General features: G+C 38.8%; 2 protein-coding genes across 2 annotated transcripts in view; both read right to left on the bottom strand.

Moving 5' to 3' along the window:
• Positions 1-791, bottom strand: part of VGLL4 (vestigial like family member 4) — an 83,070-nt gene extending 82,279 nt beyond the window's left edge. Inside the window, exon 1 of the mRNA XM_072421000.1 lies at positions 232-791. The gene's annotated coding sequence lies outside the window, so the exon portion shown is untranslated. The remainder of the gene's footprint in view (positions 1-231) is intronic.
• A 22,968-nt stretch (positions 792-23,759) lies between these two features.
• On the bottom strand, positions 23,760-44,597 carry TAMM41 (TAM41 mitochondrial translocator assembly and maintenance homolog). Its single transcript, XM_072420997.1, is given in 8 exon segments — positions 23,760-23,915; positions 32,139-32,201; positions 35,361-35,522; positions 36,346-36,485; positions 38,878-39,028; positions 41,052-41,144; positions 41,715-41,897; positions 44,289-44,597. Coding segments are annotated over 6 exon segments (741 nt in total). The 5' UTR covers positions 44,430-44,597; the 3' UTR covers positions 23,760-23,915; positions 32,139-32,201; positions 35,361-35,489.
• Between the last annotated feature and the right edge of the window lie 11,800 nt (positions 44,598-56,397).

The following is a 56,397-nucleotide window of genomic DNA, read 5'->3' as shown; positions in this document are numbered from 1 at the left end:
TGAGGGAACTCATACTAAACCAATTTGGGAGAAGTCTCCATCTTCCTCCCCCCTGAGAAAGACAATATGGTGGAACGCGTCGGGCATCAATACTTTTCTATTGTATCCCCACACATTCCCCACTAGTAATGGGTATTCTAGGTAATAACTTGTGGCGGGTCAACTCTGTCTAGTCTGTTGTGCATTTTATGCATTTACCATTAAAGCGGAAGTAATCCGAATTACCCTTACCTTCAATCCTGTAGGTCCCTCAATGGCGCTGGTCCTTCCTACGATCCGGTCCTATGTCATCCTGGAAATCCTTTTCGCCCCGGCACTGCGGAAACGCCGGGCACTGCCATCCTCAGTCTCCTATTACGTCTTCTTCCTCAGTCTTTTTGGCATGTCACCCGATCTCGCCCTGCACAGGTGTGACATCGGGCAACATAGCCGCTGTAAAAGGGAAAAAAAAGAGAGACACTCTTACTGCCATGCATGAGATCGGCATCTCTTTCCTTTATTAGAAAAAATTCCCCTTCTGCAAATGTCCGAGACCAGGGAATGCGCAGAAGGAGCACCCAGAGTCTCCCGGGATACTTAGATCATCGTGATGTAGGTATCCCGGAAGGCTCTGTGCTCCCATTAAATCTTGATCACCGTAGCGGTCAAGACTGAAAAGGAAGGTGTTGCACCCAAAAAATAAAATATAAATAACATTTTCTTTTTACATATAATTGTTGTCTACCCTTTTATGTAAAGTGAAAATCTTGAGTTTAGGTACGCTTTGCCAAATTTGCCATTTTCCTTTTTTTATTGTTTATTTACTTTTTAGGGGTTGGCATAAAATTTTACCCTATTTCACAGAAAGGAATTATTCATAGAGCTATTAATTCTATTTTTGGAGCATCACTGGTGGCCTCTTACATCAGTGGCCAGTAGAAATGGCTCCATAGGGTGGTGGATAGAAGCCACCCCTATAGACAACTCTAAATATCATTAGAGTCGTGCAGCCGGATCTGTTAAGTGGTGCTGACCCCAGAATTACAGAGGCATCAGTCAGGTCAGCCAGCCACAGTTCAAGGGCCCCCAGCAACCGATAAGGAACCCTAGGGCCACAGATCTGATTGTCTGCTTTGGAGGAAAATAATAGTAGCATACTATAGTAATAGTACAGCCACAAAGAGCACCTGTGCCCACCACTAGCCTGAATATAGCCTGCGGGTGTAAGGTTTAGGGACCTATGGGGATTTCTTTTACAAAGGTGAATAATAACTAAACTATGGAGCTTGCAAGGCAACTTTTTAGGACAACATCAAAAATGTTCCTTACCAAAAGAATATTCATTATTGTCACAGAAGAGAAACTAACACTGATAAACTCAGGGCATCTACAACTCTGGTCATGAAAAAGCAATATGGTACCATTGGGTAAGGATTGGGTAGGTTCTATTGTGGTCAGTGTATTTCTCTATGATAAAGTGTAGGTTGCTCTATTCGTAGTTTTTAAAAAAACTTTCCAGCACATACCTGACATATAAAGTAAAAGGGATTCAGTAATGACTCACTGACTTTGATCTACACAAATCCACCTCTGGAGTTTGCGAAACTGTAAAAAAATTCCAAAGATCATCTACTTCATATAACAATATGCAAATATAGCAATTCACAGGACTGGTTTAATGGTACTGCACTTTCTCCAGTGCCCCAATACACTGAATGGCATAGATGCAGATATGAAATGCTGTGAATTTGGAACCGTATTTTTCCCCAGGAAACTCTTTTATAAAACTGTCCCTTTATCTTTGTACACACAAGAAACATTACTACCGTTAAGGCACCAGCTCGAGCCTGCATCTGCTTCCCATATCCCAATCACTTGCTTCCCATGCCTGCGTCCATTTCCAAATGTTCATAGGCAAACACATACATTGAAGCTGTGATCTGAACTAGAGTTTACTAGGAGATTTTATGGAGCAAACACCTTGATAATTTTACATTATGACACTAGAAGTCTAATAAAGTTAGGTTTATTTTATATTTTTATTAAAACAAAAGGTAAATGTGACTTTTAATCAGCAAATAAACATTATCAACAGCAAGGATTAACAGCTGATACATACATGTCTCGTATATATGCGTTCAATTATTTTTCAATGTACATTTCTGATTTTATCCATAGGCCTGTCTTTAATAATAAATGGATTTCGCCATGGCAAGAAAAGAGGGGATATCTTCCGAAGGAGAACATAAACCGTAACGTAAACTGGTGTGTACTAGGCCTTAGAGAGGCATTGTGCCTAATTTTACTTTTGTATTTAATACGCAGCAAGATATTGGTCTTCTTTTTTCCTTCATTGAGTTTTAATCAGTTAAATTTTCTTTCAGGAGTCAGATCCTTCTCTTTGTTGGCCCTGACCTGTGCCCCTTTTTTCTACTATTATAACAGTAGCTTTTGCTTTACAGAATGCCACTTCTAGGAGCACTTGGAGGGAATTTATCAGTGCAGGTGAGAGATAGCAGAAGCAGATTCTGCCTTGTGTGCACACAAGGAGTGCACGGAGTCGTTCACAAATACATGAGGTGTAGTTGCATTTGCTTGTAGTCAGCAAAGGCCAGATCCGACTTTCCTAGAGATGTCAGATCCCAAAGAAACTTTTATTGAGTAAAACTTGATGACGGAAAACATTGTAAAGTCAAAAAAACAATACTGTAACAATTCATTTTGCTCTGTTGCTTTACAGCTTCAAAATAAAACATTATATATTGTGACAGGTTCTCTTTAAACAGAACAAGGTATGCAGGCAAGCAATTCACTTTGTCCGTGTGTCTTGACTTCATCTATTAAGGAATGCACAGCAATGTTCATGTTGATGCTCGTGGATAAAAGTATCAGTTACCTTTTCTATAAATAATTATCTAAAAGCACACGAAAAACGCAAACCAAAGTTATAATGGGTTTGACAAGTTAGGCCTACTATGACTACGTGTCAGATTGTTGAAGTTTATGACCCAGAAAATCTTTTGGCATAGGGTAACCAAGATTATGTAACATCAATGAAACTCTGAATGGAAGGCCACACATTATACATTTTAATGGAAAGCTGGACTGGATTATGAAAGTACTTATCTATAATAACCTGCATTAATAACAGGCTCATACCAGGAGAGCATTTCTAAGATCAAAGGCTCCGGATGGCAGATCCAAACAAGTGTATTACATGGAATATCTACTAATTCAGCGCTGTGAACAAAGCACATGGATTAAATTCCTAGTGCTGAGGAACAGGAGTGGGAGCCAGGCAGTTTAGAAATAAATGTTACAGGTATGCAGGATTTTTACAGATGCAATTACTGTCTGGTATATTACTATCATCTACAGGGGATGAACTTTTTAGAGATGGTGATATTTTTGTTGAATCGTGGTTTACAATTTTATATTTATTATTTTACCCAGAGTCAGTATACAGAACAAACAGTAAAATGGATCTTCAAAAAAAATTGAAGTTTGCCACGTTATCTTGGGTGTAGAGTCGGAGCACATCCCATTTTCGATAACTCTGCTTGTTAAAACACATCTGTACTGAAAGCGAACCTAAACTCAAAATTATTACTTTACATAGGGTGGGTACATAAAGGGTGGACACCCCCCTTTATCTAAAGTAAAAAATTTTTTTTATTATTCAAAAAAAGTGCAGCAACTCCCCTTTATGTCTTAACTGCTGCGGCAGAATGGAACGCAAAGCCTCCTGGGATATATATGTCATAAATCCCGGGGGGCTCTTGGGTGCTCTTTCTGCACATGCCCTGATCTCGGGGCAAGTCTTCCACTAAAGAAGGACTCGCAGAAGGAGTCCTTTTTTAGTGGAAGAAAAAAATTGCATTGGCAGTGAGATCGGCAATCCTTTTTCCCCATCTACGTCACCAGATTTCGTGCCTGCGCAGTGCAAGATCGTGTGAAGCAGGAAGAAGAGAGAACAAAGCACCTGGCACTTCGGTACAGGACGACGCGGGAACCTTCTGACACGTCAATGGATCTGGGGGATTAACGATAAGTGGGTTTTTTTGGGGTTTAGTCTGCTTTAAATATTCAATAAACATGAAACTTTAGGTTAAAATGCACCCCATACTCTTTTATTTTTGCCTATACATAAGGCCCCTCTTTGCCCCAAATTATATATGACAATTTTTTCAGGGATCATTTGGCCTGTCTAGTAAAGACATGGATGAAATATTACTGGGCCAGAACCAAGTCCAGCCAGAGCTCAGAGAAACTGCATTAAAGTGGAAGAAAACTCCACTTGTTGACAGGAGCTTTCTTTATGACAAACTGTAAAGTGAGTTTGTTTTGCTGAATGAATAAACTAGGTCTGCCAACCCCTAGAGCAGGGGGTGTCAAACTCTGGCCTGCATTGAAATAGCGCTGATACTACAATTCCCGGCATCACTCTTGTCTATAGACCAGCGGCCTCTCTGCCTATGCTTGGCCCCACATTGGACTGTTTTATAGATGCAAGTAATTGTAGTACTGGTGCTATTTCAGTGAAGAGGGAGTTCCAGCCACTCATAAGAAAAAGCCCCGCATTGGACTGTTTTCTTGACGTAGGAAATTGTAGTAGCGATGCCATTTCAGTTTCAAGTGGCCCGCGACTTTGTCTAAGTTTTTAATTTTGGCCCACTGTGTATTAGAGTTTGACACCCCTGCTTTAGAAAACGCTTTAGAAACGCTTGTTAGGAAACACTGCACTAGGCCAAGCATACGCATCTCAATGTACAGCCTCAGCACAATTGAAACTCTGGGCACAGTAAGTAACTCCAATACGTATGCTTGTGAGTAACATCATCCGGGCCAAAGAAGATGGCCGAAGATTCTAAAACCAGAACAAGACTGGGTATAAAGATGGAATAGTTTGCTGGACTAGTGGAATAGATGGAATAGTGGAGCGCTGGACACTAGCAATTAAGTTTACCATTATGTGCAAATATGCTGTGCATCCTATCCAGCCAGCATCAGTGTGAATAGGCCTTTAGAGTAAAGGAATAACTTGTTTTTTATGGTTGGATAACTCTGTCATTGAAAAACAGCACTTCAGTGAATTAATATGGCTATATATTACCACGTGTCCTAATGGCAGCTCTGTATTTTCATAACACTGAGGATAGTTTTTCCAGCTGAACAAGTTAATCAGAAGCTGGTTTCATGATGTTTATATCTGGCAAATGTATCTGGTCATGTTCAAGCTTGTCTCCCTTTTGACTTGTTTTCAGTGTTCCAAACCACTTATATTAAACCAGGTCTGCCGGGACTAATTATTAATCTCTTAACTTCCTTATAAGCACAAATAAGACTGGCATTTGGGTTAATTATTGCTTCGATACAGCTACTTTGCAGTCCTGGCTGAAAAACACATTGCTTTCAATGGTTTTCCAAGCTAGATTACCAAGCGCAGTTTGAATATCAAGAAATAATAGATTCTTTGGAGAAGACTTGACAAGGACAAAATGTGACCTCAGAGAAAGACAGGTCTGTTAGAATTACAACCTAGCTGCTGATCACACTATGCAGGCGATGCAGCATTTTAATGGCAAGGTTGGTTGTTGTTGGATGGTGGAAACCCCTTTAAAATGACTTTAGAAGCTTAGTACATGACATGTTCTGTGGTGCAAAGAATTAAGTTTTCTTCACAAATGATCTGTCGTAATCAGCATGTGTAGTTAAATACATACAATAATGGTTCCTATTTTTCTAAAAAACAAAAAACAAAAATAAAGTGAACATTAAACCAAACTGTAAACACATATAAATAATACTTAAAACTTTAGATGGTGCTGGTTGGCTTCTATTTTAGTTTTTAATGGCCTCTATAAAACTCTGCTCCATGCTTAGTTTCTTATTTTGCAATATAGTCCCCCAGACAGTTTTAAAATGAAAAAATATGCTCTGGCTGTAGTACTTGCCTTAATTCAAGAGCTATCTATTGCAGTGTCTCGTCTTAGCCTTCTGTCTTAAGCTACGTACACACGTCAGATTTTTATCGCCCGATAATCGGCATCGGCCAATTATCGGGCAAAAATCTGCCGTGTGTACAGTCGGTGTCGTCCATCGTCCGGACGACCGACCTGCCGGATCCACGGACGATGGACGACAGCCGATCGTAATGAAAGTGAAGGGGAGAGCGCGCAGCAGGGTGCCGCTCCGTCGCTCTCCCCCTCCCCTCTCCATAGAGCATGAACGGTGCTGTATGTACAGCACCGTTCATGCATCGTGCACTCCCTTGTCGTTGGGAAGGATCGTGAAAGATCCTTTCCAATGACAAAAATTGGCAGTGTGTACGCAGCTTTAGTTATCAGGGTTGAATAGGATTGTTCTTCCTCTTATCAACAATCTAATAGGATGCTTTTTCACTGACCACCAGCCCGAAGTTGCGCTATACTGATGTTCAGGGCCACTTTAATGACTGCAAATTTAAGGACTATTAATGTACAGGGCCACTTCAATGACCACCAATGTAAGGGAGCACTTTTCTATTTCGAATCTGCTGGTTTATAAGGTGTACAATGCTATCCATAGTGATGCACTAAGTTAAAGAGTTTCCTTGGACCTATAAGTTATAAGGTTGAGAAAACTTGACAGAAGATGTCCATAAAAGGTAAGAAAATAATTAATATAAACTGAAAAAATACACATTTTAAAAGAAAAATGTTATCACTTTTAGTGTAATAAAAATAATATTACAACACATTGCTTTTAAATATTATAATATAATAGAATATCAAAATTCATACTGTAAAGTTATTGTCTATTTTAATGCAACTTTCACTTTCTTTTTAGAGCTTTTCGTTGCAGTACCTTTTCCTTTCACTAGATGTCCTCAGTCTGATGGCCAGCATCCTTCAGCCTCTCTGAGCCCAGGCTGTCTTAAGGTGCGTACACACTTCCAATTTTTATCGTTCCAATCGAACGACGAACGATCGATTGGGCAAAAAATCGTTCGTAAAAAAGTAACCAACGACGCCGACGAACGAGGAAACTCGTTGGAAACGAACGACCGGACCGGCGGATCGGATTGGACGACGATCATTGACCATCGTTCGTGTGTACGGTCGTTCATTGATCGTCCATGTTCAGAGCATGCGTGATGAACGAACGTCCGTTCACTTTCCTGTCGTGCACATAGTTCCTCTATCGCTTAAACGATCGTATCTATTGTGTGTACAATATCTACGAACGATCGTGTCGTTACCTCTATGTGCAGGATCGGTGCTATACGATCGTTCGTATATATCGTGCAAGAACGTTCGTCGTTCGTTTTCCGACGATAATAATTGGAAGTGTGTACGTAGCTTTAGACCCACCCCAGCCTGTGAATGGACAGTGACATGAGAAATAACACAGAGGTTAACCCATCTCTCATTCTGCCTTCTCTTCCTATCAGATTGTTTCTTACCATGATATGATCTGCTGGGCTCCTTTTTTTACTCTCACACTATTATATAGGGACTAAACAATATACTACCTGGTCAAATTCAGGTACACTGCTTGCATTAGAAAATAGATTTATTGACCTGTTATTTCAAAGCTGATTTGATTTGAATATTCCTCTAGTTGAGCTTTTCTTAAATATAAATGTATAAAATCTGCTGATAAAGCAAATGCCATACAATATAGTAAAAATATTGTGTAATACAGACACACAGACAATGATACAACTTTCTTTGTACAAGTCAGCCAAAACTTTATGGTGCTTTTTAGTCATAGCAATAAAAATGAAGGTTCACGGTGAAAGTGTCAGGAAAAATCCAACTGCCAGCCTGAGACACACATGTATTAATGTCAGCAGCTTCAGTGTTCCCAGAACAATGACTACAATGGAGCCATTGTCGCCCCAGCATTCATTAAAACTCAACACCAAGCGATCAGGCGGGAGTTACTTCTGGGTGAATTGTTCCAAGTGAAAAAAAAAATGGCTGCTCCTGAAAACCTCACTTCTTGTCACCTGAATTAAACCTTATGTTTAACCCTGACACTGCCATAGATCAGTTTGTGTTATTGTATTTAAGCATGGTGGTATGTGTTCTACGATCATGGTGATTAATGTGCATTGAAATGTGTTAATCATTTACAATTTACCGTAAGTCTTTCTGAAGCCAAAGCTTTCCTTGTTTTGATTAGAATGTAGAAGTATGAACCTTTTTGTTATGATGTTATTGCTGTCTGCACTTGGGAAAAAATATCTCTGTTTGTTCTGCTGATTAATGGGAAATTCAACACTTAAGCTCATACAGACGGTAATCGGCATTTCCCGGGCAGCTTCTGGCAGCTGCCATGCTTGTTCAAATTTAACAAGGGTTCAAATGTTTATGATGGGTGCTTAGCGGGGAGTCCTCAGCCAGTCCCCAAATATTCCCCATAGGGTAGCTGCAGGTGAGATTCAGCCAGCAGATAGGGAATGGTAGCCATTCTTGGATTATATTCACTTTAGATCAGCCTTTCTGAACTTTTTTAACCTCCCTGGTGGTATTCCCGAGTGTGTCTCGGGGATAATTTTCAGTACCAAATGCAGGAACCCTGAGCCACTTTGGGGGTGAAATTGCAAGGGAGTTTTAAAGCTTACCTGGTCCCCACGGCATCTGTTTCCCCAGGCGATGCCCGCCCGGCATCTTTACCCCCCGGCGTGGGAACGCTAGGGACTCAGATGCCGGCCGGGCCATGCGTGCATGCGGCTAGGAGTTGGTACCAGGCGGGAAGTGTAAAATAATAGGTATTTTTAAATTTACTGCTTTTACATTTAAAATTACTTATTATTCAGACCACCAGGGAGTTAAAGTTGGTGGATCCTCTACTATAATTACTATAGCCACAATCCTTAGTACATTAGGTTTGTTATTAGTGGGAAGAATACCTCTTACGCTGCTGGCTAGTGGGATGAATGTCAATCAAAGATAACCAAAAAGATCATTGGTGTCAGTAGTAAATAACCTGCAGAACTGACTTGGGGCCCCTGTTGCTATCCCTGTTCTCTCCTCCCAATGTCTGCTCCTGCTTTAAAGTATTTCTTAACTTCTGTTGACTGGCAGTGTGGTTGCGGTGTTATTATTGCTCCCTCATGCGCTATAAGTAGCTTCTATCAGTGGCAGCCCAATAGAGAATGAATGAGGGTGGCAGTAAGCAATTCACTACGGCTCACTGCCACCTGCAATCAAATCTGCAGCAATCTGAGCAGCCAAGCAGTTGGCAAGGTGCCAGCCGCCAGGAGCCAAAGGATAGCTTGTTTCCAAAGGTCCACAGAGTTTGTAAGGGTTTTAACCATTACCAGATTATCTTTTCTTGTCTATCTTTTTATTATCTAACGCTAGCAAACACTAGGAAATAGTGTTTTTAGACCCCTAAAGGTGCGTACACACTTCCAATTTTTATCGTTCAAAACGAACGACGAACGAACGACGAACGATCGATTGGGCAAAAATCGTTCGTAAAAAAAGTAACCAACGATGCTGACGAACAAGGAAAGTCATTGGAAACGAACGACCGGACCGGCGGATCGGATTGGACGACGATCGTTGAACATCGTTCGTGTGTACGATCGTTCGTTGATCGTCCATGGTCTGAGCATGCGTAATGAACGAACGTTCGTTCACTTTCCTGTCGTGCACATAGTTCCTCTATCGCTCAAACGATCGTATCTATTGTGTGTACAATATCTACGAACGATCGTGTCGTTATCTCTATGTGCAGGATCGGTGCTATACGATCGTTCGTAGATATCGTGCAGGATCGTTCGTCGTTCGTTTTCCAACGATAATAATTGGAAGTGTGTACGTAGCTTAAGTGAAAATACTAATCATCAAAAAACCTTTCAAAATCTAGTCAATCAGAAGGATTAATTTAAATTGGTAATATTCATAATATTGATTAACAATACCATAGACAGGAAATCGCCCAGTGTATGCCTAACAATATTTTCACAAACAAAAAAGTCCATGTGGGACAAACCTACACCTAAGTCTCATGTGGGACAAATCTACACCTAAGTCTCATGTGGGATACATTTATAATATTATTACTTTATTGTACGTATATAGTGCCATCATATTATGCAGCGCTGTACAGAGTCATGTCTAATCTGTTCCCCAGAGCTCACAATCTAATGTTCCCAATTTTGGGGAGAATCAAGTTTACCTATCAGTATATTTTTAACAGCCACAGCAGGTAAGTAGAAACCAGCAGAATCTGTTATTATGGTTCTGTACAAGACCACTCATCTGTGGATGGATATTCTCTGCCCATATTCTGTCTTGAGTGCTATTCAACCTTTGCACCTTCTTCCCACATACTTATGGACTGGAATTATATACCAAGTGCCTATTGTTTATTTCACATTTAGTCCATACCTTTGTCTTCTTTTGTATTAATGTTATCCCCCAATCTTTTTCTCATTGTACCATGCCTCCCCTTTTTATGTATGATCCCCTCATATTTTAATTTTTACATAATAAAAATAAAATTTCAAGAAAAAAAAAGAAACCAGTGAAATCGTTAAAAGATATAAGAAACTATTTTAACATTTACCAAAAACAAAAAAAATTTTTGGGTGAAACAGCCATTTCACATGTAAGTTTCAGCACAACTGACTCTTTCACTTGAATCTTTCCTATTGTTTTTTGACTTTGATATAATTATTTTGGGGATTGAAGAGTCAGTTTATTAATTCCTTTGTCACATAAGGTGACATTTCCAGACCACTTTCAGAGTTGACAAGATGAAGTAAATTAAAGACAGTTGTTTGGGATAATAATTCAGCTTTCTTTCTATGTCTAATGTTCATTTTTCAGTGTGTCAATGGTCAACTAAGCAATGGCTTTCCTTTCTAATATTTTGTTCAACCATCGTGACTGAAAAGTTTACAGACTGCTTTACCAATGTAGCACGAAGCAGTTCATTGATATATTATAATGGCAATCCACACAATATATAACTACTTAGATTTCAAGGCTAACTCCACCTAAGGTAGAAAATGTAATACTATCTCTGCATAGGAAATGTATTGTGTTAGAGTGCAGTAATTACTGCAGACAATAAAAATGTATCATCTGATTTCAGTGTAATAAAAAGTAAGGAGCTCACTAAGAAGAACTAAACCTAATTATTAAAAATTGCAAGCAGTTGGGTTGTTTTTTGCAGAAGGGGCAAGCTATGTCCCTTCTGCAATTTAATATATTTACCTGATTATTATTATTATTATTATTATTATTATTAATAATAATAATAATAATAATAATAATAATAATAAAAGGTTTTATATACCTTTTATTTCACCAACATATTAACACAGCACTGTACATTAAATTAGGGTTGCAAATGACAGACAGATACAGACAGTGACACAGGAGGAGGAGAGGACCCTGCCCCCAGGAGCTTACAATCTAAGAGGAGGGGGAAGTATCACACAGTAGGAGGGTGGGTGAGTAGTGAGGATTTTGGTGACAGGGGAAGACGGGTAGGTGAGTATGAAAAGATGGGGTTTGAGTGTTCTTTAAAGTAGGAGCCAGCTGAACAGGACGAGAAGGACCATTCGAGAGTTGGGGCAGCTCTAGAAAAGTCTTTGAGCCATGTGTGTGATAAGGTTATGAGAGAGGAAGACTGATTGTAATTTTTTAGGGCTACTTCACCCAGTCCTCTGGATTCCAAATCTTTGACCATCTATATTGGCCAGACAGGAATGTTTTAATTCCTGCACATGTACATGGGAGTTCATTGATTCCCAGCAGCCAGGTGTATGACGGGATAATCAGAATCACACTGAGCTGTGCATGCGTAGCTCAGCATACTTTGAAGAATAGATTGCAAACCGACAGATATGTTATTTCATTGCAGATAAAAAATCACCTCTCCCTGCCAGTTCACAATTTGATCTTTTACGTTTAGTTCTGCTTTATAAAATCACAGGGGGACCATGCCCTCATCTGCACAAATTTCATGCCTTAATAAAGCACAGTGATGTGCTTTAGGGTACGTGCCCATGGGCATTCTTTTCCAAATGCTTGTCTTTTTTGTTCCAGGAAATTTACATTTGAAAACCAGATTCATTTTCATCTGAATAGCAACACATTTGTATTGAAATATAAAACAAATGTGCTATTCAAACGCAAATGCCTCTCAATCACAGCTCATTAGGACATGCTGGGTCCAAAGTAATGCAGCCTCTGAACTGCTATGAATGCTGCTCAATAGAAGTCAATTTCATTTTTATGAACTGAGGTGTATTCCGAAACCACATCAGATGGAGAAAAACAATGCCTTACCTTTACACATTAGCCATGCGCTTTCTGATTTCAGGACTATAATTCAGGGACCAAGTCAATACCCTTCTGACAACTTCTTTCCACCCTCCTAACCCTATTTGTACTCACTTAAAGTTGTGATCACATGGTGCTCCAACCCCACTTTTCCCCTTTTTTGTTTTTGGCAGGGTATTTCTATTCCCTCCATGACAGGACACTTTTCCTACACTCTCTATTTCATCCCAAAAAAATGTTTTCTTGCTTTTTAAGCAGGACCTTAATACCGACCTAAATCTGCTGTTAAAATCCTTTGCCTGTGCAGTTTCCAATTTAATGTCCTACTATGAAAGCATATGGTCTTATTTGCAAAAATTTCGTTGTATGTAATGTTCAGGTAAAAACCCCAAACTGGTTTGGCCACTAAAGATCCCAAATGAATGGCAGTGATTACTTGCAAAAGGGTGAATGTATTCTAATGAGGGTTAAAGGATCTAAGAACAGGGGACAGTATGATGACCATCTTAGTAGTAATAGAGCAAATCTCAAATAAATATATATATATATATATATATATATATATATATATATATATAGCTAAACTCATTGAGTGTAAATGATTAAGAAATGGTAGTTGAAGTGTAACTATAACGTACTGAGTAAACTTACAATGAAGAAATGTTTATTTACTCAGTGTCTGCAGAATACACCCTCCTCTGTTAGTTGTCAACATGGCGATAATGTCAAGCAACTGATATTCCCCTCTGTCTCTATGTAACTATTACTGACATATGATGTCAGGGGTTAAAGAAAGGCCACTAGGGAACCACTGGCTCTTAGTTACTGCATTTATTTGCTGTTGAGGTCAGAATAAATAAATGTCCCTAATGTTGCAGTTGGATACCATACAAGATAAACAAAAATTAAACACATCTTATTGTCACACTCAGGGCTGAATTTAGGCATTATACCCTCATAGACCAACTGGCATGTGCTAAGTGTCACCACAACCCTTTTTAACAGTCTCACATGTACAAAATGGTCACAGTTTAACTCTTCAAAAGTCAAAATTCTGAATGTTTAGGTAATTTTATTGTATTCAAAAGAATTCAAAAACTTTTCAGAGAAATGTGAGTTTTCAACCTTGTATCAATAGTTTGAATGAGCCCCCTAATATTCCAATTTTGCCCTCGGCAGCGTGGTTTTGAGAAACTTGAGTGTCCTGTCCAGAACCCTAACCTCAACTCCGCTAAACATCTTGGAGAGACTTATTTTCCTACAGAAACACAACAGTTTGTGTAAATCTTTCCTAGAGGAATACAAACTGTTATAGACCAGACGGGGGAAGAATTGCAATTTAATATACATGCCTGGTTTTGAAATAGTTTGAGATGTATAAAAAGCTCATATAGATGTGATGGTCAAGTGTCCACATGCTTTTGACTATATAGTCTACTGACAAGCACAGACATTATTGTCCCACAAGGTATGCCAATAAAGGAATCAAAAAGGCTGAACTTTACAGAGGAAGTCAACGGATGAAGATGATTTTACTGGACCAAGTTCTTTGACTATTTTCAGGCACTTTCTTCCCATTCATAAAAACGCATTGAGAAATGTATTCTATCACCTGAGTGATAATACCTTAACACCCCTTCCTAAACTTCTTGTTCCTTCCTTGCAATACCCCAACTCCCTGTTCCTCCTTCCTTTCCCTGTGCCCACCCTACCAACCACCCATAAGTTTCCCATTTCCCTCACCCCCTTTCTTTTTGTATATTAAAATAGGAAAAATGTAGGGTGCATTCGATGAAGTGTTCTGAGGAAGTCTTCACATATTATTGCGCAAGTGAAAGTGATTATAAAGAGGGGATTTGAGCACATTGTACTTGGGGGTTTGCTCCGCTGGATGATGTTTAAATTTCTGTTAATATCAACCTTTACCTCTCTGATACTGATACTCCGGTCAAGATACTCGCTTGTATTTTTGGATTTCTGATGTTTTTATTTACATGTTGTCATATGTTGTTAATTCCTCATGCTGATGTCAACTGATAAAACTTTAAATTAGAAAAAATGTTTGAATGTGAAAGTTTGCTGCCACCAACATCTACAAAATACGACAAACTACACATGGAATGCAGCCCTTAAGTTCCCCCAATTCTTCGCTCTTACTGAAGTACTTGTATATGTTGTGAATTATCACTGCTTTGCAAACCTCTCCTTATCTGCTGTGTCCTGGGTCTTTTTCTGATTAATTCTTTTGGCAGTGAGATCATTATTGTTGATGTAACACACTTATTCAGGAATCAGGGTCTGGTATACTGCCCACATAATGGCAATTTGAGCCAACTGATCCTTCTTCTTGGTGTTCAATTCTAGAGAAAATTGTGAAGGCCAAAACTGCCAAAGGTGGTGGTCCAGTCATTTCCTAATGGTCATAAGAGAACTGAATACACATTAAATGATACTGAAGTCAATCGTTTTTTAGTATATTTTTTAAGAAGGGATGCTCTGGTGATGGCAGATGCCTTTTTACTGCTAAAACACCTAATCTTGCCTATCCACCCAAACTTTGCTGCAATGTGCCATGTCCCAACATAACTCCCCCCAAAAAACTAAAACTTTTCAAAAGGTTATGGGTATGCATGTTTGCCTTATAGTAAATATAACCTTGTAGTTATACATGAGTTAACAAAGCAAAAGAAGAACACTCAACACACAGGCTAGCTTTCTCTGTGCTGAGACCACCAACAAGACATAAACAGGGTTTTTTTTACAGGACAGCAAAACTGTCCTTCTCAATAGCAATACAACAATCCCCCATTTATCACAGGGTTTACGTTCCAAAACCAACCGAGATAAATGAAAATCCGTGATACACGGATGCCCAACTTTCCCCAACTGCATGGATAGCCAGCAGTCAATCTCAACCATGATGGCTGATGGCTATTTATGAATCAATCGGAATGCCCTATTCTTTAAGTCCAAATAAATGGGGCATTCTGATTGGCCAGACTTGTTCCTCGTTTGATTCTCAGCATCCCCACACCGCGCTTTCCAAAACAACACCACAAGTTTGCGGAAAACATGATATACCAGGATCGCAATTTTCGAGCCGCTATATAGAGGGGGACTACTGTACCATGATCCAGGTAGTTTGAGCTTAAGCTACCTGGAAATCTGTACACAAGGAGCGAGTGTTGGGAGGGTTTAATTTCATTTTGTGAGATGTTTTAAGGAAAAAAGTTTGAAAAAGCCACCAATGGCACATTATTTTTTCTGTAGTAAGTTTAATATATAATCAATTTTTACAATCATTTGACCATATAGTTATCCAGTAAAGACGGACCTGGGACACATGAAAGAAAAACATACACACACCCATCTGAAAGTGTATTCTGCGTGCAATCCCAGCTCTGTAAAAAGTATCTGTTAGCAAAGATGTATTTATAATGTGATTCATAGCAATCACTTTTGGTCTGTTTCCAATAACTACAAACAAATACAAGACCTGAGGACTTTTGAGAGATTTTTGGGCACCCTGCAAACATCATAGACTGTGCCAAGAAGACATGCGTTTCACTTAAGCTGTTTTAAGCTTTATACTTTATTAAGAAGTATCAGTGTGTAAGCGGATACAGTGCAGGAGACACAGTCAAGCTTTGGGGTTAACCTGCCATTCCCTCTGGAATAAACAGTGACCTGCAGAGTTGCTATACACAGAGACAGCTCTCACCAGTAAAGGAAGATGATCACCAGAGTCCTTCAGGATCTCTAATATCTTCTCATGTTTCTGACCAGCAATGGAACACCTGCAATTCCTTAATCCACAACCAATGCAAAAAACACACAGCTGGGAGACATCTGTTCTATATAAATTCCTAATTGACCTCAGCTAGCATGCACATCGTAGTTCCTATGAGTTACAGACGAAATGCACATATTAGAGTTGCCTAAAGCAGAATTAAATGTAAAAAATAAAAAAAGTTATAAGGCAGGTCTTTAATTGCAGCAGGAACTGGCGATGTCCCATCTGCAATAAAATAAACATACCTGCTTGATTAAGTGACTAATGAGATCTTCTTTCTGCACATTGGACCTGGTTTATTAAAGCTCTCCAAGGCTGGAGAGGATACTAGCCTTGGAGAGCTACAGGATAAACTTTCATCGGTGAAGTTGGGTGATCCATTAAACCTGGAATGGATCTGGCCTAGGATTGAAAACATTTGCTAACAAATAGCAAATTACTTTCATGAAATCCATTCCAGGTTTGCTGGATAACCAACTTCACTGATGAATGTGTATCCTCTCCAGTCTTGGAGAGCTTTAATAAATCAGGCCCATTATTTCTATTAATATGTTCCTTGTTGGAAAATGTGCAAGCAGCACACATAATCAGTCCTACATATGTCCTATATGTGGTATTGCAAGAGGTTGATGTCAAGGTAAAACTCAGCTTGCAACTCTAGTTGCAATAACTTTAATTATATATAAATAATTCTATTTCATTAATGTATGTTTTTTATATATGAGTTTTATTTGAATTGTAAAGGGTCACTTTAAAGAGGACCATAAAAATTAGCCCTAACGTGCTTGTTTATTCAGGAAAAACCTGAAAGCACAAGATTGTCCTCATACCCTCACCACCATCTCTGTTTTCTTTGTCAGTTGTCTCACTGGTTGTGTAAGATCGTGTGAGACCTTGGCATCTATGGCCTTGCAGCCTTCTAGGATATCACAAGAGCTTGGGTCAGAGACAAGCTCCATCACTCTTGCCTAGGAAAGAAAAAGGGAAGTAAAAAATCCCTTTATATAAAAAATATATAGAAACTGTAAAAACATTTATAGGCAATTTAGGAAGAGAGGAAGGAGAAAAAAGTTAATAATTAAAACTATGTTGACAGGTCCACTTTAAGAAAGAAGAGTGCTTGTGATTGTTGTGGCAGAGTGCATAGAAATCTTACTGATCACACTCTGATACACATAGACTAGTGATTAGTTTCAGGGAGAATAAATGGGTTTTTGGTGAATGGTATATTTGATATATTCACCCTTGGCTCCTCATGGCCTAAAAATGACCTTGGATCAAATTGCCTTAATAAATCTTATCAGGGCCACCATGAGTGGATGTAATACATTGTTCACATCTAGATGGTAACTAGACCCTGCACATAGAGTAACAGTGAAAAAATATATATATATAAGTGCATTCAGGAAAACATTACCAGTATAATGATTACCTTACATCCAGACGCTGCTGAAATATAAAGCAAACCCGAGAGTTTCCTCTTTAGGTCGTATCGGAGCGTTTTTCTTACATCACTCTGAAAAATAAAAGGTATTTCTATGAAACTTTTAATGACTAACAGTTTGTTTTCTGTTTGCCGGCCCTTGCATTTTATCAGTGACAGGGTCACTTATCACTCTTAATCCATTTCTTAGCTATAAATTGCTGGTGTATTTTATTGTAGCCGGCGATTCCAGCGAATAATCCACCAACTACAATTCACTGGCATCAGAAATTCAGATTTCTGATTGTATATGTCTAGTTACATTTTTTGGGAAATGTTAGAACATTTAAAGACTTTGTACTGGACTTTGTTACAGCCAATAATCTGACTTCCTGTCCAATTGACAATGCTTTACCAGACAGGAAGACAGGGGAGCTTCCTAACCACAACACAGACAGAAATAAAAATGTCCTTATAAGATATTTATTAGTGTCCCGTCAGAGATTTCCCTTCATTTCCTGTCTGGTAAAACTATTATCAGTTTACTGAAAAGTAGCCAGCCCATACACAATACTAATAAATTAAAAAAAATACCAGTTTATTACAACTAATAGAAAATACCCTTTCTACAGCTCCACCATATTTTGTTCAAACTTTGCAATACCCACCACCATGGTATTTTTCCATCATGCCCCAACTCTCCAGTTACCTTTTAAAGTAATGATTTAATTTTCCTAGTGTCCCATGTATTGTAAAAAGAGTATTCACAGTAGTGTCATCAATGTACAGGTAGTCCCCGAGTTAAGGACATCCGACATACAGACGACTCCTAGATACAAACAGGGCTTCCCTGCTGGTTTGTGTGCAGGATGGAGGCTTGAAGGGGGGAGGGGGGTGGTCTGCATAACTTGCAGAAGAAGTCTTTTGCTGTTCTGCAAACTCTTGAAACCCTTTAATGAGCAAGACAAACTCTGCAGTTGTTTCTTTTTGCATATCAAAGCACAGCTTGCTCCAGAAGTTAATGAATGTCTAGGCTTTGTTTTTTTTGCTTTGTTTGTGATTAGCTCAGTGAGGATTTTTTATATTAACTGACACCAAGCTGCCTACAATGTTCAGACAATCATCTGTCCTAATTGTATTTTAAAAAAAAATGTACATGTTCCGACTTTCACCCTAAGAACAAACCTACAGTCGCTATCTCTATGTAACCCAGGGACTATCTGTAGTGTAATTTAAATTTCACATTAACAGTAAAAAGGTATGGCTTTTTTCTGCTCCAAAGTGCCAACTGACAACCAGCAGGACCCTGGAGGGGTAACTGCTAGGCCTTTTCAAGTGTTTTTTTCCCATAATTTAAATTGCATAGAAATAAAATCAAATTCTTATAAAATCCCTCCATAGCAGTGACTAATGGTTCCAATTTAGGTTCCAAATTCAATTCAAAACACACTTGAAAGTTGCATGTAGCATCTAAAAACATGCTGCAATGTTGCTGCCTCATAGTGCCTGGGAAAAAGGACAAAAAACTGAACCATGTGTTCCATAGTTACACATTTTTTAAGTTTTAGGCAGTTAAACCCCTATTGTGCATGAAGCCATATACAGTAAACCTTCATTTTGATACTCCAGGGCTCTCCTGGGCAGCAATTAGTTACTGATCTGTACCTTAGCTCTGCAACCCCCTCTTTACATGATGATAACGCTATGTAAAAGCAAGCTTACAGTGAGAGTCAGCAGCTTGCCAGATCTGCTCCCAAAACCTAAGAAGTGAAAAAAGACAAATAATAAATCTTTCCTCTTCTGCCAGTAGAGCTAGAAGGCTGCCCAAACTTGCTGACAGCAATCTCTACAAAGCCCAGCCCAAGCCGTTGTCTCATGACCGTCAGGTGGCTTCTGGAATGTGCCAGGTGGTGCGCCCAGCTAAAAAGGTCTCGGCAGAACACAGCTGAAAACAATAACAATAAAACATTGAATTATATAACAGCTTTTAGTTGCAATCCCCTGAATCTTTAAAATCAATGTTTTTTTTTTAATGTAATACATTGGTTTGAAACTTGTTCTGGTGACTTTTAATCAGTCCCTTGATCGTGCTACCAAAATCTCACAAGCTTCCTCCCATTGGGCCTGATATATTAAAGCTCTCCAAGTCTGGAGAGGATGCATTTTCATCAAAAAAGATGGGTGATCCAGCAATCATGCCATTCCATCCATGGATTGGATTTCTTAAAAGTAATTTGCTATTTGTTAGCAAATGTTTTCAATCCTAGGCTTTAATAAATCAGGCCATAGTGTTATAGGTGACAGATCAGCTAAGAATTGTGCCATGTATTTACAAATCAATAAACATCTCCCTACAGATCTGGCTTTGTATCACAATGCATCGATTGTATGGTAGGCAAGTTACAATTCAGACAGTACAGAGTTATTGTCTGTGTTATCACAACACAGAACAGGTGCATACGGATTTTATGACACGGTATTACAATAAACAGATTTCTGACCCAGAGTCGTTTCTATGCAAATTCACCAACAGTCCCATATCACATTTACAGTCGCTTTTGTTCTAGTGAAATCCGAGTCAGGTAGAATCTAGGCTGAGACTTTAGTAACACACAAAGTTGATGGTTGTAGGTAGGGTGATGCTTCTGCTGTTCCTTGAGAAAAAAATCACACTAATTGTTTAAGCCCTTTATGTCAAAATATTAATAACCCTACATTACCAACATTGTGCAGCTTCAGTATGCCATAAATAACTATAACACTACGGCTAACTTTCCTACCTAATGGACCATAAAATTAATGGACTGCGCATGCGCGGGGAGCCGTGTGTCACTCATAGTGATGTCATGATGCCAAAACCCGCCCACTCTCCCATCGCAGGAGAGTGGGGACATTATGGCATCATATGCCCAGAGTCCAGGGACACAACCTGCCCACTGCTCTGAGCCTGGGATCTGTACGGGATACGTGGTCCGTGGCTCTGCCTTCTTCTGACCTCGCTAGGGGGTGCACCGGCCAGAGCCCTGGACCACAGGTTGGGGACTGCTGATGCAATGCAAGCATTTCTGCAATATACAGCACAAAAGTTGTTGTGCTGGATTTCCATTTATTAATACTAGTACCACAAACATACCTTAGCAATGTACAGCAGCACACAGACGTGTAAAAATGCAGCATGCAATACATTTGTGCAAGGTGAATGGCAATGTCTCTCCATTTACTTAAAAAAAATAAAAATAAATAAAATTTAGTACCACACACTGTAAAATATTTAAACACTGGGTCTGGCTAGGGAGGTCAAATGGCTGGCAAGGTGCTTACCTGGAACACAAATGGTTTATATGTATTTGCAAGAGGCACAAATTCTATGAACCATTTGAATTTAGCCTAAAAGAAACAAAAACTTTCAACTCCAAGTGAAGTGTTGAGGAGGCTGTTAAGATAAGATGTAATACTGATCCATTAAATGTTTGTAGAAATTAAGATATATTGTATCACTGTTCAAAACTGATATTGATTAATAATAATAATGTACCATATATGTGTTTGTATTTTGTATGTATTTAGATCTCAATTAATTTCCTGAGGAAGCAGCTTTTGTCTGTGCAACGCGTCGAGCAAGAATTGAGATACATACAAAGCATTAAATTGCTATGGAGTTGCTATTTAAGAGTTTTTTTAATTAACTGTTGGTTATTTAGAATCATTATAATAATCTGTAAGAATAATTTCAATACATTGGTGGTAAATCTGTCTGCCTTTAAAATCCCAATTTGATTTTCTTCAGTATGTTTATTGTAATTAGGGATGTGGCAGCGTGTTTAAATCGATGTAAAAGTGTTGGAAACCTAATATCTTGTACAGAAAAAGTTAAGTGCACAACAAATGGCAAACCAATTTGCTATAACAAAAAAATAAGCTACAATAGCAACCTGCACTGGTGCTTATTGTAATCCAATGCTGTATTCCCATAGAAGTAGAAACAACCTCTAACTATGCTGCCTCCTTATTCCCAGTCAAAGTGAAGCATGGGGAATGCTGAGAGACGGCTCTCGAGGGGGGAATAGAACTCCAGTATTTCTTGTTGGTCCTTTTTTATTTTGTGGTGGTTTGGTTTCCAAAATTCATCTAGGAGCCAGAACTCTTTAGGAAAACTAAACCAGCATAAAATAAAAAGGCAGATTAAGACATGCAAATTTGAAAAGCATGTCAGAATTTAATGCTATATGAATTTTGGGTTTCATTTGCCTTAAAATTTCTGGAAAAAAATGCATAAAATAAAATTGTAAGTTCCTTTTACACAACTGCCCGCATTGTTTGTCCACATTAACAGCGCTGTTTATATAAAAATATTCCTCCACATTAATAAGTATGAGTTTGTTGTTCACCAGGGCTTTGTTTTTACAGCCAGGCTCTATTGTGCTGCAGTGAACAAGCAAACATCTAATAATCTGAATATCTGTAATGATTCCACTTGGGATAATTTCAATGTATTTCTGGAATAACATAGTAAAAATGGCCTCAATCAACCATTCTCTCTCTGATGTTAAAGGCACAAACTATTTTCTCTTTTTAATAAATTGCCCATAACCTTGTGAAGTTATTACTCATAGCCAAACCCTCATACTCTACCCATCTCAGGCCTGCAGCTTGATTTTGACAAGGTGGAGCAGGCCTGTACATGAACCTTGGCTTGGAGGCTTGAGATTTATCATTTGTAACTTTTTGATCCTTTCAGCCAGCTGTGACTTGTCCACTTACATACTTTATGAGCCACCAAAGCACAATGTAGACACAATGTACATCAGTGAATAGTGGTTTCCCAGCACATTTCTGCGCAGACTGAGAGCATTCAACCTCATTATGTACTGTTATAGATTTACATTGGGCAGCATTGTGGCTCAGAGGTAAGTGCTCTGGCGTTTGCAGCGCTGCTGGGTCCCAGGTTCGAATCTTGGCCAGGACACTATCTGCATGGAGTTTGCAGGTTCTTCCCGTGTTTGTGTGGGTTTTCTTGGGTACTCTGGTTTCCTCCCACATCCCAAAAACATGCAGTTAGGGTAATTTGCTACCCCCAAAATTGTCCTTAGACTGTGGTAATGACATATATTTGTGAGCCCCCTTGAGGGACAGCTAGTGACATGACTATGGACTTTGTATAGTGCTGCGTATAATGATGATGCTAAATAAATAATGTGTAATAATAATATTTACATTACAGGTTATACCAAAATTTAGTTCTCCAATGATTTTGAGCAGGGCTGTCCAACTCAAGTCCTTGACGGCAATATACAGGATTATCAATTTCTGACTCTGTAAACAATACAATAGTAAATTTACCACTGGGGGATATATATATATATATATATATATACACACATACATACATATATATACACACACACACACATACATATACACACACAGCCTAGCAGATCGATCCTTTAGCTGAGGGGTATTTGTATAGTCTGTGTCTGACAAAAGAACATACAATGGCTAATTCGGCAACATACTTCTATCTTTGGATCTTCATAAAGGTGCTCAGCCACCCAAAAGACAGAAAAAAAAGATGCAAGCTGGCTTAATTGTATGTTTCAGAGAGTACATTTTACAATACAGTAAATAATGGCAAACACAAACGCGGGCACACTGCAGAACACTACTGGATAAATATAATACAGAAAATGTGCAGGGTGAATTTTCAGGGTATGTTAAAGACCAACTAAAGCGAACCTGGATGATCCAGCAAACTTGGAATGGATTTGTTAAAATCATTTGCTATTATTTGGCAAATGTTTTCAATCCTGGACTAGATCCATTCCTCATTTGTTGAATTACCCAGGTTCACCTGTAAGAATTCTTCTTTCCTAGTCTTGGGGAGCTTAGATAAACCAGGTCAATTGTGTAGCTACCTGACCTCTGACACATTTAATTTTTCTTTAAATATTTGGGTGTTCTACAATTGCTCAACGCCTACTTCCTGTGCCACCACTTCGAACATAATTTCAATGACAGTTTGCCTTGTTCAGCTTTGGGTTTAGTTGCAATCTTGTATACACTTTCTTACGAAAAGTGGACAGCATTTTGTGGCCTCATGAACAGTTCAGAGGGGATTATAATGTGAAAGAGGAACCCTGAGCTACATCCTAGAATCTGGAATATTAATGTGCTTGAACACATATATAAATAAATATAATACATTTATTATACATTATTTACACATATTTAAAGTTACAAACACACAGAAAAAAATTCAATTAAAAAAATGGCATTGAACATCTTCATAATTACATTTTATTTTATAAATAAAAAATCAGACATGTAAAATACAAAAAATACTTAAAAAATTATCATGACGATTGCCTTTTTAGACTCTTTATCATTTTGTGAAGTTTTTTTGCACTATATGAAATGGTTTTCTTCACTCCTGCAAAAGAGAATAGAAAATGAATAACACCAAACAACAATTCTCAATTATAATAGCCATTTCCTGAAATATAATATTTCTAATGTAATCTTTATTTTATTTATATTAACCCATACATTGGAAAGGACCTCAGAGCTCATAAAAACAGGAGGAAGTATTTTGTAAACCTAAACAAAAATTCAGGAAAATGTAGACGCTCCTTAAACCTAATGGTAGTCACACATAGCCAGCCAGATGTTAGCACTTGCAACAAACAGCTGCATTGGATTAAGGTTAAACTCTAGAAGCGACTGGTATTCTTCTGCAAAAAAATTACATTGTTTTGAGCGGCCAGCAACCCTGTAGATGTGAAATGTTTTTTTTTTTTTACTTGATAACCTAAGTAGTGCTAATTTGGTATAAAGGCAGCTGGGGTGCATTTGTTTAGGTTGGCAGGTAGGGTGAGACAATGTACTTTGTGTCATTGCATAAATCATTTTTTTACACATTTTATTTGCTTAGATTCACATTTCTATAAAACAGAAGCTAAATTTACATCTGTAAAAAAAAGTTAATTCAAATTGAATATAAGGCTGATTAGAAACAAATATGACGTCTTATAGCAATGAGCACCTGAGCTCTCCATGTGGTTTGCACCCCACTGACATGCTATATAAAGAACACATTTCAAGGTTTGCAGTTGTGCAGGCTTCTCTGTCACCTTCAGCCAATTTGTTGTGCTAGAGTATAACCACACGAGCTGAACTGTCTCTACAGTAATCATGCATAAATACCTTCTACTTCCAGCTAATGATGCCTAAAATATTTGGCAAAGCGGCATTTTGCACTACAACATATTCCCCCACTGTCACTATTAGTATTATGCTTTATGCGTGCAGGGATTGTAATTATTTGTAAAGAACTGATTCTGAATATGCGTAAAAAGAAATATAATACTTCGTGACTGCTCCATTACAAACAAGAAAACAATGAAAGCATTTTATGCCACCCGGTTTGTTTGGTTTTAATCCTTTCATGACCAGGAAGTCATTCAAACTTGGATGCCCGGGTCAAATTTAGCAGTTTTCAACATGCATTGATTAAAGTAAAAATTTGGCTTTCCATAAAAAGTATCCTGTGCACTTCATTACATTAGGTGTACTTACAGTTTTCTCTTATTGCCCCTGCAAAGTCCCACAAATATCTTTTGATCCTACGGATGAGATCCACCTAGTGCAGCTTTCTGTGGTGGTGTGGCAACAAAGATACACTGCTCCTGAAATAAGTAGTGTTGCCACTCTAATGTAGGCTGCGTCTGTTTGCATTACAATGGGATGAGATGTTGCCACATCCCCGCTCACTGCCTTCTGGATCCACAGCGATGCCTCTGTTGTGAAAGGCAGAGCTTAGGGGGGTAGGTTGAGAATAGAAGTTTTCCCATTACCCACCTAATTTTCGAAGCCCCATCCCAAATATCAAAAGAAAAAAATGAATACAAAATTGTATCTATGTGATTTTTAAGGCATATACCTTCAAAACAAAGAACTACAAAAAATTATTGTAATTATTTTAATTAAACACGTTTACTTGCATGTTTTAAGAAGCTGTGGCTCTATCAGATGACTTATCCAGATATACTGGCCCTTTGATAGGTACGTTCCCTGAACCTCATCTTTGAATCCTTCCGCCTGAAGTGGGGCATTTAGTCTCGTTATTTTCAAGTGACAAAAATGTATGTATTTCATTTGTAATTTACACTCATAGGAAATACTATTTTACAAAACATCTCACTTATCGTATTGTTGTGGGTTATATTATAGCATTTTTTTTTCTGCACCAAAAATCTCCTGTTGAAGCGCTAATATATCTGCGAAACGCGTTGAGAAACTGTTCATCTACAATACCAGTAGTCATTTGTTGGAAGAAAATTAAGAAAGAAATGTAATGACCTCGTTAGATGGAGAAATAATTCTTTTATTGATATGTCTGTTGTAATATGTGACTTATGTATGTATTTAAAGAAAAAAAAAAGAACGTGTGTAATTAAAAATCCCACAGGGATACAATTTTATATTAAACATATAAAGAATGATTTCAAGAAAAGCAAGGAAGGATTTGTGTTTAAGGTTTGTGTGTCATAAAGTACTTTGATTTGCATACAAAAATTTTTTTCTTATCCCCACATTTTTTTTTTTTTAATAGAAATTGGAATTATTTATTCTTAGCAGAAAATGGACAAATGTGAAAAAAATGCAGCTTTAGTCTGATTTCTGACCCACATATTTTGTATAATAAATTCTATTGCAATTTTTTCACGAAATTTTTTCCTGATATGTATCCTGAGTACAAAGACTCCAAATGTGTTTATATTTCATATATATATGTGTATATTTCAGATTTCTAGATAATAGGTATTTTTCATCACAATGGTAGAGTGGCCTTTGACCACATTATTGTACAGCAAGGCCATTGTAAATGGGTTAAAAAAAATGAGTTGGCCTAATAAGGAACATTTCTGGCTTCAAATCATGTGTGCTTGTGAAGTGGTGAAGAACAAAGATATCCATAGCAATATATGTGTCTCATTCATTTGGAGTGAATGCATTTGTTAAAGTGAAAATGATTATTTTATCTCCAATGTGTGTGATGATGTTGAAGGTGGCATTAGGGTTTATGTATGTACTGACTGCTGTGTATGTAGATAAAAGCTTCCTTGGTATTTATTATCTCACTGCCTCTTTTATTTTGCATTTGCTAGGGATCACAAGTGAGACAGGTAAGCCCCACATGGGGCCACACACATGTAAAAGTGATCAGGTATCTTTTGACAGTTGATAAAATCTATCAGGTAAGAATGCTTATTACAGAAGATACATCTCCTGTCACTTTCAGCAATGAAGCCGGGCCTGATCACACATTTTAAATGGAACTTTAGTTCTACTATAAACTGTCTTGTAAATATCCAAACACAAAAAAAATTGGGGATACAAGGGAGTATGTTTGTATTTTCTGTAATATAGAATTACATTGACATACATGATACAAAATGACCCTTGTGCTATCGCTGGCAAAAGAGCACTTCATAGGAGAAAATATAGAGATTTACATATGTTTAGAAATAAGGCAAATAGTTTGTAGTTGGTAGAAATGACCAATGTTCTATAGTGGATGCCTGACCCTTGGTATGTTACTAAGAACTCAAGGCAGTTATCAGAAAAATGCATAAAAGGGCTTATAGTCACTTATTATGTGAATTTGTTAACAATTAGGAATTTTGTTTGCCTAAAAATCCCCATTTACTAATATGCTACGTCCCTCCAAACACTGGACAATACCATATACCATATATTAGCTCACATTTCACTAAGCCCTCTATAGTGAATGTATAGTCATGCGTAGGGATGGATTAAAAGCACATTTAAGTGTTCATTGCCGGTAACAGTGAATCTTCCAATACCAACACCAGTTCCAGCAATAGCTGTCCAAGAAGGGAATGGCTGTCCTGATTAACTCTCATTTCCTGTTGTGTCTCAATAACAGGAAGTAAAGGGAGCTCTTCCTATCAAGACAAAGACAGAAAGAAACTAAACGGATAGAAACTCTAGCCCCTTCCCTGTGCAAGGTTTTAAAGCGAGTAGTGACATTACCATCTCAATCATGTGACGGTGAGGTGGTTGAGGGTTTAGTAGCCATGTCCACAGGCTTTGTTTACATCACATGTACTTTGCACTTCTATAAAACTCTATGGGAAAGCAAATTCCACTTAAAGCAGGTCAGGAGGTTAAGGAGGTCAGCTGCATATGAAATGTAGTAATGTCATGAATTCTGAATTCTATCAGAACCATTTCTAACCGATGCCATACCCCAAAGACTCTCAACACTGTGCCTTTGCATATAGAATGCAACCAGGTCTCTAAGTACATATTAATGCCAGCTGATTAAAGTGAACCTGTTCTTTTTAGAACTAGGAGGCTGATACTGCCAACTTTGTTCTCAAGATGCTAATGGACTGTTATTCTTCTACACTAATTTTATTACTTTATTGGACAGTGCCCTAAACAAGTATGCAGATCAGAAACACTGCACACATACGTGTGTGGTAGTTTTACCAAAAACAGTAAACACAAAGCATTGTGCATATTCAGTACAGTGCGTTGCTCAGCTATGTTTGTAAATTGCTGCTTGAGCTACTGAACCTGTCAATTACAGGGTTTTTTTTCAAAGGAAAGTAATTAGATACAAATGTATAAAGCTCCACAGGATGCCGAAATCATAAAACCCAGGTGGAGATGGCCTTGCTGGTTGGAATAGAAAAGAATGCATTTAGGCTATTACTTAATCCCAATTTGAATAGAGTAGGGAATATCAAAATAAAGGCAATTCAGAAACAGAGGGTTATTTTAGGAAAACAAAGGAAGTTTTTACTGCGTGTAAGTACAGTGAAATGAACACAATTTGTTAATATACATCCCAATATAGGATTATTTGGGGCTAGCAAGGAGCCCTGAAATAAAGTCCAAAGATAACATCCAGAACAGTAGTCGCAGCCATCTTTTTTTAACCCAACGCATTTCTCAGGGGCATTTCTCTCAAATTCTTTCTGAATTGCCTTTATTTTGATATTCCCTACTCTATCCAAATTGGGGTTAAGCAATACCCTAAATGCATTCTTTTCTATTCCAACCAGCAAGGCCATATCCACCTGGGTTTTATGATTTCAAAGCTTGTGGAGTTCGGGTGTCACAAAGGTCACAAGGGAATCCTTAGGACTCAGATTTAGCATGGTCAAATAATACCTGATTAGGGATTGGATCTGGATGTTACTTTTAGACTCTTTATCGGTGCACTAAAATATTTATTTGATAATTATTTCTGGGGTTGCCACATTATATATATATATATATATATATATATAAGTGGACTCCATGTTAGATATGGAGATCCTATGATCAGTTATGTCACTCACTATTGGGCATAGTATACATAGGGAATATTCATTTCTGCTGGTGACCATTTGCTCAGACACTTAAAGTAAGTTCTGGTACACACCAACAAGTGTTGCACTGAATTCAATAGCCAAATTCACAAACTGACCAGACATGTTGTCATTCATAGAAAGCACAAAAGATGTGTTGAGCTTAGAAGCAATCAATTGAATCCAGTTAGGAGCTCCCATGGTCCAGTGGTTCATAACCTATCCACTGCACAATCTAAAAGGAAGAATACTAAACAAGTGTGTGCACAATTTTATGACTTTGAGTTATACCTAATGGGAAAATTGATAAAAATCTGTACGTGTGTACCAGGCCTTACTTTAAGTGTCAGTGTAAATAGTTGTCAGTGAGCATACATTACGAAAGATTGCTCACTTTTACACACTCCATTAAAAGGGGAATACACAAAACTTTATACTAATAGATTTTAATGTAAAATACATATTTGATGAGTTCTCTTTAAATTTCGGTGAGATCATCCTAAAGAGATAAAGTGCTCTGCCAATTTCAGCACTTCACACGATTTTGCAATCTGTAATATAATGCAGATACTTTCTATAAATGTCCTAACAAACGGAGATTAAATAAATATTTGGTGAAAATAAAACGAACTGCAGCTTTTCTATTAAATAAAGAACAGATGATGATAGTGAAATCAAATACATTGCGTTCAGCTTGGACTAAGCAGGAAGAATAGTAAACCGGTCACAGAGGGCTACAGCGAAATGTGATCACTGTGAGGAACGGTTCTCAAAATGATCAGCAGCAGTATTCCAAAAATATAAATGACAGCAAAAAAAGTATAACAAAATACTGGTTTGCCATTTTAGAACAAACAACTGAACATTAAAATACATTTTTTTCATGAACATAAAAAGTGTGCTTTAGGTAAGATCATTGAGACATTACATTCTCGGGTCTATGAGTATATCTACCCCTTCAGCAAAAATAAACTTAGGTTTATGTGATGACTTTTTACAACTCCTTACAAGAAAAAAGATTCTATTTTATGCAGCTGCTTCCTCCTACTTCCTCATTACGCAACTAGACAAGTGTGATGTAGAAAAGGTCCTCCTGCTGCTTGCTGGAATACCAAAATCATACTTCTGCAGATAAATTTACCTAGTGCCAGATCTCATGAAAAAAAAAACAATGGTAGGGATGGTAAGTTTAAATGGTGCCAGATCTCATACATGTGTGGATGGAGATCGGGTACCATGGCATTGGAAGAGGCTGGAAGAAGGCAGAACAGACTATGACCATGATTTAATAAAGCTCTCCAAGGCTGGAGAAGATACATTTTCATCAGTGAAGCTGGGTGATCCAGCAAACCTGGAATGGATCTGGTCAAGGATTGAAAATATTTGCTAACAAATAGCTAATGACTTTTAGGAAATCCATTCCAGGTTTGCTGGATTATCCAGTTTCGCTGATGAAAGTGTATCCTCTCCAGCTTTGGAGAACTTTAACAAATCAGGGCCATGAAACATGAAAAAAATCCATGGCAGTGTGGGGTATATCTCAAAAATAATAAGGTAATATACCCTATTATTTTTTTTTGATTGGCTCATGAGGACAAGAATAGAAAACATGGCTGTCTTTTGGGGGGGGGGGGGGGGGGGAAGGGAGAAGCTTTAATTTTGAAGACGATTACATATTGGCCCATGAGGCTCATCAAGCAGGACCGGATTTGTGGGATAAGTGTTAAAAAAATGTTTCTGCCTATATATATATACACTGCAACAAGTTTAGAAACTGTATGCCAATTGCTTCTCTCCTCTCCGTGAACTCTTTTTTCTGCTTTGCCATGTCTTTTCTTATGCTCCTTACTAAATGTGAGAGATTATTTGTGAGCACTTAGGCTCCTTAATAAAGTGGTGAAGTTGGTGGGGCCAAAAGGAAGTGAGGGGAGGGAAGTTTTCTTAGACTTTAAAAAGTTTATTACCAAGTCAAACAGCGCTGCGTAATATGTTGGCGCTATATAAATCCTGTTTAATAATAATAATAATAATAAAGTCAAGATTTCTATTGCAGTGGATGTCTGGAATTTGACTGTCACTCAGATCCGAAAAATATATGCATGTGAATATGCATTTGAACTGTTTGACAGTTTTATTAAGTTGCAGTGGCTCGAGGCTAAGAAATAGTAATGAAAAAAGACCTTGCATAAGACAAATCTAATCTATGCTTCTGGCCAGCCTTTATGTGCAGGTCTAGCTAAATCCGCAATACTTCCCCTGAACTGTTGACATAACGTGCAGGTATGCACAGCACACTTGGAAGATTTTGGCCCCATCTCTCCTAATTAAACACAGACATAACGGGAAGTGGAAATCCCCTTAGTTGTCACCTGGACAAGTGTCCCCATCAGAATATATCACAATTTTGGAAATTCCCTCATTTAACCGAGGGTACAAAAACAGCAATGGAAGCCTGACAGGGTTGTAATCCATGGATTTATTCATAACTGACAGTTTTGATTTAAAATGCACAATAACCATATTGGTTTTTGCTATAATAAAGTCATATTGTTTGAGATTTCACTTAAGCCTCAGTGACATAAAATTTGGACTTCCCTGGGTACAGGGCACAGGATCGCACGCAGCTATTGGATCCACTCCAACAATGACTGGCTTTGTGAGCACATGCTTGCATTCCCCAATTCTGATAATCTGAATGAGCCATAAGGTAAATAAATTGTACACATGTACATAAACTATGATGGTAGTAGTGTGACAAATGTACAGTGGTCGCCCAACGTCGTTCATGGATCTGTCATGACCACTGTACAAGTCAAGGGCGGAGAACACAGCAGGGTGCCACTTTTCCTCCACCCTCTCCATAGTACAGAATAGGCGCTGTGTGTACAGCACTCGTTCATTTAACTGTTACTCATGAAAGAACATTTCCAGAGAAATTTACATGTAATTATTATTATGACAAGGTATTTATATAGCACCATCATATTACGCAGTGCTGTACAAAGTCCATAGTTATGTCACATGTGTACATTACCGTAGCTATTCTTTTAACATTTAAAAATTTTAAACTAACACTTCAATTCAATAGAAAATTTATGCAAAACTTTTTTTGAAAGTAAAAATATAAATAATGAGGTGTACAGGTATAAGAACTAAAGTTAACATTTCATTAAACACAGTATAAACTATGGTGCTAGTGTGACATGTAATAAAAATGATCAGTGATTCGGGTTACACAGTGGCCAGGCAGATTTGTACTGAGCTCTTACCAGCAGTAAATATCCCTTTGGTGCTCTGAGTCAAACTGAAAGATTTCACTATGCCAAAAATAGCTGTAAAGAAGCAGAAAACAGATGTTACCAATCACAGGCAAATAACTGTGTGAATCTAAAGGGCAATTCATTTACACTTTATTAACAATTGCTCTAGATCTCAAAATCTTTTGACAAAACAGAAGGAGTTTGGTGTCCCTAGCACACACACACTATTTAGTTTTAGTGCTGTACTTGTAAATGACAATTACAACAATAAACAAAAGCACAGTCATCCTAAAGATTCCAGACCAGCTAGATAAATCAATTTTTTCTTGGATGGATGCATTCAGCAAGCAGTGTTCTCCCCAGCCCCTTTTAGCCGGGTGTTTTTGGGTGGTTACTGAAAAGTCGGGTCACAATACAGGGGCCACCACCAACCCTATAGATTTTTCCCATCCAGCTTAAAAAAATATCTGGGAAGAACACTGAGCATGCATGTATTCACATCTGAAAAGAACCCTTTTGACGGATTCTTTACTTTGTGCTAAACTGTCATCGCCAGAAGGCTTTAGAGCTACCAACCAAAAAAAAAAGTTGAATGGTAGCTTTTAAATGGATGATATCCATTTTTTTTGCAGGTATTAAACATTAATTAAATTATCAACCACCTTGGGTGGAAAGGTTTACAATGTAATGGATTATTGTACACTCTTGAGCAACAATGTATTCTGCAGTAATATCTTTACCAAGTTAAAATATTCTGTGCAGTAACACCGTATGATACATCAGACGCTTTTAAAAATTAGACTGAATGGAAAAGAATGGCCTCTATATGAAAAGCAGCAGACGCATTGTCTAAATAACGATGTAATGTTAACTATGTGGTGCAGCTGCTCCTATTCAGCCACTGAAATGTTTGTTTTCATCAGCCAGAAGACCCGCGTTTTGATGCTTGTCATAAAGGATGAACACAAATAAAATGAGTGAGGACACCTGGCAACGTTTCCAGTTCAGCTTATTGTTACAATTCAGTGACCAGAGGAATGAGTAAATTCCTGGGCCTTCTTTAACCTGCCACAGATCAGTCCTGACAGTATACTGTTCAAGGCTGAGGCAGTTAATTTAGAACTATAGAAATCATATAGAACTGAAGGAACACAATGAAACAAAAGATGACTTTAGTGAATTGTTACTTTAGTACTTTATTTCAGTTACTCCAGAGAAAAGTTGTGAATAAGCTGCCTGAACTATTAAATGTTCATGTTTGATAAAGAGAATGTCAATTGTCAATAAAATATAAATTAATCTACTCAACCGAAAACAGATAAAGACTTAAGAATGTACTATTTAATACATAAAAAAACAAACTTATCAGCACAATACTTTGAACACTAACTTTTATAGTAGATTGATCATGAATAAACCGCATTACTATTTCCAAAGCACTATTTCAATGTTACACTGTTGTATAAGTATTTTTTAAATGAATGCTTATTCCAGTAGAAAAGCTAATCATTGCCTATGTTATCTCATAATATAATTTACAAAGTCCTACATCTTTGGGTAGTCCTTGATACTATAATAAAAGAATGATGTGACAGACAGTTCTGCTCTAGATAATACCGATGACTCACACACGTCTCATTATTAGGATTGGACCTATGGGATAGTGAACCTAAGCTTTTTATGCTACTATTGTCTTTTCATGTACTTTGTACAGCTTCACATCTCTGTCATCAAATTCTGCTTTCATTTAAAGCAGATTGTGTACTTTCCCTTAAGGTGCGTACACACTTCCAATTTTTATCGTTCAAAACGAACGACGAACGATCGATTGGGCAAAAATCGTTCGTAAAAAAAGTAACCAACGACGCCGACGAACGAGGAAAGTCGTTGGAAACGAACGACCGGACCGGCGGATCGGATTGGACGACGATCGTTGAACATCGTTCGTGTGTACGATCGTTCGTTGATCGTCCATGGGCTGAGCATGCGTAATGAACGAACGTTCGTTCACTTTCCTGTCGTGCACATAGTTCCTCTATCGCTCAAACGATCGTATCTATTGTGTGTACAATATCTACGAACGATCGTGTCGTTATCTCTATGTGCAGGATCGGTGCTATACGATCGTTCGTAGATATCGTGCAGGATCGTTCGTCGTTCGTTTTCCAACGATAATAATTGGAAGTGTGTACGTAGCTTTATTCTACGCCAGCTTTTCATTTCTGAAAAGCTTTCAATTAATATATTTACACAAAGCAAATCCCACACTGTCTTGATCCCAATCTTCATTCTGCTGTTATGTCCCACAGCACTTCCAGCTTCCTGATGACATCAAAAATGGCAACCAATCTCCCTCTACATATGCACGAGGTCCAGTGATGTGTCTTCTGACAGTGCTTCTCGAAAGTAAACTATCGAATCTTGATTTACGTATGTGTGAAATTGTGTGCAGGTACATTTATTACTTGTGGAATGTACCTGATGACTTAGGCTGCATACACAAATGTAATGATAAACAAAACACTGAACGATGCATGAATGATCCCTGTACCTACAGCCAGTGGTCACCAACCTATTCAGGCCGACAGAACACTAAATTTACCGTCTCCTGACCATGCATGCGCGGGGAGCTGTGTGTCACTCAAAGAGAAAGAAACTTGATTGTAAGCTCTTCGGGGCAGGGTCCTCTCCTCCTGTATCACTGTCTGTATTAGTCTGTCATTTGCAATCCCTATTTAATGTACAGCGCTGCGTAATATGTTGGCGCTATATAAATCCTGTTTAATAATAATAATAACTTCCCGCAAAGTAATGTCATGATGCCAGAACCTACCCAGCACCTTTCTGCTCCATGGAGAGGGAAGGAGGAAGAACGATAGCGTGGCACCCTGCTGCGCTCCCTCCCCTTGACTTTCATTATGATCGTTCCTCATCTATGAATCCGCCGTGATGGTCATCCAGATTCTCGTCTGATATCAGCCGTGAGGCAATTATCAGATGAGAAGCATCCGACATGTGTACATAGCCTAGGAACCTCTTTTTATGCAGAAGGACAATGTTTGCTGCTGGGTTATAGACTGAGGGTAAACCAGCTTACTTGATTATGTGACTCAAGTATCCAAGGATCTACTGGAGTACCTTTCAGTCTTGATTGTCACAGCGATTAAGAAAGGAGTGGACACACACACACAAATAGTTACTTAGATGATAGGTCCACTTTAACCGTCTTACCTTGTTGCACTACAATGCCACAGTCCGGGTCCTGAGCTACTTGTAACAATACCTCTTCTACATCCCGATTTCTACCTGGCTGGTCGACGAAATAGGTTATTTTTTGTTGTAGTGTTTTTGGCAGATTCATTAGTTGGATAAATTGTCCCTCCGGGCTTTTATCTACCTAGGATAAAATGCATTAGGATGTAACACTACAGACTATTTTTATATCTTTTTTTAATTTTCCTGAACGGACACATGAAGGATTTTTATGAAATCTTGAAAAAGAAAAAAAAAAAAGAAAAATCAGACAGTTTCTGAAAGTTTATACTGGGACTAAATCACATCCCAAAAAACATTTAGTCATTTAGTCTCCCCCAATATTTTAAATATGGTGACAGTATTGCCAACATCACATCACAGCTAGTAGATAATAAACTAAAGCTTTGGAAATAAGATGTAATAATAATACCTGATCCAGTGTAAGCCAACAGATTACTTACAGCAGTGGTCCCCAACCTTTTGGGGCTCAGAGACCACTAAATGCACGGACTCCGAACCGTGCATGAGCGGGGAGCAGTGTGTCACTCAAAGGGGAAGAATCTTCCCCCCAGAGTGACGTCATGATACCAGACCCCACCCAGTCTCCCATCACAGGTCTAAGCCTGCGACAGGAGAGTGGGCAGGTTGTGTCCAGAGACCCATAAGGTGCACCGGCCAGAGCAGCGATCGGACCAGGGGGATTTACATGTCTCTCTGAATATTCAAGCTAACAGTGTGATGCAGAAATTAAAGTCAAGCAGAAGTAATGAACATTTCTCATCAAAATATGATCACTAGATATTCAGAGTTCATGTTCACTAAGGATTCAACTTTTTTTTCCCAAGATAAGTTAGGGCTGACTTATTACTTGCAGGTTATGTTTGAACACATTCAAAGCCCCAGTACCCTCATATGTCACACCAAGTCATTTCAATAATCACACACTTTGGGATAGGATTACCTCGACTTTACCCTGTTTGTACACAGCCTGTGGACATTCCTGAAGTATGCCACTATACAACTTCTGAAAATGTCCAATGTTGGGTTTCACAATATTCATCACCTTGGATTTATCCTCACCAATTATCATGCGAAAGTCACCTAAGAAGAAAACAAATCCAACAGCACATTAATAACAATATAATGTTAAAATGAACTTTAAGACAAAAACAGGTAAATGCCTATTTGTGATTTGTTTGGCCTGCCAAAAGAATTTTTATTACTGTTCAGTTAGTCTTGCAATTCAGGCACTCCTAGCAGGAAGCACTATCTCAATACATCTGCAAAGCTGTGACCCATCCAGTGTGCTCTAGGAGTTACCTCTCCTATAGGCACAGCAGTAGAAAGGAATAGAGCCTGGCCTAGCTCCTAATGCTGCCCCACCTCTCAGTCTGGGTGCTGCTGTACATATCAAGAAGGGACTTACATACATACCTAAATCTATATAAAATATGTAATGCAACCAGTTATTAAAATACAATTTTGTCCCATTATCTATTTAAATTTAGCTCTAAACCCTCAACTCACTCTCCCCATCTGCTAGACTTTTCAGTTTGCAAAACAAATTCACACATTTAAAGGGATCAACTTTTATAAATAACACATAAAAACCTGCTGTTAGCACTACACAGTGCATTTGTTTGATAAAACAATTTTAATCGAAAAAAGGTTTTATGTATTGTTAATAATAAAAGTTGATACGTTTTTAAAAATAAATCTATTTTGCCAACTGAAAAGTCCTACATAAAAAAAGCTTGTTTGTTTTCCTATAAATGTAAACCCAACCTTGCTTAAGCTACGTACACACGGCAGATTTTTATCGCACGATAATCGGCATCGGCCAATTATCGGGCTAAAATCTTCCGTGTGTACAGTCGGTGTCGTCCATCGTCCGGACGACCGACCTGCCGGATCCACGGACGATGGACGACAGCCGATCGTAATGAAAGGGAAGGGGAGAGCGCGCAGCTGGGTGCCGCTCCGTCGCTCTCCCCCTCCCCTCTCCATACAGCATGAACGGTGCTATATGTACAGCATCGTTCATGCATCTTGCAGCCCCTTGTCGTTGGAAAGGATCGTGAAAGATCCTTTCCAACGACAAAAATTGCAAGTGTGTACGCAGCTTTAGACGCATTGCCCTGGTGACATGTCCCTTTATCTGCTCTGTAGGGGAACCTAAGAAACCGGAGACAATGATCAGGCTTATGAAGTGCTAAGTAAACAGATAAAGTGCTTGCATTCATTTGGAGACAAACATTGTTCTCCTTAGCTTTAAGCTAGCTATATAGCTAGCTGAAGATAAACCTTGGCATGTTTTATGAAGGAAGCATGTCTATGGACAAGTGCAGGACCAAAAAGAACTCCTATACCTAGTACACACATGCCATATTTTACATTGGGAAGTATCTTTCATGATCCTTTCAAACCACTGAACGATGCATGAACGAGCGCTATACATACAGAGCTGTTCTGCTCTATGGAGGGGGGAGAATGACGAAGAGGCACCCCACTGCACTCTCTACCCTTCACTTTCATTAGGATTGTTCCTCGTCCATGGATCCACCAGGATGGTAGTACAGAAGACGAGCGCTGTACACATTCATTGTGCCAGATTCGCTTCCGATATCAGCCCTGAGGAGATTATCGGACGAGAGTCATCAGACTTGTGTACATACCCTTAGACTACGAAACCTTCCATCCTCCACTGTTTTACAATTGCAAAAAGCTGACAATAAACAGATCAATTAAGACAAATTGCACTTAACATTTTTCATATTTCAAAACATTTGGAGGTTTAAAGTTGGTTTAATTGCCTATAATTTCTATATTGTCATTGCCAGAATATGAAATTCTGAGCTCTCCACCTTCTAAAAACTCAGTTGAACCTTAGTGTTTGTAACATAGGTATTCAATGATAGTGGTGTGTTACGCTTCAGCATATCCTCTGTCCTATGATAAAGTCAGTCTGAGAAATGCGTAGGGCAGAGGAAGTGTTGTCTTTGCCTATGTATACAGATTAACCTGGGACAAAGGACGGGGATTAAAACAAAAAAATGTCATTTGATAACCTGCTGCATGCACTTTTTACTGTACATATTTTTCCATTAATTGCTTAACAAAGTTCTAATAAGTGTGTTCTACATCATATGATCCCGTGAAGTCCGCCGTTGGGAACTAATGAAACTTAAGGAATTTTTTAAAGACCTTGTACTTTAGCACAGACTGAGCCTCCCCCCTGTGCACTAGCAGTGAAGTGATTGTTTCCTCTTCTATTAAAAAATAAATAAAAATAATATCAGAGGTCTTAAAGCTTTCCCAACATGTTAGGAAATATCTGCAAGTTATTGTACACTTTCATGCCTCTGCTTGCAATGGTAACCCTAAGCTGTCAAAGTAGCACAAATGAGGCTTGTTTGCATCACTTGTCAAAACAAGTATAATAAAGCCCTAAATCTAACATATGCTTATGAGTAATCCCAGTACCAAACTTCACCTGACTAAGAGAGGCCTGCAATCTTCAGGTAGAGCTCCTCTTCAGAAAAACTTTCAGGTAACATAAGGAAAGCAGTAATGACCGCACTCTTCAGGTTGGTGTTCATTGCTGTGCGCAGCTTCTCATTCTCTTTTTGCATCAGAATCTTTACCTGCAAAACGGAAGAAAACAAACAGTGTTGTCAGTCACACGTCCTGATTCACAAACTGATGCAATCTGTCAGTATCTCTGGGAAAGAAAAGGCTACATCTGACATTTATAAAACTGATCTGAGCTCTGATTATAGGATTTAATATTAGCCCTTTACACCAGAGAGAAGACATGTTTCTTACACACAGCTGTACAGTATTACCACTTGCATGCAGAGATTTTAGTTTAAATTATTGCGCCCTGAGGCATATAAAGCATTTGTGGGTGGAAAGAAAGGTCTATTAAAGATTGTATTTAACAAAGAAAATACTAGAACCCTGTAGCAGAACTCAGCAGATGAGTAAAAAAATTCACAGAAGTATTTGCTGTCCTCTAGTGGAGTAAAGTGGAATTACTGGGAGAACAATACTACTTTTTGAACACTAATATATGTAAATAATTACCATAAGAACTATTACACACCAAGCCTACAGCTATCCATTTAAGCAGAAACCCTATTACAGAGAAACTGCTAAAATATCAGCTACGCAAGGTTCAAACCTGCCATGCCATTCAATCCCATGCAACTCCAGCTTTCTCATTTGCACCACAGCTCTGTTTATTAACCCCCTAGCGGTAATCCCGAGTGTGGATTTTACTTGCAAAAAGCGGTATTCTTGAGTCTCAATCAGGGTCGCTTTAAACAAACAAAAAAAAACCACTTACCTTGTTCTGTCGCTGTCCCCCCCCCCGTCCTGCTGGTCCCTGCATGTCCTGGGGACACGTCATGCTCCTCCGATTTCCAGCCGCGAAGTGTCGATGCGATCCACGGGGTTTCCCAGTGATGTCGGTAGATGCGTTGGTGTGGCCGGGACTTAGCGGCGGGAATGTCAAATAATTTTGTATTGAATTCAATACAAAATACCTGTATTGAGTCCAATACAAAGAAATATGCTACTTTACAGTTATATTACTGAGTTACTGGGTGAGTTATGCCCAAGAATTACAGCCTACAATGTAAAATAAATATCCATGCAAAAAAAATATGGAACACTTTTTACATGGCAGTTTGCACAGAATTAGAACGGTAGGGGGGTTAAATAAGTAATGCTCACTGCCAACCACTACTGTGCTTCATGTAGCATCTCCCCCAAGACATTGGTTCACTGGCATAAGGAAGCAGTAACTGCACCACAACTGCTCGGCCAGTGTGAACACAGACAAATATATAGTCAAGACATTTTTTTTTTTTAAAATAAAAAAACGTTTATGCAAAACTGCTGGAGAACCGTCATGAATAGGTCTCTGCCCACCCTCTACCTCATGCTAGTAGTTCACAGCGCAGTTCTTTCATGGAATTTAGAAGTGTTAGATACTTTGACCACCAATTTTAAAACACTACATTGCAATTGCTTAAGGTCATTTCTTAGGAACTTTTTTTTGTTTACACCAGGGCAGTGTTGGAAGAACCATCTGCACTGCACATGCTTGCCATGGCATTTATGGGAAGCATGTGACATAACTGCAACATAAAAGCTACCACCAAGATTCTGGTCAAGCTGTGCTAGCAATATTCTTCAAAAAATAAAAAAAAGGCTATGTACACACGTGCAATAATTGTTTTCCAACGACAAACAACTGCACGATGCATGAATGAGCTCTGTACATACAGAACCGTTCTGCTCTATGGAGAGGGGAGGGGGAGAACGACGTGCCAAATACATGCCAAATGCAGAAACACAACACCTACCAACATAGACCCATAAAAGTCATTTGTCTATAAAGAACAGGGAATGACTTATGAACATATAGCTCCAATAGCTACTTCAGACGTGGCTGGCCTATGTTTTTTAGGATACGCAGGTTGCCATTAGTAAACTGTAAATCAGTAAACAAAGGCATTGCTGTACTTTTTTTTTTTGTTCTTTTTAACAACCCAGGGAAACTATGAAATATGGAAAAAAGCAAAACTGCAATAGAGTGCTATGGCTTACATCACTTTTTCATCAGGGTTACTGCAGCAGCTTTCACTGTCCCCGACTTACCGGCTTATGTAAACGACCAGCAATGTACAACGATTTCCAGTGCAGCAAATCTTCAATTAGAGCATCAGTACTGACAATTCCATATTTGATGATCTGAGAAAAGAAGTGGACAATCTAGAATTATTATGATATGCAGTGACAAATATAAAGTGCAAGTTTACAAGGAAAAAAAGACATTGCTACTTACTATAATCTTAATTAGTGTCTCTATTCTTTTTAAAGATAAAAATGTAACAATTAAAGTGATATAATCGTATTAAAGACAGATTGTTAGCAGGTCTAGGTACTCTTCAATATCCAAAAACTTATGAAATCACACACAAACAGACCAGTAAATACCAAGACTTATTTATACTTATTGCTCGATTTTAGATTTTTAATATAGCTGACACCGCCTTTTGGTTCCTTTAGGCCTATCTCATTTTAATGTCCGTGATTGTTCTGATCATTTGCTGCCCAAACTAATTTAAACAAACAATATGGCTTCCAAATTCACTAATAGACATTTCTGTGCGTGAAACAGCTGTTTGGAAGTTCCATTAAAAAATATATTATGTCCTATTTCAGCCCCTATCCCATAAAAAAATCATATTTTTTAATTGATAAATTCTGTTTATACCATATACATTCTATTAGACAGCAGCACCCAGGGGACGCACATACCTTCCCATCACACGGGACGAGTGTATTATAATAGACACCAGCTCCATAATTGTTCTGGATATTACTGATTTGTTTGGGTCCCAGATATTTCAGGAATGAGTAGTGACTCCGGTTCTGCATTAGATTCATTGTATGCCACGTAACGGGGTCATCGACTGCAAACACAAAGTCAAGCATATTGTTCTGCAAGGAAATAAATGTAATCAGTAAATAGAAAAGATTAACAAACATTTCACATACAGTAAGAAATATTTGGAGCAACATTACATGCATATAATATGAAAGACTGATGGCCAAAAGATGATAGGTAATTTAAAGGAACAAAGCAGTGCCTGATTTATTAAAGCTCTCCTAAACTGGAGAGAATACACTTTCATCAGTGAAGCTGGGTGATCCAGCAAACCTGGAATTGATCTGGTCCAGAATTTAAAACATTTGCATAGCAAATGACTTTGAAGAAGTCCATTCCAGGTTTGCTGAATCACCCAACTTCACTGATAAAAGTGTATCCTCCCCAGCCTTGGAGAGTTTTAATAAATCAGGCCCTTTGTTCTTGAAAGCTGATGATCATCTAACTTATGTTCATGTTCTTAAACAATTTACCGGTAGTTCATTTTGCAGTTAAAAACCCCTGCTGCCAGCCGACTCTCTTCAGTACGGTACCGGGCAACCTTGCGATTGTTGTGTCAACTGCAGTTCAACCTCTGTATTGCTGGAGTTCAAAGCTATGAGGAAGTTGATGAATATTTCCGAGTACTCCAGCAGCAACCGCTTTACAACCACTGTGAGCTGCTGTTGAATGCAGTTTTACTCACCTCATTTCTAGGGTATTAGATGAGCGCTTCCCCTGAAGACTACAGGGCTAATGGATTGAAAGGATGTGGATCTCACGTCATGATCTGCAGAATACAACTTGTCATTGAATGCTTTTCCACTTTGTATTTTAATTTTAGGGCACAATTCAGGGTCTTTGGGCCAATCGCCAACCTCTGTGATGAACGTTTTTAAATAATTCCACTTTAAAAATGTGTCATCAGGCCGAGCTTTATAGTCATCAGGCGATGTCCCTTCTGCAATAAGTATTCTTATGTTGATCGCCGCCCAGCTTTTAAAATTCCTTGAGTTGCGCATGTGCAGCTCAGCGTTGGTTGCCAGGATACCCGGCACATCCCAGCTTCCTCTGCGGGTGCCAGGATGGAATGATCTCCCACCCAGGCATGACAATGTCTAAGTATAAGAATGCAAAAGAGAAGACTGAAGAAGGAGGCGGCACCTGCAACAGAACTGCGTTAGGTATCTCCTAGGTTTAGTTCAGCTTTAAAAGGCCATCCATTCTTTTTACATATCTGTATAGAATGGTAAAACCTGTTATGTTTCATATGATATGAGAACCTAGGTGATGCAACAAAAAGGTGCAGCACAGCCTCCTAATTCTTGATACCTACGTCACACATCCAGGGAGGTTCTTTGGTGCTCTCGGGCATGCACAGAAGGAGCCTTTTTGTGAAAAGAGAAACATTTGCCGATCTCACCCACGAGCTGTGAGATCGGCGGGTTTTTTTTCCCCCAACCTAGAAAGAAGAGGCAAATATGGCGCCCCCGGCACGCTGGCTGGGAGACGGATCCTTGGACAACATGGGACTCGATGGAAGACACCTCTGGAATGATCTGTGGGATTGAAGGTAAGTGGATTTTTTTTGTTTTAGGAACTTTTGAGTTTACTTCCTCTTTAACCTCGTTGGCAGTATGAATATTTAAGTATTTTTAAATGTCAAAGCAATACATTTGACATTTAAAAATACTTATTTTAAGTTTCCCGCTGGTCCCGCCCCAGCACACACTGCTTGCACGTACACGTTGCATGCCCGCCTGGCATCTGCATCCCATGGCCTTGTATCCCCAACATTCTGATGCCGGGGATGCGAGGCCAGGGGACACAGCGGTGGGCATTGCCGGAGGATGCCGCGGTCTAATGGGGACCAGGTAAGCCCTCAATTCCACACTGAGTGATCCTCGGGGTTACCCCGTTTTGTAATGGAATTTAACCTTGAGCCACATTTAGGATTACCGCTAAGAAGGTTAATAGAAATACCTCCCCTTCTGCACATGGCGGGGATCAGACATGCGCAGGAGCAGCCACAGTCTCCGGGATGTGTGACGTAGGTATTCCAGGAGGCTCTGCCCTCCCAATAAATTATAAATGACCTAAAGGGGAGGTGTTTTACAAACATTTTTACTTTATTTAGAAGGTTTGTCTACTCTTATATGTAAAGTAAAAATGTTGAGTTTAGGTACGCTTTAAAAATCACTTGCTGTTAGTTGGCAAATACATTTAATCCTGGACCAGATCCATTCCAGGTTTGCTGGATCACCCTGGTTCTCCGATGAGCTAACTTCTCAAGAGGTTTTAATAAATCGTATATAATATATATATTTTGGTGTATGACATCTAAAAATGATATATTTTGGAAGGAATCTCACAATATTCCAGGATTTATATAGCACCAACATATTGTACAGTGCTGTACATTATTCTGGCATTATCCGGGATATTTATGGTTATTCCCATCTTACCTTGGCATTGCTCTGGGATGCTCCGGCCTGTTTGAACACGGCTGACCCATAGGCGAAGGCAAGGCTCATATCCTGAGGAAAATAGGTCAGCATCTTCCTTAAATGGAAGCCAGTGCCCTGGATTGCTGAGAGTGCCATCATTTACCAGACACTCTGCTACAACACACATATCACTACACACATTCATATCAGTGTGTATCCATCACACACCGTGTACACTCAACTGCACAGCCCACACTGCTAAACCTTCACCGATCAGCGGACATGCACTGCCTATCCCTTCTGACCTACACACGTCAGTCACTACACTTCCGGGTCCTGTGAAACGCACGAATTGATTGGTTAGGTCTTATCTCCATGGCAATTGGCTGTCGACCGCTCGGGTTTGATTGCTCGGACTGCGCTAGGTTTACGCAATTCAGATTTTGTTTAGGCGGGAAAGCACTGTGAGGAGAGCTGCTCTCCTAGCTAGGAGCACACAGGGAGCCAGATTTTAGCTGGGGCTTATGGTGCCTTCATAATGGGTGAAGCTGGCGATAAATGAGTGTAGGATAATGTGTTACAGTGCAGGACATGTTAGGGTTTTCTCACCTTCAGCATACAGTGTGGTTTTTATTGAATGGTAAAAATAGAATACAGCCATGGAGACATTTCACTTGGAGAAAGCTTAGCAATGGAGAAGAAGGAATGACAAGTTCAAGCAGATACATGATTAAAATATCTATGGGGGAGATAGAAAATGACCAGGAAATAATCACGTACATATATGTAGTTGTTGCCAAGCCAAAACAGTCATATAAATGTAGAAAGGATGGGGTAGTTGGATTTGCTTGGAATCTGAAAAGACACACTAATATATTTTATTTTCTCCGAGACATTCATTTATTTGAAGAATATATACGGCATACTTAAGAGGAAATAAACTCAAAAACAGCCAAAAAAATACACTTACCTTCAATCCTGCAGCGCAGTCGATCAGTCTGTAGGTGTCTTTCATCGGGTACCGTGTCGTCCTAGTATCCGTCTTCAGGCCGGCGCGCCGGGTGCCGCCATCTTCTCCTCTTCTTTCGGGTTCTTTTTCCTACGTCACCCGACCCAGGCGCGAGATCGCGTGACGTAGTTGGGGAAAAAAACCTGGCGATTTCATTGTGCTTGTGTGAGATCGGCTATTATTTGACGGCTCCTTCTACGCATGCCTGAGGTGATTGGGCAGAAGGAGCACCCAAGAGCCTCCCAGGATGCATGATGTAGGTATTCCGGGAGGCTTTGTGCCCCCATTCAATTAGGTCCCTGTGCTGCATCTTTTTAAAAAAAAAAAAAAAAAACGCAGAAATTTTACTTAACATAAAAGGGTTGTTTAGTTGTGTATAGCTCTACTAAGTTTCCATAAATCAGGATCAAACATCACAAAGAGTACATTACTCCAAAATTCATATAAGTACAATATTGAAATAGAACTACTCATGTTTGTTCTGTTAACACAACGCGTTTCGCTGAATAGCGTCCTCTGGATATGCGGGATATTACACTAAAAAGAATACATTAAAAAACTACTTATAACCTAATTACAGAGTGCTGACAGAAGATAATTTTTTTCATTCAGAGTATGCAGGGCTATATTGACATTATATTGCATTTCATTGATTATCCACATAGCACCATAAAATATAAAAATTTTGAAAATAGGATAAACATGATTTTTTTTTCATTAGCTAGTAAGAAGATGGCTCTGTACTAGTTTAATTTTTTTTCTTTTCATTTTTCATTGCTTTCAACAAAAAATGTTTTATTATGAAAAATTGTATTTAGAAAATTTTAAATAAAGTAAAGGGTGAACAAAAAAAATCTGAATACTGACAAACATACTATAAATCACAGGCAGATGATCTCAATTAGGAACAATAAATGAAATAACTCATTCAACAGATAATAATTGGTATGATCTTAACAAACAATGCTAATATAAGTAAAAGGACAAAGACAAAGAAAAATACAAAACCCAACAATAACATGGGTGAGGGGGAAAGGTGAAACTGATTCTAGAACAATATTGAGAGGATTGGTATCTTGTCCAAGGTTCCCAGATAGTGTAAAATTTGAGAAGAGTGTTTTTGAGGATAGAGGTCAACTTTATCATTGGTCATGATCCAATTCAATTTTGGCATAGGAGCGGTCCTATGAGAATGCGAGTTTGCCAGGATTGAGTAATAGTTAACCTGACAATTACTAGAATTTAATGAACCAAACATAGAGTATGGTTAAAAAAGGACACATTCAGGAGTCTTGGATATTGGGAAGCCAGTTTTTGTAGCCAACAAATTCAAAAAAATCATCCCAAATAAGGCCACCTAGCAGAGTAACCAGATACAGGCAACGAATCCTATCTGAACATTCTCAAAACCAACGAGAGACATGAAGATTAAACTTTTTTCCACTCTTTCTAGAACTACATACCACCATAAAGAGTTTAGTTCGCCTCAATTAAATTGATACTCAACATTTTCTCCTTACATAAAAGAGTATACAACCCTTATATGTAAAGGAAAAATGTTATTTATTTACTTTATTTAAATAAAAGGTGCAGCACGGCCTCATTCAGTCTTGACTGAATGGGAGCACAGGGACTCCCAGGATAACTAAGTCACGCATCCCAGGAGGCTCTGGCTGCATTTTATGCACTAAGAGGAAAGAGATGCTGATCTCACGCATACGTAGTGAGATTGGCTTTCCTTTTTTTTTTCCTCTCCTCCCTTTACAGCGGGCTACGTCACCCAATTTCACACCTTTGCAGTCCCAGATCAGGTGATATAGCAAGAAGAAGACTAAAGAGAAGAAAGAAGATGGCGGTGCCTGGTGCTTCACCCGTGCCAGGAAGAAGAGGAATTCTTGGTAGGTTAAATGGCTTCCCCTGAAAAAATGGCCTTATACTGTATTAGTGATATATGGTAGAGACATTAAAATGTGATCCCCTGAGGGAGAGGTATTGAAATGATTGGACTTTGAAGCCCTGAGTAATATGTTGTGCTATATATATTGTGTAGTACTTCCCCCAACTCTTAGATTGTAAGCTCTTCTGGGCAGGTTCCTCTCCTCCTTTGTCACTGTTTGTATCTGTCTGTCATTTTCAACCCCTATTTAATGTACTGTGCTGTGTATATTATATTGATGCTATATAAATCCTGTTTAATATTATTATTAATATTATAATATTAATAATATTAGGGAGTATTTAATGTTATAATGTTATGCAATATAAATGCATGATTATATTAATAGGATAACGAGAGATTTTTAATGATCGAGAACTGTCTGCAGTATAAATATATCTAGATGCAGCTTGAAGGTATTGCAACTTGGCAAACATGGATTTGAAACAGGAATCAATATGAAAGCAGACATTTCTTCAAACAAACCTTACCATCCTTGTATAGGTGTCTAGGTTGCTGAACACATCACAACTTCAATCAGCAATGTATGGAATGGATGCTCACTCTCTACACACTGACACCACATGTTTTTATGAATAATCAAGTATCATCATCCCATTAAAATGTCCATTTTTTAAAAGACCAAGGTTCATTAGGTAAACCTTGCCAAGCTACTTTGGGAAAAATTCATTTTCAGCCGTCAATGGTCAGGGTGATCAGCTATTTACTGTGTAAATAGGAACATGAGCTTTTTTGTTGGTGACAATGAATACACCCGGGAGAGTACCACATCACAAAACAAATCAGACTTTGGAGCTAGTGGACAAATAAGAGATTTTTTAAGGCATCTCCTTGGGAACAAAATATTGGTTATGGGAAAAAGAATAAACCGTGTTACCCTAAAAAGTATCTTTTATTTAAAATTTACATCATAAAAACAGACTATACATGGCGAGGTAACACAACAAAAGTTGAAAGCAAAATTATGGACCATGGTATACTGTTGCAGTCCCAGATTAATTTACCTCGCTTTACGACTATTTAAATCTGATTCCACAGGAGACATACATTATGGAGGGACACAATAAAGTCTAAAGCTACGTACACTCGTGCAAAAATTGTTGTTAGAAAATGAACGACTAACGACAGATCAACGATTATGCACGATTGTATTTGAACGATTGTATTGCGCACAATTCTGTACATGCTATAACGATGCGATCGTTCAAATATAATTCACCAATAATGTACGCACGCTAGAAACGATCCTTTGAACGATGCAGGAAGTGACGTGTAAAGGAGAAAGTGTACCGCAGAACAATCCACGATTACTGAACAACCGTACACACAATAGATTGCGAACAATCGTCGCCCAATGAGATCCTCCGGGAGAGTCGTTCATTTCCAACAACAATCCTCGTTCATCGGCGTCGTTGTGCACTTTTTTTGTTAATGATTATCAGGCGAACGGTAGTTAGTCGCTTGTTTCCAACGATAATTATTCCACGTGTGTAAGCAGCATTAGAAAAGGAATAATTTTTAGACATTACTGAGGGGTAATAGAACTATGAACATTGTGCCAAATCTGTATTAGGCAATTTACATTCTCAGAACACCAGGTTAATAAAAAACAAAGAACTGCTCCTTGTCTTCCAAATTGACTACAAGTGGCAGAAGCTGTGTGCAGTTTGGTACGTTGTCAGGAGCTCCACGGGCCGGATGTGGCCCGTGGGCCATAGGTTGGGCACCCTTGTGCTAGAAAATTTGACTTATCCAGGGAAAGAGTTAGTTCCCTAGAAAGAGCCCCCTCGTGCATCCACATCATAGTTCTCACCAATTTTGTGACTCTGTACTCTCCATTCTAGGTTCTTTACCTCACTATTCACTACCAGTGCAAAACTTTTCATGTAGCTTTTGGGGGAGGTTGCCATAAATACTATAGGATCTCACTTGTGTAAAAGATAAGGGCTTGCCAGGACTGCTTTCATCATATCCAAGATGGCCATGCTCAGCAACAGTTTTAGGCTTTTTAGACTTTTTGAAAGGCTATACAAGGGAGCCATTTACAGGTAAATATTATGTCTAAAATATATTATATGCACATATAATCCTATTGGAAGTGATTTTGTTGAAATAAATTGTCTGCGACTGAGGCTCCATAAATACTCCTTGACTTAAACACATTCAGCGTCTCCTATGCACTTGTCTCCTGGCATGTTGTTCCTTGGTTAGTAACCGGAAATGTAGCGACTATAACCTGTGTTTTACTTTTTGCACCTTCTTTTTGCTCTAATTGTTTTGCCTGTCTCTGGTTCTGATATTAACTGACATCTGGGTTCCATGTTCTGGCTCTACTCCTGGTCAGCTTCCATTTCAATGTTTACATAAGGGATCCACAAATTTTGAGCTATGTGCAGTAAAGCCTATTGCTATATTCACACTGGCCATATGCTTGTGGTTCCTTTACTACTTCCTTATGCCAGGGAAATGCTGCCTCTGGGTAAACGCTACAAGTACGTCTCCCATACAGTATAGTACTGCTCACTGCCACCAAATGTCAATTTTGCAGATACTGGTTCTTTAACAACTGGTTCTCGAGTGACCAAATAGGGAAGCCCAACAAGATTGCTCAACCCCAGGCAGGTCAGAATTCTAAACATCCTGTATGGGTTTTTGGTGAATAGTGAGAGGCTCTTTAAACTCTGTGCCTTGGCCAAACATTTAGATAGCACAGAAAATCCATCCAAATCAGTGACACCAGGAGGGTTGCTCACCAGCTTATGCACGACTAATTTAACCATGGATCATCAAATGACAATGTTCTGCTATTGTTTGATTACCCCTGAGTAAGCCTATTCCGGGCGAAACGCGTTGGGTAATACTGTCATACGTATGCGTTCTACTTTACAACATCCACGTTTGTATTTGCATTGATGGGACTTTGTTACTGGTCTATTTACTAGCCAAATTTTGTAGATGATATAAATCTACTGCCAATCTTCTGGCCATTAATTTACTTATCTCCAAAATTGTGTGAGATCTGTAATATGTTGCATATGTATTGTACTATGAGACTATATCACTAATACAATACTATTGTTGCTTCACTTTTTTTACAATCAGTGACACTATATTATTCTACTGGAATTCAGAGAAAACACCAAACATTCCATTTATGGTTCGTAAATATAAACATGTTGTCATAAAATATAAACATGTTGTCATAAAATATTAAGAATTCAGTAATGATAATAATAAAGGCATGTAATGGCCGCATCATCTTGTCTTGTTGTGGTCAGACTCTTCTGCTCATTAGGCTAAGTAATGGCCCTCAGCCCTGATAAGAAAGAATTCTGTTTAATGATGCAGATTTTGTCCGTTATGTAATCTGTGCAGAACGCGCCAGGCTTTTTAAGTGCGGATACGATAACGGTTGACAGCGTTGCTATAGCAACATACAAATCTTTTACAGATAATTTCCCCAGTGGATAAATAATTTATACATTTAGTAAATGCCCAACACCATTTATTTAAAACCAACTCTTTATTCGGCAACTTTGCACATAGCTGTTCTTTTTGTTCCAATAAGTACTGCAGTCATTTCCTTGCTTGTGTCAAGCTTGGAAAAAAAGAACAAAGCATACTTTTAGTCAGGTAAGAAATGTAGGATTTTACAACACTGCAAGTGACAGGAACCATGGAAATCCAAAAATAAGATCTCATGGTTGCATTTGCTGTTCAGACCTTTCAGGACACTCAGGGTTCTTTTAAGGACTAGTAAAGGATCAATATTAGTTTATGAAAATGAGCTAGTGTCTGCTCCTTTCTACCTCCCAATCTTTGTATTGATGTTTTAGGAGATGTCAGTGAGCAATGGTCAGTGATAATAACATGTTTTCAGGTTCTGGGATATATATTTGACAGTACAGGACAGGTTCACACTTGCAGCTTGCTTGCTCGAATTTTGCTGCTCCCGGTGGCTGGCACCTTAAAAGCTGCTAGAGGACTAGCACAGGAGACATGGTTAAAAAAGTACCAGCGTCTGCACATTTGACAGCTGGAGGCAGTGAATGCTACTAGCGCTGCTAGCTGCAGCCCCTCTTCATTCCCTATGGGGGGCTGTTGCAGGGAAATGCTGCTTTTAGTGGTTGCCAACCTTTTGGACCTCACAGAGCACTAAATTTACAGACTCTGGACCGTAAATGTGCGGGGAGCCCTGTGACACTCAAAGGGGTAGAAACTTCCCCCAAAGTGACATCATGATGCCAGAATCCATCCACTTTCCCATCGCTGGTCTGAGCCTGCCCTCCTCCTCCGTCCTGAGCCTGCAAACCATATGAGAGACATAGTCTGCGGCTCTGGCTGGTGCCCCCCCCCCAAGTGGGGTTCTTCTCCTGACCCTGCTTGGGGCTCACTAGCCAGCCAGCCAGCCATGAACCACCAAAATTTTCTTGCGGACCACCAGTTGGCAACCGCTGCTATATGGCACCGATTCCTGGCAACCTCACTGCCAGTGTGAATAAGCCCTTACATTTATTAGTTGGTTACAGTGATCACAAGCTCATGGGGCAAGATAGTCACTAAAGGGCTTATGTGTCAACTTGATCTTAGTAAAAACTTGTGTGATTTCTTCATGACCACTAATCAGGTGTATCAGTCTAAAGATGACTGGTGGCTGATGAGAAGTATGTCTAGTTCATATCAAGAACACCTTACCACCTAAGGAGCTAAATTGTATTATTCTTGTCTTCTGGCTATAAATCTAGTCTTGGATCCTATGTGGATGGAGTTTGTACTGTGTCTTTGTAGATGTTCTGTATGATTCAGTTACATCATACATATCTCAGAAAAACACACTGGTAGCTTTGTTGGCTTTTCCACAAAACATCCTATATATGTAGATGACAGGTGGCTCTCAGATGGTAGAATATTGGGCAGGACGGAGGGTAGCTGTGTTTTTTGTGATTTTGGTGAATGAGGTGAATGAAGCTTATACAGGTATTCTCCCGGTTAAGGTCATCCCACATACAGACCACTCCTAGATAAGAGCGGGGTTTCTCTGCTGGCTTGTGTGCAGGACGAGGCTTGGAGGAGGAGGGGCGGTTTGCATGACTTGCAGAAGAAATCTTTTGCTAAACACAGTTGAGGTTGTGGGTGATCTTAAGGTCTTAGCTCTTCTGCAGCATCTTGTAACTCTTTAATGACCAAGACAAAATCTGCAGTTGTTTCTTTTTGTATATCAAAGCACAGCTTGCTCCAGAAGGTATTGCATATCTAGGCTCCATAAAGTTTTGTTTGTGATTAACTCACAGTGAGGATTTTATACAGTAACTGACACCACACTGCCTAATAATATGTTGAGACAAACATCTGTCCTAATTGCATTTAATAAAATAATGTACCTGTTCTGATTTACATACAAATCCAACGTAAGAACATACAGTCCCTATTTTGTATGTAACCCAGGGACTACCTGTATAGACAATAATAGCACAGCCAGTGCTTCATGTCCACTATGCCCAGGTGAGTAGATAAAAAACATTTTAGGTACTAAAATGGACAACCAGGTAACCAATTACAGAGCTGTCACCATGCAGGTAAAGCAAAGCATATTAGGCCATAACTTCGTCCATCATTATTTGAAATTGTCTTGTAGGCCATCCTATGTGGCTTCCTCTTAGGCATTGCAGTGCCTATTCAGGAACAGGTTAATGAATCTTCACAAATTTCAGTATTCTGAAAAGACACCAATGCTGGGACACTGTTCTCTGCACCTCCACAAACAAGGGGATAGCATTCCTCACAGTGACACGGATGATTGGGCACAATTGTTATACTGGCACCAATCTTAATTTCATTCAGTGAAACCCACAATGGGCACTGCTACTTGTATTGGCACCAATAATTAGGCCCTGGTCCTCCTACTGATACAAGCATAGGATCACTATTCCTCTTATACAGACTAATAATAGGGTACTTTTACTGCTATTGATGTTGGGCATGTTACTCCTCTAATGATGGGCACTGTAATCTTAGATGAGGCACTAACAATGGAAAACCATTCCTCCCGTTGACTCCAAAGAGGGGCATTTTTCCTTCCACTGGTATAAATAATGGGCATTATTCCTTTTGCTTACACCAGTGATGGGGATTGTTCCTCCTATTGATAGCAATTATAGGGCACCATTCCTCTCGCTGAAACTTTTATTAGGGAACAGTTCATCCCAATGACACTAACAACAGAGCACTTTTTTCGTACATTGACACCACCAATGGGATGTTATTTAATTTTACGTTACCTCTACTGGTCACCAGCTATGGAATACTTAATCGCATGTCTTGGTTTTTCAGGGGCAGAGTGAGGGTAAATCAATGACTGGCAACAGTACAAATCTGATAGAAAGTCTAATTCTTCACCATTGTGCCACAAACTACCGTAAAGTAATTGAGGTTATTTAACTACAATGTGCAATATATATTTAGCTTGTGTTTTATTTAGGTAATGCAAGGAAAAAGTGGGATCTTGTTGTAAAGAAACTTTCTGTTTTGCAACCAGATATATTGCATACAAGTTACATAAAAGGGTTACATACAGGATAAGGACTGTAGATTTGGACAAGATAAGGACTGTAGTCAGAACAGGTACATTATTTTAATAAACACAATTAAGACAGATGCTTGTCTCAACTCTAAGTCTAAGGCAGGCATGGGCAAACTATGGCCCAATGAGAATGTCTCTCCGTCCCTTTGGGTGTTCTGCGGCCCTGAGCCGCGGAACACGTCTCCGGATCTGAGCCTGCAATGGGAGAGTGGGCGGGCTGTGTCACCGCACACAACCCTGCCTACTCTCCAATCACAGGCTCAGATCTTCGATGGGAGAGTGGGCCGGGTTATGCCATCATGATGTCATGTTCAGGGGCGTCATTGTGACATAACCCCGCCCACTCTTCCATCAACCTGACCCCTGTGCTAGTTTTTTTTTAGATTGTGGCCCCTAACTTAAAAAGTTTGCCCACCTCTGGTCTAAGGTCAATTTTTTGGGGTGGAAGCCAATTGACCTATTTGCATATTTTTGGGATGTGGGAGGAAACCAGAGTACCCAGAGGAAACCCATTCAAACACAGGTAGAACCTGCAAACTCCATGCAGATATTGTACTGGCTAAGATACGAACTTGGGACCCAGCTCTGCAAAGACTACTGATGTCCTAAAATATTGAAAGTTTTTATTACAGGAACAGAATGCTAAAATGCCCTTCTACATTATCTCTTAGGGAGTGGGATGAACATGGACATTATTATGCTCTAAGCTTACATAAAATTGATGCTGTTTTGTATTGGCTTTATGCTTTTAGTCATATCATTTATAAATTGCTAGAAATTAAATGAGCTTCTAATTTCATGTGCAGTATACTTTTGCTGCACTAAAAGCCTGAGCAGTATTGACAATCAAGAAATGAGCAAAAATGAACCTTATGTTCAATAGTATTTACAATCAATATTTGGGGAGAATNTCCGGATCTGAGCCTGCAATGGGAGAGTGGGCGGGCTGTGTCACCGCACACAACCCTGCCTACTCTCCAATCACAGGCTCAGATCTTCGATGGGAGAGTGGGCCGGGTTATGCCATCATGATGTCATGTTCAGGGGCGTCATTGTGACATAACCCCGCCCACTCTTCCATCAACCTGACCCCTGTGCTAGTTTTTTTTTAGATTGTGGCCCCTAACTTAAAAAGTTTGCCCACCTCTGGTCTAAGGTCAATTTTTTGGGGTGGAAGCCAATTGACCTATTTGCATATTTTTGGGATGTGGGAGGAAACCAGAGTACCCAGAGGAAACCCATTCAAACACAGGTAGAACCTGCAAACTCCATGCAGATATTGTACTGGCTAAGATACGAACTTGGGACCCAGCTCTGCAAAGACTACGGATGTCCTAAAATATTGAAAGTTTTTATTACAGGAACAGAATGCTAAAATGCCCTTCTACATTATCTCTTAGGGAGTGGGATGAACATGGACATTATTATGCTCTAAGCTTACATAAAATTGATGCTGTTTTGTATTGGCTTTATGCTTTTAGTCATATCATTTATAAATTGCTAGAAATTAAATGAGCTTCTAATTTCATGTGCAGTATACTTTTGCTGCACTAAAAGCCTGAGCAGTATTGACAATCAAGAAATGAGCAAAAATGAACCTTATGTTCAATAGTATTTACAATCAATATTTGGGGAGAATCCTGATTCAAAATCTATGGGGCATTTTTTCATTAGTGAACTACTGCAATACAATTTGAATTACTTCTTGAGGGTAATTATCAAGTAGATGGTGCATAAGGGGTTGTAGCTGATCACAAAATCAAATTATATGTAACTTTGAACATCAATAACATTGGTAGAAAATTGCATGTATATGGCTAGCATTATGTACATAAATACAGTTGGTGCCTATATTTCACATTTCATGCTGAAAAAGTACCAGCCCCATCATGTCAGTGCTTTAAACACAATGCCTGGAAGAAGAGAACTGGTTGTATTGGATGTAATAGCATCAGCACTGCAACATTTATAGTGAGAAAAACAAAAATAAAGCAAAAGCTATTACTTTGTCCAGCAGATTCTTACAAAGATTTGGGAATGTAGAGAGATGAATATTGTTCCCTTATCATGTTGTTTTATATATATATATTTTTATATATATATAGATATATATCCTCATATCCTCAGGGTTGTTCTTTGCATGTACTATAAACTGGGATGTGGTCAAGATGAATTTAGTCCTGAAATGTATAGAATATTATGTGCTATATATATATATATATATATATATATATATATATATTATACCTTACATTGACGATAGGATCAGGCTATTTTATTTAACTGCCTCTTCCCCATAAGCTGTATTGTCAGACAATAGGAATTATTTGATTTCCTAGTACTTTGCTATCATTGTTAAAGCACAGGATAAGTGATTTTGAAAGTAAATGATATTGGAGTGTTACCAGTTTCAAAATCCCTTTTCTTACCTCTTCGTACCCTACCTCTCCCTACAATTAAGTGGGGTTCTTGCTTTTGCTCTTTCAATATTTATTTTGCATATTACTAAATGCAAGGAACCTGCCATCAAATCTGAAAAGCAAAGGTAAAGCTGGTTACCCACACAGTCCTAAATGCATTT

Source organism: Pyxicephalus adspersus, chromosome 8 (assembly GCF_032062135.1).
Source record: "Pyxicephalus adspersus chromosome 8, UCB_Pads_2.0, whole genome shotgun sequence".
Taxonomy (NCBI): Eukaryota; Metazoa; Chordata; class Amphibia; order Anura; family Pyxicephalidae; genus Pyxicephalus; species Pyxicephalus adspersus.
This window is presented reverse-complemented; position numbering and strand designations above follow the sequence as displayed.